Source organism: Medicago sativa, chromosome 2, assembly GCF_051527215.1.
Source record: "Medicago sativa cultivar Bolivia chromosome 2, Bolivia_mono, whole genome shotgun sequence".
Taxonomy (NCBI): domain Eukaryota; kingdom Viridiplantae; phylum Streptophyta; class Magnoliopsida; order Fabales; family Fabaceae; genus Medicago; species Medicago sativa.
The window spans coordinates 39,158,756-39,230,844 of record NC_140750.1 but is presented as its reverse complement, the minus strand read 5'-3'; the positions used below and the strand labels follow the sequence as shown (position 1 = coordinate 39,230,844).

Here is a 72,089-nt window from a genome sequence, read left to right as displayed (position 1 = left end):
GACATCGCCAACTCCCTGAAGATTTGAGATTTCGTGTTAGACGATTTGTACAATATAAATGGCTTGCAACTCGCGGTGTTGATGAAGAAACCATTCTACGTTCATTGCCAACTGATCTTCGTCGTGATATCCAACGCCACCTATGCTTAGACCTTGTTAGACGAGTATGACTTTTTCCTGTTTTTTATTTTTTTTATAAGAATTTTTACCCTGTTGTTTATAGTTTTGGAAAATCTTATATCATAGTGTTGTTGTCACGTTTCACTTGCATGTACTTTTATGTATAGATCCTACTTAGCTCATGTCCATAATTGGAGCATAATTGACCAACACTCGTTCATTTTTGCAATTCTACCACTTACTTGTATTTTATTACTGGTAATAGAAGCCTAAGTTTACAAAATGCTTTTCTTCAGTTAATGAAGATTTATGCTATGCCTTATATGGCTTTAGCATCTTTAGGCTTATTACCTAAGGAAAAGTTTAATGAACGTAAGTTGGATTTAAACATTGATTTTCCATTGATGCCAATGAAAATTGTAATGATTATAGGTAAAAATGTACTTTTGTTGCAAGGGTTAACAAATTTCCCTTCCCATGTAATTCAGGTTCCCTTCTTCTCGCAAATGGATGATCAGCTTCTTGATGCGATATGTGAGCGGCTGGTATCTTCTCTAAGCACTCTAGGCACCTACATTGTTCGTGAGGGTGACCCTGTAACTGAAATGTTGTTTATCATTAGAGGCAGACTAGATAGTTCTACAACAAATGGTGGCCGGACTGGTTTCTTCAACTCAATCATATTGAGACCTGGAGATTTTTGTGGTGAGGAACTGCTTTCTTGGGCACTACTCCCAAAATCAACCATGAATTTGCCATCTTCAACTAGGACGGTTAAAGCCTTAAGTGAGGTTGAAGCTTTTGCTCTTCGAGCTGAAGACCTAAAGTTTGTTGCTAATCAATTTAGGCGCCTCCACAGCAAAAAGCTGCAGCACACCTTTCGATTTTACTCTCACCATTGGAGGACTTGGGCCGCTTGTTTTATACAAGCTGCTTGGCGTCGATATAAGAAAAGGATGTCTGCCAAAGATCTCGGTTTGAGCGAATCTCTTTCGTTAGATGAGACAGTGGCCAGCGAGAGAGCACATGTAGAGGAGGAATATCCTACTGGTTCAAACTCGTCTCAGGCTAAATTGAACCTTGGGGTTACAATACTTGCTTCGAGGTTTGCTGCTAACACACGAAGAGGAGCACTAAAGATGAAAGATGATTTGCCTAAGCTACTGAAGCCTGAAGAACCTGACTTCTCCACCGAAGCAGATGATGATTAGTGGCTCTTTAGAGGCAATTGATTGACTTATTCAGCTGCAACAGATGTTCTATTCAGTGTCGATGGTGGTTCTATCTATAGGTAGCATAAATCAGCAGCATATACCTCTCCCTTGACTCGTATTGCCCGTGTTTTTGAATGATGTATTTTAGAAAGGAACACAAAAAGGTGGAAAAACCGGGCTGATGGGGGGTGATGGTGGTGGTGGGTTTTCATGATATAGTTGCATATAATTATTTGCAATCTTCATCTGAGAGTAGGTTGATTAAATCCGATCGTGTAATATATGCCTCAAACCCTGTTTGTTTGAAGGCCAAAGAAAGAATCTTTGTTTTTCTTGCTCTATTCATGTAACTGATGGCCCTTATCTAATATCTATTCCGACAACTTTTATTATATACTTAGTTATACCAAAAAGGCCAGGTTAAATTACCTGTAGGTAGATTGTGCTTTGCATATTATCTTATGAGATATGAAGCTCGAACATCACACGGACACCCTCATGCCAACAACAATAATTTAAGAAAATGTTATAATTCATGTAATCATAGGTGTTGGTGTCGAACACACGTGTATCCGACACCAGGACATGCCTAAGTTAAGGAGTGTTTGTTTAATAGCTTATAGCTTATGAATGTACTTATACTTTTATGATTATAATAAGACATTTAAAAATTAACAGTTACCGGATGCATTTAAAAAATGTTTTTTCTTGACAAACATACTTTGACATGTTTTCCATAATCTTGTTTAAAATTTGATTTGATTTTAACTGAAAAAATATTTTTATTTGATTTTTTTTACAAACATTCTTATTTGATTAAAAATTATAAAAAGTAAGTTTCACATTGAGTTAAACAATTTATATTAAATTTTTAACACTAGAAAGGTTTTTTTTAATACTAGAAATTTAAAACTAAGATCATTTAGTTCGAATTTGAAAAAAAATCAATTTTATAAAGTTCAGTGACATTCACCACATGACATACACACTTAGTTCAGCAAATACAAAATAAAACGTACGACAACTGTATTTTTTTTTTTGGTGGCCGGGGTTTGAACCCCAGACCTTGCATATATTATGTATTGTCCCTACCAATTGAGCTAAGCTCACGAGTACAATACGACAGCTGTTTGTTAAAACAAGACCAGACAAGAATTGGAATAGAACAGAATTGCCTTGTTGCCAAGAACTTTACATAAACAACGTTAACAAATAACTACAAATATTCTATTGACAAGAATGTAGAACGTCAAAATAGGTTCAAACAACTGCCACATCACCCGGCCACGAGCCACGGCTTGCCCCTTTTATATCCATAATTTCCATTGATTGATAAACCTAGTTCTATGCAAACAACTGAATGGATTTTCCGATTGATCTTTACATTACAGATAGAATTAAAATAAATCTCTGCTCTGCAAAATTATATACAGGTCAATATAAAATGAACTATAATTCTGTAGACAAAGGAAACAACCAATCATTTAATGGTCAATACTTGTCAAAGTCATATAACTCTATGTTTTTGTACTTCTGGGATATAATCTCAGCTCGAACTTTTCTAGCAGTGTCTGTTGCACAACCAACAAGAATAAGAATAGATGTTCCAGCAAATCCCCGGAATGCAGTCAAGTGTGCAGTCTGCTCAACAATTGCAGGTCCAGCAGCCAAGATTGCCAAAAATGTTGAACCCAGAACTGATATTCGACTAAGAACCTGCACCATATATTATATTTTATATTAAGTGATGTAAAATGAATGGATCCAATAGTTCTTTAACCAGCATATTAATCAGTAAGGAAATCAAGGAGCGTGGGGCTAGAGAGAAGGACAAAATTACTGTTTTAATAAATGTAGCTGTACTTCTGCCTGGTCTGACAAGTGGAATTGAAGCACCTTGACGTTTCAATTGTTCGCTCACATCATCTGGATCCAGTTGTAGAAAAGTGTAATAGTAGTTGAAGAAGGCTATCAAAAGTATGTTAAATGGAAGATAGAAGGAGCCTACAAAAAAAAATGTACATTTAAGTAAAGGGAATCAATTTATGGAAGAGACAAAAGTTTAAGGGCGACAAAGAATGTAAGATTCCATTTCCAGAATGTATTGCAACAGAAGGCCTATATTTCATCAAACATTTCTCAGCATTTTCTTTTCTTAAAATCACAGTTTCATAGAGCACCAAATGCAAAAGGTTTAACATCGAATGTCAGGACCAGACATTTCAAGCAGAACAATTTTATTATTATAAACCCGGAGATAAACCAACCACATACCTCCTGGATTCAAAGCTACTGCAGCATTTTTTAGTGCACTTAAACCAGTGAAACGTGCTAAAGTACCAGGAAGAGCTAACGATGATGTAGAAAATATGATAGGCATTACCCCAGAACTATTGACCTGCCAAAATAGAACATCTACATTGTCAAATTTGGAGGTTTATTGTATTGTACTCTATCATATGCATAATTAAAAGTTTATCAAATACTATTCGAGTAAGGTACTACAGTAACATAAAAAAGGTTGGTAAAAGATGAGAGGACCTTAAACGGTAGGTAAGCAGATTTTTCAAGTCCACCGCTTTTGCTGGTGAATCTAGACGCGTAGTTAATAGGAATTTTTCTCTCTGCTTCCTGAGAATCATCAGTGTTGCAATCAACATCTCTCAGTTTGTTCAAATACTTCTTTATTATTCAACAATTGAAATGAGATTTACCTGAACATAGACAATTCCAACTACCAACAGAAAGAAGGACACAATGATGGTAACAAGTCCGACATAGTTGGCATCATTAAATGCTTGTGCAAATGTCCGACCAAAAGAAGCTGGCAAGTAAGAGATAATGTTTGTGAATATCAAAAGAGAGGTTCCATTCCCAAGTTTCAGGTCAGTAATTTGCTCCCCAATGTACGTTGTAATCACGGAGCCAAGTGTCAATAAGATAACAGAAGTAAGAGCCCACTCTGTTGTAAAGTCATTTACATAGGGACGCAGGAAAAGAACTTGGCCAATAGCCTGTAATGAAAATTGAAGAACAAAAACAAAATTATAAACTGGAAACGACAATTAGTAATAAGTGTGATGTAGTGTTAAGTGCTGGACCTAGCTATTAAAAAGCATGGATCTTCAAAAACGAACTCCGATATGTTTTCCTAGTGCACAACAGTGGTTGAGCTGCAGTTAAGTGCTGTTTTCCCTCATTTACACTTTCCAAGAAAGAGAACTTGAAAGCATACAAGTGAATTTGTGCGACTAAATTACATATTGATGGATATTATATAACCAAGAGTCATTAATAGGACAATTTAGAGTTTCCCTAAATGCAGTAATTACAATATAGAGGAGGGATATATTGACTCCAAGAGTAACTCTTTAAAGTTACTCCAAATCATATCCCTTGATTTCAAAATTAATTCATGGTTATGATTGATCACTACTAATCCCTAACATAAATCTTTTTCTACTCCTTCCTAAACATACTAGCACTGGTGAGACGGAAATTTCAATTAAATAGTGTATGCCTTTTAACATTATCTCAACAAGAACAATTTTTCATTCATTATCTCAACAAAAAAACTTTGAATAAATCATGAAGGTATTGAGACCTATGAATCTCAAAGAATAAGAGATCCACACCTATGAACCTGCATATATGCCTTCAACCTCAAAGGGCTAATTGAACGACTCCTATAATTTGGTGTGATACCTTTACGAATCATTCATGAAGACATTGACACCTATGAAGACATTTTTCACTTGACTATTTGAATTCATGAAGAAAAGGATAATAACTCAATACAAGATCTTTTGATTTATGTCATTGATTCTATATAACAAAGTTTGCAATGTAAATTTCTGACCTGTACAATGGCGAATCCAACAGAAGCATATCGAGTGTACTGAAGAATTTTCTTTCTTCCAGCCTCACCTTCTCTTTTCTGAAGATCTTGCAACTTGGGATATACTTGAGCAAGAAGCTGAAAAACAATCTGTGCATTGATGAAAGGAACAATACCAAGAGAGCATATGCCAAGTCTACCAATACCACCACCAGAAAAGGAGTCTAGAGTGCTTAACAAACTATTCTGATCCAAATTTCCAAGAAAAGCCTCTCTGTTAACTCCACCTAGAGGTATATACACACCAAGCCTTGACAATACAAGAAGCCCTAAAAGCTTGAGAAACTTCCCTGGCAGAGGACCTTTGAAGAAGTCACCAAAATCAATTGAACTATCCTCTATTGCAGCTGCTACTCCTCCTCCTCGAGGTTTTTCTGAGCTCTCAAACAAACTCACAATATTTTTCCATGTAGAAGAAGAAGAAGATGAAGAAGAAGAGTTAATACCTAACGGGTCGAAATTCGCTACGTCGCAGCTGCATACAATTCATTTGAAAATTAGGCAAAAATGGATGATGAATAAAAATATACAAGACAGACAGATTTGATTTTACCTGGTAGAGAGATGAGGTTGAGTGGTAGATATTCTCCGGACAGAGAGAGTGGCTCTGCAAATAGAAGAAGAAGAAGAAGAAGAAGAAGAATATGGTTTTGGTATGAGAGGACGATTATTCAGCCGGACACACCACCTGGGAGAAGGGGAAGCTTCTTTTACGGTTATCAACATCATTATCCACAACCACTTCACTTCACTTCTTCCCAACAATTGTATTGTAGTATCTCAACATTATTATTAATTATTAAAATAAATAAATCTTGGATTTTTTATTTTTTTCTTGGAATTTTTATTTTTTTACATATTCAAATTTTACTCGTTTTATAATTCCAAAAATATATTTTACAATTTGAATTTTATTTTTGGTTTAAATGTGTGTTTAGTCCTTGCACTTTCACTCAATTTTGGTTTTGGTCCTTGCGCTTTTTTTTGTTTGATATTGGTCCCTGCACTTTGTAAAACATTTGGTTTTAGTCCTTCTGTTAAGTATTTGTTAAAAAAAAAAAATCAAAAGTAACGGTGTGCCACGTGGACCAATCATGGCACGCCACGTGGCCCACTAAAAGACAAAATTTTATAATTGAAATAAATAAATTTAAATAATCAATTTTTAATTAGTTTTTAAGGCTATTACTGGAAACAAGATTTTGCGCATCTTGAAGGCGCATGGGCATGCACCTGAAATTCCTGAAGATCTGTAACACCTGATTAAGAAGGCAGTCTCAATTAGGAAGTATTTGGAGAGGAACATGAAGGACAAGGATTCCAAATTCAGGCTAATTTTGGTCGAGAGCAGGATCCATCACCTTGCTCGTTACTATAAGAAGACAAAGAAGCTTCCACCAGTATGGAAATACGAATCAACAACTGCCAGCACTCTTGTTGCTTGAAGAGATGGTCGGGGATATTATAGTTGTGCTTTCTGTGTACTTTATTTTTGTATGAAAATGAATTGCTTTCATGTGATTTTGAAAGTTTGGAACATTTGAAATTCATGTTTAGACTCTTATGATGTTAGTTTTGATGATGGATCTTGTTCCTTAAAAAAAAAATATTAATAAAAAAACTTATTAAAAATTAATTATTTAAATTTATTTATTCCAATTATAAAATTTTGTCTTTTAGTGGGCCACGTGGCGTGCCATGATGGGTCTACGTGGCACACCGTTACTTTTGATTTTTTTTCACAGATACTTAACGGAAATGACTAAAACCAAATGTTTTACAAAGTGCAGGGACCAATGCCAAATAAAAAAAGTGCAAGGATCAAAGCCAAAATTGAGTGAAAGTGCAGGGACTAAACACCCATTTAAACCTTTATTTTTTTGTGAGTTGAACTCATAAAATAAATTTTCAAATTTTTTGAAAGTGTTTATGAAGTGTAAAATATATGGATAGTCAGATATCACTTAAGAAATATGAACAATGAAGTTTGATATTGATCATATAATCACTTATTTCTTGAAGACAATAAAGAAGTTTTAGAGCAAAGAGGAACTTGTTATGCATGTTCGAAGTTTGTTTTGTCTAAGATCATTCATCTAGACTACACCAAAGCAGCGAGCTTTCTTGAAGCAAAGAGAAGAAGAATCAAGTCATTTTGTGGAAGCAAAATGGGTGAGTGTTGAAGATAGTTAATCCAGATCGCAATTCAAGAAGATCATATGGAACAAGTTCAAGACTAGCCGTCTAGATCAAGGTTAAAAAATACTCCATCTGGATCAACACTCAAGAAGACCATTTGATAAATAGTTCAAAATACCTCATTTGGATCAAGCCCAAAGGATCCACCAACAAACTCATCCATGAATATAAGGTTAGTTTGAAGATCAACCTCATCTACAACTTATCAACAAACTATAATCATCATCACCCATCTACGTCAACATTCATTTGTGAACGTCCACTATATTCATCTGTCAAAGTCCATTATTGAATCATTTGATCATTAATCTTAAGCACGGACCATAAGATACTTAAATGTCAATTATTCTTGAAGCTTTTGAGACAAGACAACATTGAACATTGAAGACACACGATTTGAAGCAACAATATAATATGAATATCTATTTGAATATATGAGGTGCATCTTTCGTACAATTGTACCTGCTTGAAGTGTGTTCTCACTGCAACATCGTACAAGTCCACAACGACTCTTTATACGAACACTTGTCTCATCCCGAAGCTTCAATGTCTCTTTACAACAAATAATTTGTTCATTGGTATAAATACAAATAATTTCAAACTAAAGTTGTCAGAAAGACCACACTCATTGTCAAAGTACCAAGCACAGACGACAAAAGTCAGAAAGACGACATTTTTTCGGAAGACCAAATGTGTCATCAAAGATGATCAAATCAAATGGAGGAAATTATAGTCAATCAAATTGATAGGATTTTGGCAAGTGTACCAAAATTATCGAAGCAATACTAAAGATCGTATCCACGAGGACCGTTGTTAATTTCCACTTAGCAATTTCATTATCAAAAGGATGTATTAAATTTGGGGGTTGCCCTAGGCAGTTGATTAAGCTTCAATAAACTTATAACAACAGTGAATGAAATGGATTGATAATTAGATTAAAACATATGATCAAGCCTTTGAATCCTCTGTTGCGCACTGTGAATGGTTTACCTTCTCTTTTCTCTCGATGTTAAACTAGCTTTACGACGGATTAACTTAATAGTTTTGATCAATCTCTTGACTCAAAACCCTTTCCTAAATTATAACCTCTTAATCTCTTAAGTCGATTGCATAATTTCAGAAGCAAAGTTCTAGTTCGTTAATCATGTAGTCATAACTCGCAACTTCCTATCTCTAATTTCATATGTAAAGTTAATCAGAATTATTAGCTCAGGTTTAAAAGTTAGGGTTAGTAGTCATTTAATATCCCAAATCAATTCATATAACTACGATGCTAGGGTTAATAGTCATGCAACAATTATATGAAAAGCATTAAACTCAAACAATTCTGAATAAAAATTAGGTTTCCATTGATATAAAAGAGAATTCCAGGCAAATCACAAGATCACAGATTATAACGGATTCATCATTGGCTTAATCAATCTAAATTTTAGCTACTCATACTAGGCAAATTACAACATAGAAAATGATTGAACATATATAATCAGGACCAACTATGAGTTGGTTTGAGATCCAACACTGTTCTTCAGCTCCATGGTGCTTTCTATGCTCAGTCCAACTATGAGTTGGTTTGAGATCCAACACTGTTCTTCAGCTTCATGGTGCTTTCTATGCTCAGTAATACTCTAAAAATCCGAACCTTTCCTTCAGAAAACAATATGGATTTTATAGAGATTTTTCTTGTCATGCCAAATCGTGCTCCGATTGTATTGTGGTACCATTTGTTCATTAAAACCAAAGTCCAGGCCAAACGCTCCCCCAATCGTAGCCCAGTCGCATTAAATCGTGGTACAATTTTTCGCGAATCAAAATCCTTTCAAACTTGCCCAAAATCGTGCTCCGATGGTCATAAACCGTGGCATGATTTCTTCTTTCCTTGGATAAAGAAATCTATTCTTTGTAGCTTCAAACTCATGTCAAATCACATGGATTCAGCTAAAAATAAACCAAAAAGTGCTAACAAAACAATGTATGACCTAATGTCATAACAAATACAATATGCCAAATGGTATCATGATGTTGTTCCATGAACATCCATGAATAGATCACAAGAAAAATGCAAGTTCATAGAATAACTAAATATGTAGAAAAAGGAATGAACTTTGGATATAAAATTCATTGTAAATTCTTTAAGTTGAAAGTCATTACATCTTGATATAAATTAAACTAGTGTAATGCCGTGCGACGCACGGGTGGAAAACGACCAACATCTGAATACACGTCGTCCACATTCTCCATGACACACGGAGACAAAAAGTAATACACACATCAGACCACACACTCGACAACGCAAGCACCACACACACAAATCGTAAAACATATACACCTAAAAATTATCAACAGAATATTCGTGCATCGATTATTATTCTTCAAACTGAACTTCATCACCTGATCAATCATGAACAACGTTGAGAATAATTTTAACACAAAAAAATTAATAAACAAATACTTTTATTTTTCAAAATTAATTTCATTATGCCTACAAAATATAATATTACAACCAACAAAGGACTACACACCAAAAGACATGGACACTACACACACATTTGGCGTTACAAGTTCACCAATAATTGTCTACCACAATCATGGGGATTTCTCTACTATTGGCACCAAGCAATATACCTCCTAAAATGGATATTTTCCTCACTAAGTTTCCTCTAAGTGGCCAACAGCTATTAAAGGTAAAAGCAGCAAAAGCTGCATTGAAAGACCCTGCCAGAGAAAAACTAAAGCTGCTTACCCTAGACCATTCACTGTACATTGAATTGTAATCGATGGTAACATTATCATGTGCATCAACAACAACTTTAGCAAACAGTGCGAATCATACCCTCTATAAAGAGATCATCCTCTCCAGGCAATCCTCACACCATTCATAAATATTTCATTCACAAAAAAAAAATGGGTTAGTGTTTTTTAATTTTCCTTACAGTGTTTATCTTCATTTTCTTCCTCATTAGCTTCATCAAAATAGAAGAAGTGGGGTATGATAACGTAGGAATTATCATAGTTTGCATCTTACCACTGTTAGGCTTGGCGTGGATCGTTACCATTTGTCTTGACAGAGACATGAAGTAAACCTGCAACTGCCTACATTAGTTCTTGCAACTAAATAAGATGATATTTTCATGCTTGGAATTGAAGACAGTTTGTTTGCTTCAAAGTGTGTTGCTGGTGTTCTTTTCACGTCTCAAGCTGAGTTGGAAAAAAAATCAGAAGCCAAGTTGAAGTCCACTGCCTGTCAAATTGCAGTCTTGAAGCTACATTCATCAACCTTTAAATTAAACCTTCCTAATAAACCTAAATAGTTTAACTTGTGCAGTTCGATTAGCACTTTATGTCATCGTTGTTTCAATTAGTATTTACTAATATCTATGTTATTTTAGTTGGATTAAAACCTATATCAAATTTGTTGCAAAATATGAGTCTAACTATATTATCCACATTCATCGTGAAGTTTGACCACATCATAAGATCACCAACTTAAAGGAAACAAAGAGAACGAAAGGGAGCGATATAGTGCGAGAGATGGGAAATGTGATCCAAAGACATGGTAATAATTATAGGATGGCCAGTGAATGACAAATTGCCGCTGGGCCAAACAACCATCAACAACGATATTGCTCCTCTTTTTGTCTTGTGTCATTAATCATTTTTTTTCAGGATTTAATCCATTCTTTTGTTTTTTTCTTTTTAACTCATTTTCTACAATGTAATCATATTCGTAGGAAAAATAAAAAAAATCAAATTTATTAAACAATTTAACCTAATCTATCGTTAATTTGTATACAATTGTAATATCCCGCTCGTCAAGTCCGAGAATTTAACAGACGATGTATCAGGAGGAGAATGTCCAAGAAGGTTATAGTAAGACGGAAGATACTACTATGCAGTGTCAGATAAGTACGGGTTAAAGTATCAGTGTCGAAATGAGAACGATTAAAATTAAGGGCATTTTAGTATTTTCACGCAAGGAGTATTTAAGGGTGTTTAGAGCCAAAGTCTTCATAACTTTGAGTTGCTTCTCTCTCTAGGTTTTGAGAATTGGAATTCTCTCCTCATTCTCTCTATAAAGATGCCCCTTTCCCTCTCTAATCCATCATTCATTCCAAGTTTTATGTAATTGATGATCAAGCATGGATCATGGTGATTTAACAAGCAAGAAAGCAACAAGAAATGGAATGGTTTTGCATTGGAACATATTGAGCAAGAGCACCAAGAGCTAGGGTATGGTCTTGAACCAAGATGAAGTGAAACTAGAAGCAATTGAAGAAATCATGATAAGGTGAGTTCTTAGATTAGTTTACCACCTTTGGGTTGTGTGATTCTTGTAAGAGAACATGATTCTAGGCCAAGTTTAGCATGATGAGATTTTAGTACCCAAATGCCAATCTTGTTGTTTATATGTTAAAATATCCATGCAAGATGTTTTATGATGTTTATATAGGTTGTTGGATGTATATGATGCATTGCAGGATTGAATTGGATGTGGTTTAGGTCAAAAATGCATAAACTGCACTACTGACCCGAAGAAACTCGCCAATAGTTAGCTTATAACGAGTTGGCTCTGCCCTTGCCAACTTCTCATTGGTTTGTTGGCTTGTTATGGGGCGGTAGTGCAGTCCGAGGCTTTTCTTACGATGATTTCCAATTCTGTAACTCCTAAACAACATCTAAGCAATGCACATAAAATCAAACGATTCTTAAAATGAAAATCATGGCCAATATTAACATATACATCAAGAATGGTACAAGAGAGTTTAAGTATGTTTATTCGGGTAACGATAAACTAAGAATGGGGAAAGCATAGAGCCTCGACATAGATCGTCGAGAACCTAGAAAGTTAGCAAGAACTCTAAGAAAGTTAAGTTGTGAATTGGTAGGCATAGTTTCTCCACTATGAACAAGAAATATTAAGTAAGCAAGTACTAAGACAAGTTATCATATATGGTCAAGACCATAAAGTAAGATGTAGGTGTCGTGTCTTTCCGTTATCCACGCCAAGGGGGATATGAGAGGTACTCGCCAGGGGAACGGGATACGCACCGCAAGGTAGGCCCGCACGTCACTGAGGGAGTCCAATGTACCTTAGCTTGGTTTTCATCGGTCAAGTAAGGGATTAACTTCCGGGGTTACTCCACTCGGGATTAATCCGTAAAATGAACCAAGATAATATTGTTTGTTCAACGCTAACCTCCAACATAATGAATGAACATGTTTATGAATATGATTACGATATGTTTCAAGACAAGAACAAGTTTATGCAATAGAACAAGTTATGATGATATACTGCCGACGGTCTTAGTAACTCCCCGATCGTCCAGTTTAGGAACATGTCATGAATGAGTTATGTTTAGGTCTTGATGCGTTTAGCGTATCTCGACAAAGCGGTCCTAGGTTCCCTTGACCGCCGTGACATGTAGAGTACAAGACTTATGAGCTAAGTTAAGAAGAACCCTATGACGGATCTAGTATGCACAACCGTCTAGGTAAGCATGACCCACACACGAATAATCAACCGGTAGATTGTATTGTAGACACGTGGTGACCATAGGTTTCCCCGAGGTTACCTATAGCCTAAGATTAGGTAGAACTCATGGAGACATTATGTCTCATCCCAATCCTTTTTTGTTTCAGATCAACAAGTTGGTTCAGTAAGAGTTAGCAAGTCGTAGCCGGATGGATAATCAGCAAGTGTTCGTTCGTACCCGCTGCAGGATGTTTGGATTTCAAGGATGTATTTTCTATGTTTTGGACTAATAGTAGTGTATTGTTGATCGCATGAACGCACATTGTTGCATAAAATATTCATTCGAAGAATTTATGTTGTAAATTTTAATGTATCCAGTACTAAAGATAATGCACATGTTAAACTTTCTAGATACGTTTAGTGTGGGCGTTACAACAATCTAACATACGATCGTAAAAATTAGCTTATGGATATATTTGTGAGTGAAACGAAAATATACTTGTGAGACCCTCATCATACTAAATCATGTGGAAGCCAAACCACAAAATCAAATTTAAACTAAACATGTATCAAAGATTAATATTTTTAAACAAAATCACCCAAAAAGACGATATAACACTAATGCTTAAAGAGGTGCGACCCTATGGATGAGGGGCAACTTAGTCACTTCCATTGCAAACAGTATTCTTATACATAGAAGGATATGAATAGAATGCACACACATCAAGGAAGATCCAAATGCTCTATATAAGATTGCCCGGTAGAGAGCAAAGTAGTGAATATAACACATTACAAACGATACAAATAAGAAATTACATAGAGGTAGGGCAAATACACAACCTAGAAAAAAAAATTATCACTCAACCTTTTGAACATCAACCCAACCACTATTTTTAATGTTCCTAAATGTGAACTGAAGAACATCTCCATCAACAAATCTGTTGCCAACACAAAACTTTCTCCAACGTAGTGTTAATTCAATTTCTCCAATGCATGACTCAGACTATCTTATGGGTAATCTATAAGGCTCATCACTTGGTCCAACCAACACCAAGAATTATGTTTCATATTTAGATATAAATTCCCCATACCAAGGTTGGATTTTCTGGATGAAACAAAAAAAAAGGGTTAGAGTTTATATTTGAGCGATTAAAATAAAAAATTAAATTAAAAAATCAAAGGGATTACCAATGTCAATCGAGGATTTCCGGTATTGAGACCAGACACAACAACACGAAATGTCAGCAGATCATGATCCGGAATCGAAACACTATGGTACTCTGGAAAAAATCTCCTATCCATTTCATGCTCAACATCAACCTTCATCAAAAACTTTCCATCCCCGTAATATATAAATTCAACCTCATGATGCTTGTATTGTAGATTGTAAAACTCTTGAATCTCACCAAAACTATGAATAAATAGAGGGTGTATCTCACCATATGACTTTAAAAACACAAAAATTTACATTGAAAAAAAATAGTTAGTTTCCAATTACTCAACAATATCGTTCACGTATATAAAAATTGAAAGGCAAAGATCCACTTACAACATCTTTGACATACACGGTCTTAAAACATCCCTTCCTTGTCATTCCCTTGAAAACCTCTCCCAATGTTACTGGAATTGGCCACATGTTGCTTGGCTGCAATCAAACTGGAGTTGTTCAACTAAAAAAAAACAGTAATAATGTAATGGTAGCTATAAAGGAAAGCATGAAATAACATTGAGACGAAAAATGTACTTATATAGGAGAGAGAACCATATTAAACAATTGCTCTATATCACATGCTTAACACTATGCCCTCACATGACTATGAGGAATAGTGGACGGAGTATTCCTATTTACAAACACTGCAAATACAAATTCATATTATATTTGTTGGTCCCTGTAAAATTGCGACCTTTTAAATTTAATCCTAACAAAATTTTAACAGTGCTTTTAGATCCCATAAAAAAATTATGCACCCAATATTAATCGATTTTAACTCAAAATTTATTTAATCACGCCTAAACTTTTAATATTTCGAACATTTTTTTAAAATTATGTTAAGAACATTACTAAGAGTTTATCTCGCAATTTTTTTTATCACAAAGTTCTATTCCTACACCGAGATTATTGACACTTCTATTTTAAACTTTTATCTTTTAAAAAATCTTTATATTTAACTCATTCATTTAAAAAAATTAACCTTTAGAATACGAAATATTTGTAATTTTCTAAATCTGTCTTAAAAAAATCCTTGACAAATTTAAGAATTTAAATAGTCTAGAGAGTTTATTTTAAGAGGGACTAATACTGATGTAAATTATTTTTATATAGACTAAAAAAAGCTATTAAAATTAAATTAAATAAAAATTAAACTCAAAAGTTTCACATTTTATAGAGATCAAAAATACTTAACCCAATTATAATTCAACAATTTAACCGTGTATCATTGAAGAGAGTATCCCAAATTAGAAAAGTACCCAAAAAAAATACTAATAATTGATCCAAAGACTATGAGACAAAATATAAACAACTATTGGAATAAAGATCCAAAACCAGACTTGTGCCAAGATCTCATTGAATCTAGTGCCATGATTTCCACAGTAGATTATAGATAAGGCGTGAAGAGGTAAGGCAACATGCTTCTTTGATTATTATCCTGATTGCTATGGCAACAAAAGTAAAGCACCTATCAACCTCTCTAATCATGTTTTCCTCTATCTTGACTAAGTCAAAATTAGAAACCAAAACCGGAGATTTTATATCATCTGCATTTCATTTCTATTGACAAAGCTAGGTAGGTGGTTTTGTTTTCTCTTACAAACTCTTTTCAACATATTCTTGCATGTAAATCCAATCCATCAGCTCGACCCATACAAACCAAAAAAAAGGGGAAAATTTCTTATATTATTCATCCATCAAAAATATCTTTGATTCCATCCGCTGGAAAACAGTATCGATGTGGGCACACAGCAGATTCTCAATACTCAGCAACAATCCAAAGAATAAAACCACTGTAAGCTTAACTTCATAACTTTTACTTTCAATAATTGAATGGTAATCCCTTGATGCTTGCTGTAATTGCTCCTGTTATTTTTCTTCTTCGACTCCAATTCCGTTGTTGACTTACAAAGCTTTGTATAAATACTCAATAATTATCCCTGTATAGGACACCACGATTGAAAACAGAAATTAGGTAGTTAATGCAAAAACTGTTTAGAATAAAAAACTCATTAGTTGAAGATCAATAACCCACTCCTTGAATCATTAAATAACAAAAATGAAACATTAGTTTCTTTAGACCTTAATTAATTGATCTAGCCCGCATCAGCAACAATAATCAAATGTAATTTATCTCTGATTTGGATGCAATCGTTAAAACATCAAACAAATTTTAATGCACCATCCAATGAACAAAAAGATTTACAGATATTTAAATACACTGCAGAGAGGAGGAAAATCCGATTTATTTTAGTTTAGACTGGCCTAGAATATATGAAAGTGCATCTACTCAAATGACAAACCAGTTCTATTTGAAAGATTATGAGATGTGGTATACAATATGTTCATCTTTGGCTATTCACTGACATTGAGAAAGTATCAAAAAGATTCGCAAAAATCCCTACCATTCATTTGGATATAGACAATTCAAAGACATGAGACGATAGATACCTCAAGGTGTAACTCTATCCAGTTAAGATACAAAATGAACAACTTTATGATTATTTCAAGATATTTAATCATTAAGTGTAATTTACTTCAATGCTTGGAAAAACTTGCACAATTTACGAATGAAATAACCATGGGTAAATTTGCAGGTTCTATGAGATGGTAACCTATTTGATATTCAATAGGCAGGAGTTAAAAAGAGTTCTATAGACCTCAAGAAATTGCGGTGGACATGAAAGACAATGAAGCAGACAGACATCGCATCTCTGCAATCAGCATGGGAGGAAGGACGACGCTTTGTGCAAAACCCGTACAAACTTGATAAGGAGCGACAACTAAAGCCAAGTGATACATCAAACTTTTCGGGAGGGGGGAGCGACGATCCGTCGCAGCTGGTCATACAAAGCGTAAGTTAACTTGGCTGGGAGAGGAAAGCGAAATTTTATAGAACCGTGAGATTATTCAAATAATTTTAACTATTATCACCTTACCTTTTTATCGTGTACCATGTCACTGAGAAGGTTTTTCCAATTTTGATCAATACATGTTACTTTGATGACACACCAATGGATGTGCAACACACTCTTTAATATGTTTCTTAGTGACTGAATCTGTCTAACTAAGTCTTGCTAATATAAACCAGCCTAGGTAATTTGATCCCTATAAATATTACTCTCCCTCTATTTGTATGCTTTAATAACCATGGATAAGGAGTGTCTGATTCCGATATATAGGTTGCAATTGCCAAATTGTTTGTTAGTTCTCATACAAAACAATTGTGATGATAATAATGGAATTTGGAGTAAACCATTGGGTGGTCTCCTACACTACCTTCAATGCATGATAACTTGATCACAAATGAAATGAGGTACATACAACCTTAAGAACACATAATGTTCGGCCCATTGACCAGCTTACGGATTACAATATCATCCCTCTCCATAAAGGGTGATAAAGGACACAGATGATGAGTCATAGATTAGTATATTTTAATGCTTTATTTAGTTTAGTTTTAAATAAGATTTGATTTGATTTTATTGCATTTTATTTCCTTTTAGAATATTTTACTTTAAATTACTTTTTATTTTATTTTAGGAACGAATATATGGTGGAAGGTGTCTTGGAGCAAAAGAAAGAGGACTAGAGCAAATACAGTGCGAAAATACGAAGATATGGAACAAAAATATGTTCCCACCAAGTCAGAAGCTTGGCACGGCCAGTGCCAACATGTGGCACGGCCGTGCCACCTCCAGAAGTCTCTTTTGCTGCTTTTTCTTCGGGCCCAAGTTACCCTGGTGCAGCTTTACTGTTTTACCCTTTTAGTTGCTTAGTTTCTAAGTCGATTGTAAAGCTATAAATAGAGTAGCTCTCCACCATAAACATTCACCTTTTACTTTGTTTATTTCAAGTATTATTTCAATAAAAAGTCTTTACTTCCTTTTTACTTTCTTTGCAATTTATTTTACTGTTTATCTCTCTTCTTCCCCCATGTCTACGATGAACATGAGTGAGTAGACTTCTTCGTCTTGGGATTATTGGGGAGTCTAATGACTCAATCCTAAACAAAACAAGCCTAAACCCTAATTTCTATGTATCCCTAATTTCTAATCTAGATTCACCGTCTTAACGTGGATTAACAATTATCAAACTGTGGAAGCGAAAGCGGAGGGTTTGATAATCGTTAATCCATCATCCCAAACATCAATTCATAAAGCGAGAGCGGAGTCTTGATGTTGGAACAAGTGAATCTAGACAATAATTGCAAAACAGTGAAATAGTCTTTGCAATTATTGAGACAAAGAGTAGTTTCAATCCTCTATGCATCTTCTAGTAATCATGTCAGCGAAATAGGCTTAGTTGCTAGAAGTAAACTCTCACCGGACTTTCATCGGAAAGGTGAGGGGCTAAGGGAAACCGGTCTTTAGAAATTAGTGTGTAAACCATGAAATTAGATGTTTAGGTCTTGTCTAGTGAAGGATTTGTCATTATGATGAACCAATGATCCCGAGGCCCTTTATTATTATTGTTTTTACCTTCAGCAATAAAACTCCCTTTTTCTAACATTTTTCTCCACTAATCATTCACTAAAAGTTAATTAAGTTGAACAACTCCCCAGCGGAACGATACTCTTACTTACTACTATTACTTCGATAGGCCGTGCACTTGCGGTTTGGCCCTATCAACAGACGCAACAAAAGAAAGGAAAAATCCAAACTAAAAGCATATATAGTACAATTAATCAACCAACACCGCAACAAAGACTTTCACCTAAAAATACATAGCAAACAAACACTTCGAATCGATATCTACATTTATTGGATGGTCTCAAACCACACAAACAGATCCAGGTCCCAATAGCTATATTTTCTGGAAGACTTCATGATAAACAACATTGGTGGTTGAATTGGATGGTTGACCACTATCATCGGTTATCAAAACCTCCAGTCCTTTTCTGGTTTTCACATGTGACACAGCAACATACAGTTGACCATGTGTAAAAACATGCCTTGGCAAGTATAGACCAACATTGGACAATGTTTGTCCCTAAGATTTCTTTATGGTCATTGCAAAACACAAACACACAGGAAATTGACGCCTTTGAAATGTGATTGATACATTGGCATCTGAAGGAACCAAATTCATCCGAGTGATATAAACCACCTCACCACTATGGGGTCCACTAACAACGCGTGTAGAAATGACATTTTTCCCTAACATGACAGTCGTCAACCTTGTACCATTACAAAGCCCAGACGACACATCAATGTTTCTGAGCAACATCACAGGGACACCAATCTTCAGGTGCAACTTATGATTTGGCATCCCAGAACACTTGATATCGTTTAAAAACTTAGTGGTGATCCAACGGCGATCAATACTGACATCTTCATCACACTTAAGAACTGTGTCGCAAATTAAGTATTCTTTCTCCTCCCTATGCATCAGATCCATCACAAAGTTATTAACCCTTTCAACAATTTCAAGCGTAGGTGCTAAGATAGCACGTTGTTGAAAGAAAGTTGAATCTCACATACCATTTAATATGTCAGGGTAAGTTGCCTCAACAATATCAGCCAAATGATTACCAGAACCGGCCACAAGAAGATCAGGGGGAATTTCAACTAAAGCCTCACCATCATTCAACACACCCAGCTTACCGTCACCAATATCAAGAGTCCACCTAGCAAACTCCCTCAAGACTTCGTTTTCACCTCCATCAGATGGGAACTGCAAATGCATGTTTCTCGTCAACTTCAAAACCCTACACCAACGCCACAATGGTGATGAATTGATAATAGCATGAACAATATCAGCATAACCACCTTTGGGAACAACAGGAACATTAAACACCAAAAACAAGTTTTCCCACCAAAAACAAGTTTTCCCACCAAAAGGAACATTAAACACACCATCAACAACTTTGTTCATTATGTCCCTCAACGTACGGTCAAAAGCCTCAAAAGCTAATCTATTAATCATTAGCGCTTCATCCCAAATAATTAGGCTAGCCATTTGCAACAACTCAACCTTTTTGCTATCCATATCAATTTTGCATGACGAATCTTCGACCAAAACCAACGGTATCGCAAATTGAGAGTGAGCAGTCCTTCCACCAGGTAGAAGTAAGGAGGCAATCCCACTCGAAGCTACATTGAGAACAATCTTACCCTCATAACGCAATCTAAAAGATAGTGCACTCCAAAGATATGTCTTACCCGTACCACCAAACCCATCTACAAAAAACATCTGCCCTTTGTCAGCATAAACCGCATCCAAGATCTGCCGATACGCAAACATTTGTTCCTCGTTCAAAGTCTGAAACAACTCACCGTGTTTTGCAATCATTTCGGCAGTATCATAAGATAATTCGTTGGCTAATAAAATATTATCAAATGGCTGAACATCAGGGGAATTAATTTGTGGCATGCATTCGAAATCTTGAAGTGATTTTCCATTATTTAACAAAATTTTATCAATCTCAATCAAACAGAGCTGCTACCAAATCTGCACGTGTAAATTACAACAAAAGCATCAACAATTTATAGTGACAATTTCAAATTCAAACCTATCACGTAATTTACAGTTAAATAATACAACAACTTCTTTATATAAGAAAAAACATTACCGAGAGAGTTTAGCAACTATCGCCTCTCATACAAAATGCTATCAGCCAGCATCTCCCATGTCTGATCCCAAACATTTCGTGGATCAGTAAGAGAACAACACAACAACAGACGCGCAAACGTTCTCCTAACATAAGATTCAGAACAAATCAAATCCATTTCAGCAATAGCATCAATAAATTCCCTATCATTAGCCAACAAACCTAGTGCACCGCATGCTTCGCGGTAAGATGGTACAACCAACTTGAACATTGAGCAACAACCTCGTGTAATATAGCTCACGCGTGCTCTGAGGTACAAATGTCAATCTCCCAACCGACTTCCCTTCTTACGTGGATTCCACACACAATTATCAGAGTCATAAATGAACATGGTAGGAAAGTTAGTGTAGGTTAGAGAACGTCCTGCATGATATCTCTTATTAGCCTCCATCCATGCCATAAACATTGTATTTCTCTCTCTGTTAGCTGACAACACCCTACCCAGGTGAGTAGTATCTCTGAAACAAACCCTCTGCCTACCACGCAGGTGAAAAGTCAAACGTTGCACCGGGGGCCATTTACTGTGAATATCAAACTTAGATATCCTCCATATAGATTCACACGGGGATAAGTAGCGACAATCGTAGTATTCCTGGATCTCGTCAACACACTCTTCATCCCCAACATGTAGAGAGACGGTAACCCTATCAACACCTTTGGTTATGTACTTGAACAAATACTTGATGCAATTTGACCTATTACAATACTCAATATTTATATGAGCGTGATACTTCATGATCAGGGTTGGATTATACGGGACCACACTGCGATTATCCAGTTGAACATCATTCTTCGTAACCGTTACTCTAAGGTCTCGACGCCGGTAAATTGGATACCCACTCTCATCAAATGAGGTCCTGGAAACAAATTTTCGTGGGATAGAACTTAAAGCAACGATGATCTTTCATGCAGGGAGAATTGAGCCTAGCAAAACCACACGGACCATGTATCATGAAAACAAAATCATTAAAAAAATCAACAGCGTAAGAATAGAGTAATTTACACTAACAGATGATTAAGGGTGGATCACAACTCACATCTGCGCCCAACTCCTTGCAAACAAACCCTAAGTGCTCGCCTTTGCCTACTCATTCTTAGCTTTTCTCTTCTCTCCATACGTCTTTGAGCAAAAACAGCAGCCCTATGGACATTATCATTGTTATCCATAGGAAGAAATGGAAGTGTTTGCTTTAATGTTTAGAAACAGAGCACCTCCACTTGCAATGCACAAGCATAAGACGAATGACGAAAATTTCTCAAAAATTGGCGTATAAAAACCCCATGGAATGCATCACAATACCTTTACACGTGTCACATTTACATTGGACAATTGAATTAGTCAACAGACACTAAAAAACAAACCACATCTCCTAGATATCATGTTCCCTAAAAGACAAAAATAACCAAGTACTTCTTTGGCATACATGCAAGTGTTCCATATAAGTTAAATAAAATCCCTGCCAAAATATTTCTAGATAAGGTATACAATGAATAAGAAGATATAGTCAGAATGAAATGTCTTAAATAAACACTAACAAAAATTAATTAATAAAAATTCACCATGTGGCAAGTGGGACAAAATTTAAAAACAGGGGAACATAAGCTGCCATCTGCACAAACATGAGACCTAATAAACCCAAAACAACATACAAAAAAGACCCAATTGCCAAAGTCAAACACAAAATTGTCCAATCTAACTACCATTAAACCTTCCCACAACCACATATGTTGTTGAATACCAACACAGGTGCAAAATTTTTAAAAAATATGTTACACGAACCTTGTTCATCACTTGTCAAACCACAAAACTACTCTTCCTCCCTAACGAAAAATTACACAAAAAATAAATTATCCCTACTAATTCTAACTTGAGTGAAAGATCAAACATTTGAACCGTGGAATTCTAATGGACATATACACCAATGGATGATCACACAACATTATTTCACATGCATCATTGACAATATGGGTTGGTAGGGCTGAAGTTAAACAATCATTTAGCCTAAGCAGGATAATGTCCATGTAACAATGACCAAGTAACCTGCTTCAATATTACAACAGAAGAGGAATACGACACTCTCATCCACATAAATTAAAAATAAAATGACAAAGAAACAATACTTTGAATATCAACTTATTAAGTTGTAGGTTGGGCCTATAGAAAGTGTGTCAAATCTTCCATTATGAACCACTTTCTTAAACGATTACTATGTGGGGTACATAAATCATATTCTCTAATGAAATAAGATGCGACAGTGTATCATCAAATAAATAATGGAACATGTGAACCTCTAGAGATATTCTTTAAAAGGCTAATACAATAAATTAGTAATTCTTAAAAAAAAATTTGCCCATGAGATTTTTAATGTCGTAGAAAATGGTGTTCCTAAAGGCTGAGTTGTATCAACATAAGTGTTTTTTGATAAAAACATGTCACCATTAGTGTTGATTATAAGTTTCATTAATAAAGAGATTAATCAACCATCAAGTCAGAATTTGTGCAACGATTTAAACCTAAAGTTTTTTGAAATTTGTAAACTCTTAGCAATAAAATAAATTTAGAAATTTAGTTTCAACAGATATAAAGAATGATTTTGAAACTATAACTTATACAATGCATTTCCTCCTTCTGAACATGATTATAAGAAATGAGAGTAGTGGCTATAAATTTTATGGGTGAGATATAAAAAATACATTAAAGCAGATATATAAAAAATAGAAACTTATCAAATTTAACAACTCCCACATAAAACATTGCAAAAACATTAGTTACTTCATTCATATGGATACAAAACACTAAGAACAACACCACACCATTGAAGCTTACACGCATGATCTACCAGCCCATGGAAACATAGACACCTTCTTCGAATACAACACACTGCACACTAACATGCATAGTCATTAATATTACAAATAACATTCAACAAAGATACATAAACACGGGGGTGCATATAACAATCAGATGACAACTGACACATGAGCCAAATATACTAATTGGACTTGGAAAGCAACTACTGAGGAAAATTCCCAACTGCAAGTGACAAAGCAGCATCACCCAAATCCACAGGTTCTTCTGGAGAGCTGGGAACACCTGACACATATGCATAGGAAGTGGATGGTTCATCCAAATTCAAGTTACCAGCGAGAGATAAAGCAGTCGAGACAGGTCCTCCATCCGCGTCGGAGGGTGGAACTTCAGCAAAAGGGGGCTTGAACACACACTGAAAAATGGAATTGATAAAAAAAAAATTAGCGTACATTGGCGGTGTGTTCACTGATAGTGTAAAAAACAAATGAAACAATAAAAGAACATTAGGACTTAACAAATGGTTTTGTTCAAAGACTAAATGAAATCATCCATGATAGTCCACATGTTTTTAGAAGCAATTAAAATTCCATAACCCACAGATGACAACAATAACCTCACTATAAACATGGAACAAAATCAACTGACTTGGCTATCTATATGCCATATGCAACACAAAATAAGGAACCAACAGTCTACATAAACAACACATGAACATTAGCATGACCACAACAAACACGGAAAAATCCTCAATAAAATATGCTGCCTTTTTTCGTTTCTTAAGAGGCTTACCCTAATTGAAGTATAGTTGTTCCCAATGGCATGGTAATTTTTTATTATCTCCGAATCATTGATAAGGCATACTGCCTCAAATTTTTCCCCGACCAGCCTTCCCAAAGGAGGTGTCTTCTTCACAATGAAAAGAAAATCTTTCCCCTTCAATTCCTTAAAACCTTCCTCGCTCAGTACATACCTTAAACCCTACACAACATGGGCATATGCAAAAATTATGAATGAATTAAAAAATTATTTAGATGATTGCACCATAACCTACGAACATAAAAAAAAATACACACCAATCTATTGAAATTCACAATGGAAAGGCCATAAAGCAGTTGATCAAAACACTGAAATCTAGCAGTGACATTGCCATCATCAACAACAATCATCAACCTACACAATACACATAATTTCACCTCTCGTACAAAAATATATGAACAAAGCAGATAAAAACACATGGCTGAGATGAAAATCCTTACTTGATAGACGCATTGATAGTAGTTAGGTTACATGTTCCACAAACAAACAAACATGCCATTCTTTTCAATCATCACTGATTCACACCCACACAAAGGATACCATATCTTCTCAAACTGAAAGCAACTAACAATCCTAGCCATAACAAAAAACAACCAATCTTCACCGGTATGAAACAATTCAGAAACAGATTTTCTGGGAACAGTCATATTGAACTTGGAATCATGTGGAGTAACGGCAGGATATGAATGAGGAACATGACCAACTCGGATTCTTTTCCTAGACATCACAAACCTGCAAAGAAAATTGGAACCAAAGGCCACAAATTAGAACGTACCAACAATATATGACAGCAAAACAATAAATTACCATTACCATAAAAAACACAATCTAAAAACCAACCTATTCTTGAAAAGAAGAGCCTCAGAAATGGCTGGATTGAACAATAACCTTGTTACCTTTTCAACAGATTTTACCAACATAACTCCTACAAAAATTACACAATCACCAAAACAGATCTCAATCGATGAAAATCGCAAAAAAAACAAAATAGGAAATAAACCTCAACCAAACTTTGCACACACCTCCATCCCTACTAGACTTAACAAACTGGATCACAACTATTGGCAAAACATTTTTGCTTCGCCTCAACATATCCTTGAAGATAGCAATGTTACTTCCACTCAGTGCACATTCAACCTTCCTCCTACATATTAAAAAAAATCCAAAACGTAAAGAACTCATCAAGTGCAAAGCTGATGACCAAACATATTTTAAGTAAAGGAAGTTTACCTATCATCAGTAAGTTCAAGCCTAACCACCATGGACATGTTGTCAGATGAATCAACAACATAGTCATAGTATAAGCCAGTCAATAGACCCATGACATCTGCAAAAATCATAGAGAAAACAACTTTAACACACTCATGGCCACAAACCAAACAAAGTTTTGAAAACAAACATCAAGGGAACTCACTAACTAAATGACAGTTCCCAAATACATGCTCCCTGATCTCCTTTGAAGAAGACAGTGACACACCAAATCGATTGATCATATAGCTATCATCCAAATGAACTTCCGAGCTTCGAATGAGAGATATCTTGTAGTCATGTGTAGTAGGCATAGACAACCCAGTATCTCGATACACATTAAAATAGGAAATAACATAGACTTGACCTTCCCTGATCAAATTCCTAAACCGGTCTACAACTCGAGGTGGAACAGTAGTGTGGATCCTACCACCGTGCAAACCATGCAAGAAATTTCAAACCTTTGTACAATACATGGATCTAAAAACAAATAACAACCTCAGATAAAAAAACACAAAAACAAAGATTCATAGTAGTGAGGGAATGAAGGAAAACATTGAACACTTATATCCTGATCAACCAAAATCATCTCAGTTGAGATAAGCTTCCCAAGTATGATAACACTCTCGTTATTCCAAAGCCTTGAAACCCTTGCCTTAATCGTCCATCTAGTGCTGGGAGGCCTAACCCTAGCCACAGGATTTATAGTACCCCTCACTCTGACTCTAAGATGCATAATGAACACTAACTTCTAAGTAGATTATAAAGGTAGGAGTTATCTAGTATTTAAAGAAATGAGGGATAGTGCAAGAATGGTCGTGTGTAAAGCTTAAGAGAGTAGAAGCATACAACTGAAATAACACATGGACCTCAAATTTATAAAATTGGAATTCGAAATTGAAACAACACCACACAACTAAATAAATATATAAAATCAGACACGTCCGTTTGTTTTGAAAATTACTGTTTAAGAAGGTGAAATCCCACCAAGTCACGTGACATTTGATTTGGAGTGAGCAAAAATCCAACATAATATAAAATCTCATATAAACTTGTGAGAAAAATAAAAAAACTGATGAGCCAGTATAAAAAATGATGTAAAAAAGCCAGTATAAAGTGAATTGTCACACCACAATTAGAAAAAACATGATACAAACACATTTATCAATAAAACCCAGTCAAGTAATATACTACGTGGGTTAGTCTATAAGCCACCCCTATGACATAAAAAATTGGTCACCTAGTTGTCTTAGTCTAAATCATCACCCCAACAAAAAATTGCATGTATATTTTGGGATCAAAACCACAAAATAAAATTAAACAACTTTGCATCTCACAAAATAGCAATTTATTGTCTCATCAACGTACATGTTAACCAAATAAATTATATGCAGTTTAATTCAAAAATATTAAAATTATCCAAGAATTCATCAAACGCCGAATTAAAACGAAGATTTTAAGACCCATTAACATAGATACTGACTATTCGACACCGTACACCACACAAATTACATATTTTTTCAAAATAACATCTTTCAAATATGATTATTATGAAAACGATGAGATAAAAACGATGAGTTAGAAAGAATGACATTTTAAGTTGAGCTACCAAAACAAAATTTTGTATTTTAAACTTTCATTTGAAAATTCTCGACTAAAAGGGATATATTTGAAGTTCCATACTACACTACAAACAAAAGTATTTCTCTAGAGAGAACCTCAAATAAAACTTATTTGGACAAAAACATGATTTATAAGATTTATGAATAAAATGTTATTGAGACATATGACTAAATTATTTCATTTAACGTTGTCAACATTCAACTTGGTATTTTTCTAGAATTTAATAAAAAGTTACTAAATAGGAAAATATTTAAAAAGTAGTAGTCAATCAAGCTGCACCATGAGACGTTGCAGCCATAGGAAAAAAATAATGAAAAATAAAAACATATAAGTTTGCATCACTGCTACAAACAAAAAAAAATTAAGAAAGTGGTAGTCAATGGTCCAAGAGGAAATAGAGGGGTGGGAGAATCGCAAAAAAGGATGCTGACGCACATATTGGCTTGATGTGAGAAAATAAGCAACCCACCATGCCCTGATATACACACATGAGTCACTCCATCAAGAAACCTTTCCATATTAGTCAATGAACCATTCCACAATGACATGTCACACCAGGAAAGAACAAAAACAGTAACATACCACCCAATACCACCAAATATGTTACAAAAATCACCAGGAGTTATAATTTATTTCCATGGGTTTTGTACAAACATTACCCATTTAGTTTGGCTGAAATAATATACTTTTGGCTAAGATACCAAAATATACAAATAAATAATTAAAAAATAGTCTAAGAATAGTGACCCACTAAGGTAAAAACATAAAAACAATCATTGGTCTACAAACGTACACTGATAAAATATTTGTCTTTACCCAATTCAACCTTAAATCCAAAGTTTAGCCTTTACCATACAACAACAATCAACATTAAATCATATAAAGCATAACCAAACGGTCCAGCCAATTCCTAAAGTTAGGTGACTATATACTACAAAGCAAAGCAAACACTTTGATTATACAAAATCATAACAGCACATTCATGTAGAAATGGATATGATAATTCCAACCCCCAATCATATAAATATATAAGAAATTCAAAGGATTACATTCATTCACCACAGCGTCATCCTAACCCAAGAATAAACACTTAAGCAACTCACCGTTACACACACTTGATCACTACGCTAAAAACCACAATCCCTTGATAGCCAATCAAACGCACAAGGGACATCAAATACAACCAAATTACAGTAACATAGAGATGCGATATGCACCTTAATAATACAATCAACCGCACATGATGGGATACAACATACAACAAATTGCAAGGAAAATAATTATTCATCCTACAACCTAGTTCACACCGAAATGAAACAAAACCCCTGCATCCAAAATAACATACAATTCATGGGCCCAAATCAACTATTCCAGCCTTAACAGGTATAGCAATATCAACCTTATCAGTGTCACCAAACAATTCATTCAACTTTCTCTTGACCCTTTGACTGTCCATCTTGCACACAACTGAATCCTGCACATGGCATTGCAAGTCTTTCCCAAAACCCAACAATCTTTTCTTAACACCATGAATCTCCACACTGCCCACAGCAGACTCAACCACAGAGGATTCAAGAATTTTTCCATGATCAGCATCCTCTGAGACATCAGCAAGTTCATCAACATTATGCACCTCCAAAGCACCGGAAACAAAGTTAACAGCGCCAGCTCCCTAAAACAAAAGTAGTTTATCCATCAAAACATTATCATCCAAAGTTCACATTCAATTACAATTTTCTGCAATAAACAACAACAAAGCTCATTACGCACCAATGAACCGTATGTAGAGTGATTAGGATCCAAAAATATCTCAAGCAACGAATCATCGAAGAAAACCCCAAGGACATCATACTCCAAAAATGAAGGATCATGGCCTTTCAATCGCTTGTTAACATTGAAAAGCAATGGATCACAAGCTCAATGGGATATAGACTGGAACCTTCACACTGCACATCAACAACACAAACTGAACAAAAGGAAAAGGTGGAACAACACACCACTATTACCATAACTAATTACTATAAGGACATTGTCTATTAAAAATCATTACCAAAGACATCAAGGTCTTGCAAGTATCACTTGCAATAGCCCTAACAACATCATCGCAAAGAAGAAACGTTGTTTCACTGTCAAGGGTACCCACATTGACCTTAAGCCTAAACCTGAAGTAAATATTCACACTCCACACAATTAAATTGATTGGGCAATAAGGATCGCCTGGAACACACATCATACAATAGAAAATAATGAAGTAAGCATCAATACCTGGGATCAAACCCCACGGGGTCTTCGGGGAACCACATATCAACTCCTTCCTCCACTCCCAGATAGCAAGCAATCACAATGGCAATTCCCTCCTCACGTGATGAGAAAAACTAAGAAAAACATGTCACCCTTTTGTCCCCAACAAAATCAGAAAAGTTAGCCATGAGGAAGGAAAGCAAAGGTGAGGAAGAAACGCATTAACCTACCAACATATAAATAGAGATATATGGCAAGTGAAGAGGGAAAACCCACAATTCAAAAATTCTCACCTTAGGAAAGACATACTAATTTATTATTAAAATGACCACAATTAATATTATTTTACTCTTAACAACACCAACACATGGCCAACACATTAGACAACAGAAACATACATGCTTTAGGGTAATTGTCTGCTAAGTTGAATCTTCAAAACACAAAAAAGACAAACCTGTCACCATGGGGCACATTGCTGACATCAAACTACATAAAACTTACTAGATGAATGCCAAATATACAAATAAAGGAGTACAAAACAAAAACATAAACAACAACAAAATCAAAAGCCAAAGATATGTAACAAAATACAAACCAACAATTGTTTACAAAACCACAATCCAAAACTTATTGATCGTATTATCCAAGCACAGAGCAAAAACACCACAAAGATCAATAATCCAACTTGCACAAATAAATGGAAAAGGTGGAAACAACAGTTGAGAAGCACCACAAAGATCAATAAACAAAGAGAGGTAAACCAATATTATGTTGGCAATCCTTGCATTACACCAAAGATATTACACCTATACATATGAAATTTTTCATACCTTCATAAATGGAGAATAATTGATGTATAATTGGATTAGAAGATTAAGGTCCCTTTTAGAAAGCTCCCCACACCTGTCATTGCCTAAAACATAAATAACAAAAAAAAAATCCATAAATCATAGTTGAGGATACCAATTTACATCCATAAACAAACAAAAATTCTTACTCCTCTACTAATATCCAAAATGCAAAGTATTATAGACCCAATAGGCAGGGCATTACCTAAAAAAAGTACAATGACTTTCACTGCAACAAACGCAAATACTACACAACTTATACTCTGCAACTGCTTGACTGATATTCTTAAGAAAAAAAAAAGAAGGGAACAAAACAATTCTTGTCAAAAAACTTAAAACCCCATGCATACAATACACACTACAAAAAAGTGAATAGAAAATAGGATCCCAAAACAGAAACGAACATGGAGGAATGGGTAATTTTCAACAATAGATACAAATAAAGGATTGCACTCATGATCCCTAACTGGACGGTAAATAACCCACGGATCTAGCCAAATCAGCGATTGCTTATAAAATTAAATTGATTCCAGAAAATCAGACTGCATGCATCAAATTTAAGGAAATAAAATACTAAGTTACACCTAAAACTGATTCAAAAAATACAAAATAGTGACATAGAGGGGGAACTCGATTTCTCCCCAGACATGGTTATGGGACAAAAAGAGTTGATGTAAAATTGATCGTTTCTAACCAAACAATTGCCTCAAATATATCGTTGAATTTCTGGAACAAATAGCACTCAATTGAATTTCAGGAGAAGAATAACAAACAAAAACTGAAGCGATATATAGGATGAAGAGATATAAAGGATGGGCTCAGCAAGTTCACTGAAGACCAGTATTGATTGGATCGGGCCAGAGAAAACTACCTATTGGGCCAATCAACATAAATGGATGGGTCCATGTACCGACTTTAAAACACTAACACAACATATATATTTCCACTGGAACACCCTACCTTTCATAAAAATAATTTTTTTTTTCCAAACAATCTTTGGGTTTAGGCTATAAAAGTCACATACATTAGAACATTAAGCTGGTATTGATGGTTACATCTCAGTTATTTAAATCCCAACCAGTATTATGTAATTCACTCTCTCGAAACATCCTTATAACTCTCAGCCTAAAATTAGAATTACACTGAGGAACAAAAAATAGAATGTATCCATAAAAACTGTTGAAAAATATCATTCTCATTCATCCTCAACATGAGATACCTTGACAATTGAGTAAGGGTGGAAGAATTAATCAATCGAGCAAATGACTCCAATTACGACACTAATAAATGCACAATTTTACAGCTTTTTTTTTGTAAATAATATTGTAGTCCTAGCTGTCATACCCCAATTTTTGACCTAAGATATGTTGAAACAAAATCCTTTTTTATTATTTTAAGGATTACAAACATATTTATTTAAATTCATCTTGTTATCTACTTATGATCTTTTGTGAGAAATGTTACATAAAGAATGATCTCAAGAAAGCTCTCTCCCTCACAAATATCATTTACGCAAAAGAGGACAAGAATGGACTTTATGCATAATGGCTTATGAATCATTAAGAGCAAGAATATTTGTTATGGAATGATTGTCTCACCAATTAAAGAAACAAAGAACATAGGACTTGATTTGGTAAAATGTACATTTATGGGCTTTAAGAGAATGTTGGATCCATTAAGGACATTGACCCATAAAGAGAAAAATATCTTTTATCATAAAATGACACCCAAAAGTGACAAAGCAATATGTCATGGCATGACTTCATCATGAAGGTGAGAAAAACACAAGAAGGGGGGTTGAATTGTGTTTTGAAAAATTCTTCGTTTCTCTTAAAAACTGAACACACTGATCAGAAGCTAGGTGAGACAGCTTCTGAAGTGATAATCAGAATCTAAATGCAGCGGAATAAAACAGAGAGAGAGAAGAAGAACGACACAAAGCAATTATACTGGTTCCTTCCACAATCCGGAAGTAGTCCAGTCCCCCTTGCACTTCCAAGGAGATTTCACTATGAGTAATATCTGATTACAAATGCTCAAGCACACAAGCAAGAGACTTCCAATGCTCAAGCACACAAGCAAGAGACTTCCTTTGCTCAAGAACACAATCAAGAGACTTCCTGCTCAAGCACAACTGCAAGAGACTTCCTAACTAAACAAAATTACACAAAAAATTGTTTAAGGTTGAACACTTGATATACAATCAGAGGTGCTCACAATACAAATCAGATACAGACTCAATGGACTTAAGAATTTCTAAGATATGACTTTGAGACACAGAAATTCTAAGTGAATGCAGAACAATTTCAGCAGAGGTTTGGTACTTGTGAAAATCTTGTGAGTCTTTCGTTCAGCGTTCTTGCATTACCAAATCTCTAGGTCTTCACTCCTTTATATAGAGGTGTGAAAGAGACGTTGTGAAATTGCCAGCACACCAAAGAGTCGTTATTGAAGCTTGATCTTTCACCAATGATCTTTTGCCTGATTTGGTTGTTGTCCTATGAAGAACCAATTTGAAATCCATTCCTTATCCAAAGGAACATATATGCAGGCGAGACCGTATTCTGGAGCTGTTTTCTTGTCTTGAAGCGTGGACACAAAACAGAGTAGTGGAGAACGTGGTTGTACAATTCGTACAAAGTACAATGTCAACGCTTTCGTCCAAAATGCAAGCACAAGCCTTCAAACACCTTTGAAATGACCGTTGCAAAATTCCACTAATCCTTTGTTTGTGTTTTCGAATCCAATGGACAGCTTTTGCATTGATAATTCTTCAATTCTTGAATCTTTTGCAAATCCAGTTGAGATTCAGCTTCTGGTGAAATAGCTTCTGATGAGGCAGCTTCTGATGATGCAGCTTCTGATGATATGACTTCTGCAGCTTCTGATGACGCAGCTTCTGATGATGTGGCTTCTGGACCTCTTGTCTTCAGAAGCACTATTCTTCAGGAGCGCTATTTCTTCAGGAGCAGCTTGACTTCAGGAGCGCTTTGCCTTCAGAATCATCTAAGCTTCATTTTCTTTTGCTCTTTATTTGCTCATTCAGAACCAATGATGATGTAACTTTATAATTATGGTCCTGTACACTTGAACAAATATTAGCTAGTCCAATTTACAATTTTTAATACCTTGTTATCATCAAAACTCTTTAAGGTTCATTGTTAAACACATTTTGTTCCAACAATCTCCCCCTTTTTGATGATGACAAACAAAAGTATTTAAAATTGATCAATTGTTGTTAATCTAATTAACAAGTTGACTTTGGGGTTCTGAGGTTTGTAAGCTCAGAATCTGAGGTTTGTAAGCTCAAACTCCCCCTGAGTCTGATAGTCTTTAAGGTGAGGTTTGTAAGCTCCCCCTAAGTTCTATCCAGGTTAATTAAATTCATTTTTCGCACAATAAAATTATCAGAGTTTTTTTTTTAAAAAAAAATTGAATCATTGAAAGAATTAACTTATAGAAAAGAAGAATGGTTCAATTAATTTTACTTGAATTTTGATACTTCTTCGTTCGTTCATAGCTTATACCAATAAGGTAAAAAAAATGATAGAAGTTTTTCAAAAATTTCAAATGCCATTAATGGGGCTCAGAGCCTTTAAATACTTGTCACATATACTCCCCCTTTTGTCATTATCAAAAAAAATGAAATAAACAAATAAGCATAAAATACAAAAAGATTTGAGAAAAAAAAAACTCAAACAAAAGAGAGTATACAAGAAATTAATTTAAACAAAGCAGATCAAAATATATGAGCATGAATATCCAATTATCAGAAGCAGTAAGCAGTCAGAAGCAGTAAGCATTCAGAAGCAAAGAGAATTAAAACAGAATGGTTTCAGAAGCAAGGACTAGGAATTTAAAACAAACAACAAACACAAAGAAAAACACAAGGGTGTGCAACTAAGGGTTGGTTTGATGTTGTTTCTTCATCTCCTCCATTTCTTCAATCTTCTTCTGCAACAGTTCTTCAAGCTGTTGTTGCCTCTGGAGAAGAGCCTGTTCCCTTTCCTTAGCTTCTTGCTGCTGTTGTGCCATCTGTTTCTTCAGAAGCTTACACAACCTTGCTTCTCTGGTCAAGTAATCCGTTTCTAAGAAGAAAGGCTGGTTTGCCAGGAGCAGTGTAGAACTTCTTACTCTGAGACTCTGATTCAGATGCTCCATTAACTTCCTGACAGATGCTTCCTTGCTTCTGATGCACTTAGCCCTTATGCTTTCAATTAGCTCAGTTGCCCGGTTCTGAAGAGATGCCCAGGAGTCTTCATATGCACTTGTGAGATCAATTGTCCTTCGTTGATCCACAAGATTATGCATCTGACTCAGGATTGAGAGAAGCTCAGAATTAATATATCCAGATTCCAGGATGTTTGAGGGTGGTTGTTCAAGGATTTCAAGATCAGAATCACTGATTTCCAAATCTTGAAAAGGGTTAGGAATTGGAATGGTAAAGTGTGTTTGTGTGTTTGAAGACGAAGGCTGGTCAGAGGCTTGAGGGGAGGTTGAGGCTTGAACATTGACTAGAGAGTTGTCAACATCCATGGGAGTTGGTTGTGGGGAGTGTTCAATTTCAGTTGGTGGTTGTTGTGGTGAAGTTGATGTTTGAGTGTTGAGTTGGGGGTCAATGGTAGCTGTTGGTGATTGTGGGGGTGTTGTGGGTTTATGTGGTTCAGGTGTTTGTTGATGGGGGTTTTCTGAAACAACATTTTCAGAAGCAGCTGCTTCTGGAGTTGCTTCAGAGGCCTTTTCTGAAGTAGATTTGTCTATGGGTAACTCACCTGAGTAATGGAGAGCAAGATTGTCTAAGACAGAAGTGTCTTCTATTGGTTCAGGTACTGATGGTGAAGAAGGTGAAATGGGGAGAGAGGTGACTGGAATCTGAATTACCTGATCTGCAGGGCCAGCTTCAGAAGTGATCTTCTGTGGACTAGCAGCTTGAGGAACTACTTCTGAAGTTCCCTCTTCTGGAGCATTCTCCATAAATATCATCATTTCTTCATCCTCATTGTCTTCAGAAGATTTACCAGCAATGGCTCTTACTTCAGCCAATTTCTCTTTGAAGTACCTATCACAATCTTCCATACCCAAGGCCTTGAGCTTTTCATCTCTTTGATGAGTGTATTGTGCTTTTAGATCCTTTTTGTCTGAAATAAGTTCAGAAGCACGTTCATCTGCCATCCTTTTCCTTATTGGAGTCATCTCAACCATAGGACTCACAAGTTGAAGAGGAGCCTTCTTCTTCTTTAGCTTGGGATCAGCCTCTTCTTTCTCCATTTCTTCAAGAGCTTCCTCCAGCTGCTCTTGAGTGATTACCAAGTCTGCCTTACCTTTTCTTCTCTTCTGAGGAATAGAAGCAGCACCAATCTTCTGCATCTTTCCTTTATCCTTGATAGAAACAGGTTTAGCTTCAGACTTAGCAACTTTAGCAATAGCAGCTTCTGACTCAGTACTCGTTCTGGCCTTCTTTCCTTTAGTAGGAGCAGCATCAGATTCAGAACTAGTTCTGGCCCTTTTCCCTTTAGGTGCATCAGAAACAGCAGCTTCTGACACAGCAACTGCTTTGGCCTTCTTGCCTTTCCCTTTAGCAAGAGCAGCTTCCTCCTGAGACCTCGCATCTTCCTCCAAGACGTACTCAGCTACTAATCTAGCTAAGTGTTCAGGATTACTTTCCTTAACTATGGAAGGAAAGTCCCTGATAATCTCAGATTCTTCTGTGGTCAACTCCAACCATTTCTCATCTTTAGGAGCTGTCTTGAAAAAGTGCATTGAATGCAAAGTCTTGCTACTGATAGTCTTCTCTGCAGTAGAAACTTTGAAGCATTTATCAGAAGCATCCCTTGTTCTTCTCAACAAATCCAGCACTTTCCCTTGATAAAAGATCTCAGAGAGCAATCTTCCATAGGGCACTTGTTTCCTTCCTTTGACTGTGCTTTCATTAATAGCCCAGCAGAGATGATCCAATACATATCTTGGAAAGTTTATCTTTTCCAGATTGGTCATGAAATAGATTGCTAGCTTCTGTTGGTTGTTGGGTTGATCAGACCCACCTGCTCTTTGAAAGAAGCAATCATTGCTGAATTTCACCAACATTCTATTGTGAATCTCCATTTCAGAAGGCTTAGCATCTTTGTTTCCACCCAGAAGAGTGTTGTAGTAGTTTTGCAGAAGGACATCATCCTTCTTAACAATTTCTTGAAACCTTCCTTCTGCATCCATTCTACAAGCTTTAGCAACTATCTCCTCTGTGATGATTATGGGAATACCCATCACTTCAGACCTTATCTCAAGGCTACTGAAGGAAGTGGGATTCAACTCAATCTCCTTCTTTCCTTTCTTCGACCCAGCTGGTTTATCTGCTGCCTTCACAGGCTTTCTATTGACAATTTCAGCCCTTAACCAGAAATCTTTGACCAAGTTCACAAATGTTGGCCCATTTAGCATGTTGAAGTAGCCAGACAGTTTCTGAGTTTCTACGTAGCCTTCCATGTCCACTTCGTACTTCTTGAGTGAAGTGAAGTCCACTGGTGATTCTACTTGGACGATTAAGGATTTCCATGGAATATCCATAGTCTTCTCTTTGTAGATGGACCCAGATTCTGATACGCTTTGCTTGTTTGATGTAGATTCTGAAACTTTTGAGCTTGATGATGCCATTTGATGATTGAAGAAGATTTGAAGAAGATGAAGATCTTAGGGTTCTAAGTTTGAGAGAATGCGCTTACTTCGCAAGAGGTTTGAGAGGAAATGTGTTTGTTGTGAGTGAGTGGTGTGTGAATTGTCAAAGTGTTAAAAGTAAAACGATTGCAATTCAAAAGAGACAAACAAACATAACATTAATGACAAAATTGGGGGCGCGTGAAAAGTACTTTCAAAGCTATTAAATCATCATTGCCCTTTTTAGTTATACACCAACACATACAGGCCACGTAAGAAGTTCACAGAGTGACTACCAAGTTAGTGGGCCAGAAGTTACTTTTTAAAAGGTAACTTCCAACGTTTCCACTAATTCAACTATTCAGAAGCAACAAATCCAGCTTCTGGACTTCAGATGCTGACGTCATCAGAAGCGAGTTTTCCTCAGAACCTCAATAAAGAGCTTCTGATGGACTACTGCTTCTGAACTAACTTCAGAACCTAAAATCCTATTCAGGAGCAAGCAAACATCTAATCAGACACGTAATGCATGTTCAAATTTTTCTTTATAAAATCAAATCTTTCAACAGTTAAAGGCTTAGTAAATATATCAGCCCATTGATTTTCAGTATCAATGAATTGTATATCTAAAATTCCTTTTTGAACATAATCTCTGATAAAATGGTGTTTGATTTCAATGTGCTTCGCTCTTGAATGCAAAATTGGATTTTTAGACAAACAAATAGCAGCAGTATTATCACAATAAATGGGAATACTGTTAGCAGTTATCTGATAATCTTCCAACTGATGTTTCATCCAGAGTAGTTGTGTACAACAACTTGCAGCTGAAATGTATTCTGCTTCTGCTGTAGACATAGCAATAGTTGTTTGTCTTTTGCTAGCCCAGGATATAAGATTATCACCCAGAAATTGACAATTGCCACTGGTTGACTTTCTTTCAATCCTATCACCAGCATAATCAGCATCACAGAATCCAATTAGCTTATAATCTAAGGATTTCCTATAAAGGAGTCCAAGATTAGTTGTTCCTTTCAAATACCTGAAGATTCTCTTGACAGCAGTCATATGAGATTCTTTAGGATCTGATTGGAATCTTGCACACAAGCATACACTGAATAAAATATCTGGCCTAGATGCAGTGAGGTATAACAAAGAACCAATCATACCTCTATACAGCTTCTGATCTACTTTAGCTCCTTCATCTTCTTTGCTTAAGTTGCACGTGGGGTGCATTGGAGTGTTCATCACTTTACAATCTTCAAGTTTGAACTTCTTCAGAAGCTCCTTTGTGTACTTTGATTGATGAACATAGACTCCATCTTTGCATTGATTGATTTGAATGCCAAGGAAGAACTTCAGCTCTCCCATCATGCTCATTTCAAATTCATCCTGCATCAACTCAGAAAATTCCTTGCAAAGAGATGCATTAGTAGAACCAAATATTATATCATCAACATATATTTGCACAACAAGAATATCTTTCCCAAGGGTCCTTCTGAAGAGTGTAGTATCAACCTGTCCTCTTTTAAAGTCATTTTTGATTAGGAAATTACTTAGTCTATCATACCAAGCTCTGGGAGCTTGTTTCAAGCCATATAGTGATTTCTTCAGTTTAAAAACATGGTCAGGATATTTAATATCCTCAAATCCAGGAGGTTGCTTGACATACACTTCTTCTTCTATGACACCATTTAGAAAAGCACTCTTGACATCCATTTGATATAATATTATGCCATGATTAACTGCATAGGAAAGAAGTAACCTGATTGCTTCCAATCTTGCAACTGGAGCAAACGTTTCAGTGTAATCAATGCCTTCTTGTTGACTATACCCTTGTGCAACAAGCCTGGCTTTGTTTCTTGTTACTTCACCTTGCTCATTCAGCTTGTTTCTGAATACCCATTTTGTTCCAATAATGTTCTTGTGCTGAGGTTTGGGTACCAGATCCCACACATCATTTCTTTGAAATTGATTCAACTCTTCTTGCATAGCTAGGATCCATCCATCATCTGAAAGTGCTTCATCAACTGTTGTAGGTTCAATCATTGAGATTAGTCCAATCATTGACTCCTCTTGTCTGAAATGTGATCTTGTTCTTCTTGGACTATCTTTGTTTCCAATGATTAGCTCCTCAGGATGTGAAGACTTGTGTTTGAATGTGTTTCTGGGAGGATCTGCTTGATGTGAGCCATCTTGTGCTTCATCAGAAGCAGCTTCATCTTGTGCTTCTGATGTGGGTTCAGCTTCTGGACTATCTTCAGACTCAGCTATCTGATCAGGTTCTGGAGTAGCTTCAGGAACCTGTATCTCTGCAAAACTTTCACCTTGCTTTGAAGTTTTATCTTCAAGCTCCTTGTCATCAAATTTAACGTGCATAGATTCTTCAACACAGAGTGTTTCTGAATTATACACTCTGTATGCCTTTGACCTTTCAGAGTAACCTAAAAAGATTCCTCTTTGGGCCTTGGCATCAAATTTCTTTAGGTAGAGCTTGTTGTTCAGAATGTAACATGTACATCCAAATTGATGAAAGTAAGAGATATTGGGTTTTCTTCCTTTAAAGAGTTCATATGCTGTTTTCTCCAAAATAGGTCTAATATAGATCCTGTTTTGAACATAGCATGTTGTATTCACTGCTTCTGCCCAAAAATGTTTTCGTAAATTGTTTTCATGAATCATGGTTCTGGCCATTTCTTGTAAAGTTCTATTCTTTCTCTCTACAACCCCATTTTGTTGTGGTGTTCTAGGAGAAGAGAACTCATGGAAAATTCCATGTTTTTCACAAAAGGCTTCAAATGGCTCATTTTCAAATTCTCCACCATGATCACTTCTGACTTTCAAAATTTTTGATTCTTTTTCAGATTGAATTTGAGTGCAGAAGCTACTGAATACATCACACGCAACATCTTTACTCTTTATGAATTTCACCCAAGTCCATCTGCTGTAATCATCAACAATGACTAATCCATATCTACTTCCATATAGGGATGCAGTACTCACTGGTCCAAATAAATCAATATGGAGTAATTCTAAAGGTCTTGAGGTTGAAACAATGTCTTTGGTTTTAAAAGATGATTTCACAATTTTCCCTCTCTGACATGCACCACAGAGTGCATCTGAATGATAGTCAATGTCTGGTAGCCCTTTCACAAGTTGTAACTTACTAAGCTTAGAGATTAACCTCCAGTTATCATGTCCCAACCTTCTGTGCCACATCCATTTCTTATCATTCACTGATAGTAGGCAAACCACCTTCTGATCAGCCAGTTCAGAAAAATTGATTTTATAGACATTGTCAACTCTCTTTCCCTTGAACACAATGGATTTGTCTTCCTTGTTGATTACTGTACAGTTGGGTTTTTCAAAAAGCACATCATAACCATTATCACAAAATTGACTGATGCTCAAAAGGTTATGTTCAAGACCATCTACCAACCATACATTATTAATTGAGGTAGAGGAGTTACCAATAGTTCCTGTACCTATGATCTTGCCTGACTGGTTGCCTCCAAATTTCACATTTCCTCCCTCTTTCATTGTTAGGCTGAGGAACATGAACTTGTCTCCTATCATGTGTCTTGAGCAACCGCTGTCTAGGTACCATGATCTTTGCTTTGGCACTGCTCTTAGACATACCTGCATCATTGACATTTTTTGATTTAGGTACCCATTGTTCTATGGGTCCTGGAAGGTTAGTACTTAAGGCTTTACTCTTCACTTCTTGTACCTTGTGCTGTGAGTTGGGTTGCTTCTGATTAACCATCACCTTAGGTTTTGGTACTTCAGAAGCAGTAACTATCTTCTTCTGAAACTTAGACTTCAGAACCCCAGATTTTGGTTTCACCAGACTCTGAGGAATAGGTTCTGATCTTTTCAGGATCCTGACCTTTGAAGTCTTGGAATCAGATTTGATCATAGCCTTTGACTTAGAGTTCTTTGGCGTTGAGGTAATCTTAGCCTTAGGACTAGAAGCTTCAGGTTCTGATTGAACAACAGTTTCCAACTCAGCCCCTTCTGGTACAAAGAATGTTTTCAGACCTTCCTTGATGCATTCACAACAAGATTTTAGATTGGTTTTCTCAAGTTTCACTTCTGGAAAACCAATTCCTCTGCCATTATTCTTGTAAATGCTATAAATCATAGAAGCTACTCTGCTTCTGTCAATGCCAGATATAATAAAATCTTCAAGAGCAATTTCATGGTTACTTAAAGGTTTTTCATTACACTTTTCTTGTAGCTTCTGACATAAGAACCTGAGCTGATCTTCATATGTTTTACACATGAAGTCAAAGCCCCTAAGTCCTTGTTCAGAAGCTTTCAGATCCAATAGAGTTGATTTTTGCTGTTGTACCAAATCAGCATATTTTTCTTTTAAATCCTTCAACTCATTGGTTCTTACTTCAAAATGTGTAAGAAGTTCTTTAAGTGACTCAACAAGTTCATCTCTGGGAATTTTGGAATATACCTCGTTTTCATCTTCTGAGTCTGAATCTGATCCAGCTTCTGAAGTTGCTGTTGCTACCAACCCAACAGCTACCTTTGCATCTTCATCAGCTTCCTCTTTATCAGATCCAGATTCACTACCCAAATCATCCCAGGTTGCCATTAAACTCTGCTTAATCTGCTTCTTGAGTTTGCTTGGTTTGAATGTAGACCTCTTTGACTTGTCCTTTGACTTTTCTCTTTGAAGATCAGGGCATTCAGCAATGAAGTGTCCAGGCTTCTTACAGTTGAAGCATCCCTTCTGATCTTCTTTCCTTGAGCTTCTGGAGTTACCCCTTTTGGCGAGAAACTTTCTGTTCTTCTTGGCCAGATATTGAAGTCTGTTTGAGAGCATGGCCATTTCAGCAGCATCTGGTTCAGAATCTGAACTTGACTGTTCTTCCTCTTCAGATTCAACTACTTTGAGAGCTTTTGATGACTTGCCTTTGGATGGAAGAGCTATTGATTTACTCTTCTTGGTCTCCATCTGGCAGGTAAGCTTCTGAGTATCTTGCTTACATGATCAGAAGCAACATAGCTCTTCTTTAGAATCTGTAGCCCAGAAACTAAGGTTTGAAACCTTGAGTACATCTCATCAATAGTTTCATCATCCTTCATCTTGAATAACTCATACTGATGTACAAGCAGAAGAGCCTTTGCTTCTTTGACCTTCTTGCTTCCTTCATAATTTGAACAGAGAGAAGCAAACATAGCTTTAGCAGTGGATTTGTCACTCATCTTCATGTATTCTGCTTTGGGTATGGCAGTGACAAGAGCTCCTCTGATAATATGATGCTTCTTGTAAAGTTTCCTCAGTTCTGGAGTATGTTTCTTTCTATCCACAGCAGCTCCTTCTTCATCAAGGACTAAATCACCAACACCATCTTCCAGAATATCCCATAATTCTTCATCCAGGCTCATGATGTAACTGTAAAAGTTGGTCTTCCACCAAGAGAACTCTTCAGCATCTCCATTGAACTTTGGAACTTTTCCAACACTGGTTTTCTTACTATCACTATAATCATGTGAGACATGTTTATAGCTAGTATCACTAGAACCAGTAGGAGGAGGAGTAGACATGTTTTTCTCAGATCTTTGACTGTTGCACGGTTAAGTGTTACACAACAGACCAAGGCTCTAGATACCAATTGAAGGTAAGAAAAACACAAGAAGGGGGGTTGAATTGTGTTTTGAAAAATTCTTCGTTTCTCTTAAAAACTGAACACACTGATCAGAAGCTAGGTGAGACAGCTTCTGAAGTGATAATCAGAATCTAAATGCAGCGGAATAAAACAGAGAGAGAGAAGAAGAACGACACAAAGCAATTATACTGGTTCCTTCCACAATCCGGAAGTAGTCCAGTCCCCCTTGCACTTCCAAGGAGATTTCACTATGAGTAATATCTGATTACAAATGCTCAAGCACACAAGCAAGAGACTTCCAATGCTCAAGCACACAAGCAAGAGACTTCCTTTGCTCAAGAACACAATCAAGAGACTTCCTGCTCAAGCACAACTGCAAGAGACTTCCTAACTAAACAAAATTACACAGAAAATTGTTTAAGGTTGAACATTTGATATACAATCAGAGGTGCTCACAATACAAATCAGATACAGACTCAATGGACTTAAAAATTTCTAAGATATGACTTTGAGACACAGAAATTCTAAGTGAATGCAGAACAATTTCAGCAGAGGTTTGGTACTTGTGAAAATCTTGTGAGTCTTTCGTTCAGCGTTCTTGCATTACCAAATCTCTAGGTCTTCACTCCTTTATATAGAGGTGTGAAAGAGACGTTGTGAAATTTCCAGCACACCAAAGAGTCGTTATTGAAGCTTGATCTTTCACCAATGATCTTTTGCCTGATTTGGTTGTTGTCCTATGAAGAACCAATTTGAAATCCATTCCTTATCCAAAGGAACATATATGCAGGCGAGACCGTATTCTGGAGCTGTTTTCTTGTCTTGAAGCGTGGACACAAAACAGAGTAGTGGAGAACGTGGTTGTACAATTCGTACAAAGTACAATGTCAACGCTTTCGTCCAAAATGCAAGCACAAGCCTTCAAACACCTTTGAAATGACCGTTGCAAAATTCCACTAATCCTTTGTTTGTGTTTTCGAATCCAATGGACAGCTTTTGCATTGATAATTCTTCAATTCTTGAATCTTTTGCAAATCCAGTTGAGATTCAGCTTCTGGTGAAATAGCTTCTGATGAGGCAGCTTCTGATGATGCAGCTTCTGATGATATGACTTCTGCAGCTTCTGATGACGCAGCTTCTGATGATGTGGCTTCTGGACCTCTTGTCTTCAGAAGCACTATTCTTCAGGAGCGCTATTTCTTCAGGAGCAGCTTGACTTCAGGAGCGCTTTGCCTTCAGAATCATCTAAGCTTCATTTTCTTTTGCTCTTTATTTGCTCATTCAGAACCAATGATGATGTAACTTTATAATTATGGTCCTGTACACTTGAACAAATATTAGCTAGTCCAATTTACAATTTTTAATACCTTGTTATCATCAAAACTCTTTAAGGTTCATTGTTAAACACATTTTGTTCCAACACATCACATAACTTCATCAAAGTTATCTCTCATTAGCTGTTTCACGTGAACAATTGCTACAGCTTGCCTAAAGCATTTGCTTTCTTTCCTTGCAAGCAAAGACCATCTCAAGATCAATCTTCAAGTGCCAAATAACATGTGCTTCTTTGATGCAAATTTTGGAGCGCAATTTAGACTTTCAAATTAAAGCAAGGTGGTTTGGAATTTTATGTGGGCAACAAGCATCTCAAAGTCTATAAATAGAGGAAGGCTTACAAGTATCAAGGAGGAACTTACACAACAAAGCAATTATCTCTCAAGTGCAAATATCATTCACTTACAAAGTTCTTCACAAACAAACAAGCTCTTGCTCTCTCATTATATCTTGGATCATAATTCTTTAAGTTTTGTTTTGTAATCATAGTCTCAAACAAGTGTTGAGCATATCTAGATCCAAAAGAAAAACCCACATAAACCACCACATAAAACCACAAAAAAAAATCACACAATCATCACTACAAATCAACACAAAAAACACCATCACTACAAAAAAAACAAAACAACCCTCATCTTTTTGTCTTTCTCTTATTCTCCCTATAAAAGGTATATCATCTTCCCTTTTTTTTCCCTCCCTCTTTTTCTTCTCCTTTTATCTTTTTTTTTTCATTTATTTTACACTAAATACACACCCCGATCCAGAGTGCTCTGGTCCTAATTAACTGTTAATATTATATTTTTGTTTAATTTATATTATTCTCCAGAACAATCTGGTCCGTGTTAATTAAATTAATCCAGAGTGCTCTGGTCCTAATTAACTGTTAATATTATATTTTTGTTTAATTTATATTATTCTCCAGAACAATCTGGTCCGTGTTAATTAAATTAATCCAGAGTGCTCTGGTCCTAATTAATTGTTAATATTATATTTTTGTTTAAGTTATTTATTCTCCAGAACGATCTGGTCCTTGTTCAATTAAATTAATCCAGAGTGCTCTGGTCCTCAATTAACCGTTAATATTATATTTTTGTTTAATTTAATTATTCTCCAGAACGATCTGGTCCTTGTTTGAATAAATTAATCCAGAGTGCTCTGGTCCTAAATCAACTGTTAATATTATATTTTTTTTGCTTATATAATCATTCTCCAGAGTATTCTGGTCCGTGTTAAAATAACCTTATATTTTCATCTTAACATTATTTTTTTTCTCATTCTGCTTATATAATTTTCATTCATCATTCCAAAATAACAAAAACATGCAAATAATAAAAAATCACAAAAATATTTTTTATAAGCAAACCTTGATTTTTTTAAATCAAGTGATCGTCTTTTTTAGTTTATTTCTTAATCAAATCATCAATCAATTATAATTCTACTTTAAGTCATCTTTCTTTCAATATAAAAAAAATACAAACAAATTCCAATTTGTCATTTGGCTTTTCATTTTAAAACCCTTTTTTTTTAAAAACTATTAAAAAAACACAAAACAAATCAAACGTCAATTTCTACCCCGAACTACGAGGTTTTGATCCCTCACGGGTACGTAGGCAAGGGACACGCGTCCTTCCAAATCAATAAAATGTAGATAATTAAGTCTCTCTTTTATTTTATCATTTCAAATTCCATTTTTTAAAGCAAGCAAGTTTATAGCACAAAAGTTAAATAAAATCAAGAGGTTCTCGTAGAGTACTACGAATATTTAGTGTGCTTAACACCTTCCCTAAATATAACCAACCCCCGAACCCTTAATCCCTAAAAAATGTGGTATTTGAACCTTTTTCCACTTTCTTTTGAAAAGAATTAAATGTTCAGTCGTGAAATCAAAAGTGGGTCAAACGCCGATCAAAATGGCTTTCGACCGTCCGAAAAATGACGCGACAGAAATGGTGACTTCACTGGGGAAATTAAAAGTAAGAGGGTTGAGCCTAACTTGGCTTTATTTAAATTTTGTGCTATAAACTTGCTAAAAAATAAAATTTTAGTAAAAGATGGAAATATGTGTATATATGTTCTTCCTTCTTGTTTCTTCTTTCCTAAATATGAGTGGTGAGATAAGTCCTAACCCGGGCTTGAGAGAAATATAAGATAGGAGTGGTAAACTCATAGTGTCATACCGAGGGTATACTCGTGTCTTGACACATGTGAGATAACCACACTTAGCGGAGGAGCTTGAAGTGATATATGTCGGCGTGTGTTTTCACGTTTAGACTTTATTACTCTTAAGTTTTCGTTGAACGCTAAGGACCTTTAGTAACCCTTAACCCATCTTGGATTTTTAGGACGTAGTGCGATGGCTAACCGGGTGTTTTCTCGGAATTAGTCGACACGCGATACTACACTCAAACGAGACTTTCCTACGAACGTTGTTGGACCGGGTGTTTTCTCGGTATCCGATAAAATTCAGAGGGGGTTGGACTTTGGGAACTTGGTAGAACCCTTGTTACAAGTGCAAATTAAACCATAGTCCTTACCAAATGGCGTTGTTACCCTTGACTCCAACATTATGGACTTATACTTCACCATGTTTTCACCGTTTGTGTAGCATAAATCATGCATATATGCATTCATCCATAAACATTTTTTCCATCCATTAAAATATCGAATGACTCATATAAGTTTTTGTAAACATCATAGGATATGGAGGGTGTTGGAAGGAGAACTCATGGGTATAAATTCAAAAGTCCAGATGTATAGAGTTTAAAGAATTTGACAAAGATGTTGAAGGATCCGGATCGTTTTCAAGAACGGTATGGTAATTTACTCGATATTCTCAGGACAAAAGTGGATGTGGTACTTCTCAATACTTTAGTCCAGCTCTACGATCCGATCTATCATTGCTTCACATTCCCAAATTTTCAGCTTGTCCCTACTTTAGAGGAGTACTCTCATTGGGTTGGTTTACCCGTACTCAACGAAGTACCCTTTCATGCCTCTGGACTCACTCCTAGAATTTCTACCATCGCAAAAGCCCTTCACCTTGAGGTCGCCGATATAAAAGATGAATTCACCCTCAAAGATGGTCTCCAGTGCCTACCATACAACTTCCTTCACCAAAAAGCCACCACTTGTTTTGAGAAATCCCATACCGTTGCTTTTGAATCTATCCTCGCCTTGCTTATCTATGGTATGGTCCTCTTCCCAAATGTTGACAATTTTGTTGACATGAATGCCATTCGGATCTTCTTAACCCAAAACCTGGTTCCTGTTTTGCTTGCTGACACCTATGTTTCCATTCATGAATGCACTCGTAAAGAAAAAGGGACCATCGTTTGCTGTACACCTTTACTCCACCGCTGGATTACTTCACACTTACCCCGTCCCAAGCTTAGACCAGAACGTCTCCTTTGGTCCCAGAAGCTCATGACTTGGACCCCAAAGGACATAGATTGGTTTAACCCAACTTGTGACCCAGAGTTCATCATTAACAGATACGGGGACTTCAACAATATACCTCTTCTTGGTACACGTGGAGGAATTAGCTATAGTCCGATTCTTGCTAGACGACAATTTGGTTATTATATGGAGAGGAAGCCCGTGTACCTCATCCTAGACAAAGTTTTCTTCCTCTACAAAAAGGATGATGTGAATCAAAGAGCTCAGTTCGAGAAAGCTTGGTATTCCATTGTCAGGAAAGATAGAAATCAGTTAGGAAAGAGGTCGGTGATCGCTCATGAAAATTATGTCCAATGGGTCATTGATCGAGCTAATAAATTGAAGATGCCTTACCCTCGACAAAGGCTGGTGACCTCGACCGTTCCAGCTATACCCTTACCTTTACCTCCTGAGTCCTTGGGAGGGTATCAGAAGCAGTTGGACATCGAAAGGCGTGAGAAGTCCATGTGGGAAGGAAAGTACCGCGAGAAGGAGCGAGAATATGATACTGTGAAGAATTTATTAGATCAGCAGATTTGGGTTAATCGCAAGGAAAAGGAAGAAAACGCTAGGCTAAAAGCCGTTGTCCAAGAAAACCAGGATTTACTTGACAAGGTTTGTCCTGGGAGAAAGAAGAGACGCATGGATCTCTTTGCAAGTGCACACCCAGACTTTGGGGAGTAGTCCACTACAGGAGCTCAAGAGTTTCCCATTTCGTTTTCTTTTTTATAGCTTTCTGTTATGTACTTTGGAGTCTATCCCTTGGCTCAGTTTTGTTAAAAAGGGAATTATCTTGTTTCTATTTGTAAAGTTTATCCCTTATCTTTTATAATGTTTACAAAATTGCTTCTATAAGTCCTTCGATAAATAAAAAATGTGTTTATTTTTGCATAACATCATACATCATTTTGCATTTCATAGTCTCAAAATTCAAAGTCTCATACAAATTTTTCTTTTTCAAAAAAAGGTAAGTTCGTTGCAAAAGTGGCCCGACGTATTCTCCACCAGTCTACCCGTACTCATTACACTCGAGCAACCGTAAAGAGAAAGATGGATCTTCTCGAGCAAGAGAATCTAACACTCCGTGAAGAGGTAACTGCCATGAACACCAAATTGGATGAGTTGGCCGACATGAAAACAAAGATGGAAGAATTAACCAATCTGGTAAAGCGGTTGGCAGTAGCACAGACTCCACCACCTCCTCCTCCTATCAGGACCCAAGCCGAAGCTACTACCTCTGCTATCCCGGATTGGACGGTATGTGTTGAAACTCCAACATACTCTGCTCCACAACATTCCACACCATGGTTTCCTCCTCTGACTGCTGGCGAGATACTCCGTCCTATTGCATGTGAAGCACAAATGCCTACTTTTCAACATGCAGCTCATGTTCCTCAGCAAGTTACTATGGTTCCTCCCACTGTTGTAACATTTTCAGCACCCGCTGTTCATACTACACCGCAAGAAGAAGAACCCATCTTCCATTCTGGGAGTATGGGGGGCACGACAGGGTTGAAGACTTACAAGAAAAGTATGAAGAGATGCATCGGGAAATGAGAGCCCTAAAGGGAAAAGAAGCTTACAGGAGATCTGCTTACGACCTCTGTTTGGTACCGGATGTCCAGATACCCCATAAATTCAAGGTACCTGATTTTGAAAAATATAAGGGAAACTCCTGCCCCAAGGACCACTTGACGATGTATGTAAGGAAAATGTCTGCATATGCTAAGGATGATAAGGTCCTCATCTACTTTTTCCAAGAAAGCTTGACTAACCCCGCTTCGAAGTGGTACATGAACTTGGACAAAACGAGCATCCGAAGTTTCCAGGATTTATGTGACGCCTTTGTGCAACAATATGATTACAACGTAGACATGGCGCCAGATCGAGGTGACCTCCAGGCTGAAACTCAAAGGGACAGAGAAACATTTAAGGAGTACGCTCATCGGTGGAGAAATATTGCTGCCCAGGTTAGCCCACGGGTAGAAGAAAAAGAGATGACCAAGTTATTCTTGAGAACTCTCAGTCCATTCTACTACGGAAAAATGGTAGGGAATGCATCCAGGAGCTTCGCGGAGATGCTCGGCGTAGGTGTAAGTGTAGAGGAAGGTGTCCGAGAAGGACGAATAGTGAAAGATGGTGCGTCTACTAGTGGTACGAAGAAATATGGTAACAATTTTCCAAGGAGGAATGAACAAGAAGTCGGTATGATGACCAACGAGAACCCGGCAACACTATCCAGCATATCAACATGTTGCTGCCATCACACCCACCACCAATACAAATCAACAACAAAATCATCAACCACAAAGACCACATAATCCTCGACCATATTATCCACCACTATACCAGCCAAATTATCAACCACAAAATCCTCAACCACTCTACCAACACCCATATTACCCTCCACCACATAATCCTCAACAACAACATCGTTTCCAAGCTCCACAACAACCTCGCCCTCCTAGAAACAATTTTGCACCCATACCTATGTTGTACAAAATCTTGCTGCCTTCTCTGCTTGCGAGAAACCTTGTGCAAACTAAGCCTCCCCCCAGGTACAAAATCCCTTACCTCACTGGTACCGCCCTGAGCTCACATGTGATTTCCATCAAGGAGCACAAGGCCACGATGTGGAGCAGTGTTACGCTCTCAAGGATGCAGTTTAGAAACTGATCCAAAGCAAAGATTTATCTTTCACGAATCCTGACCCTATTGCCCAAAACAATCCTTTACCACCTCATGGGCCTGCTATTAACATGATCTAAATATATCAAGAAGATAGCCCAGTCCTCGATTCTCGTGATATCAAGACTCCATTGGTCCCGATACACATAAAGATGTGTGAGATGATTCTTTTCAACCATGATCATGAAGCATGTGACATATGTTCTATAAATCCTCGTGGCTGCATACAAGTCCAAAATGACGTGCAGGGTTTGCTGGACAGAAAAGAGCTAATTGTCACCAGGAAAAACAAGGATAAAGATGTTTGTGTCATCACACCAGTATTCAGAACCCGGGAACCGCTAGTGATAACGCTCAGCCAGGCGAAGCCAACCAGCACTCCTCTGGTAATTTGCTCTCCAGAACAGATGTCATACACTTCTCAAAGGACCATCCCGTACAACTATGAGTATGCAATCGTAGAAGATGGAAAGAAGATACCACTGGATTTGCCAATCCATGTGGACAATATAGCCGAAAATAGTCAAATTCTGAGAAGTGGACGTATTATCCCTTCTATTGTTCAGAAAGAAGCTGGTGCTCCGGTAGAAGAACCAATGAAGGAGCAGAATTTGGGTAAAGGCAAAACAATGGGACAATCTAGTGCAACCACTTATGAGGATAACGATGAAATCCTGAAATTGATCAAGAAGAGCGAGTACACGATTGTGGATCAACTGTTGCAAACTCCGGCAAAAATCTCCATCATGTCTCTATTATCAAGCTCTGACGCCCACAGAGAGACTCTAATGAAAGTCTTGGACCAGGCTTATGTGGACGATGACGTAACGTTAAGTCAGTTTGGAAGTATTGTAGGAAATGTGACTGCCTGCAACAACTTAAGTTTCAGCAATGAAGACCTCCCACCGGAGGGAAGAAACCACAACTTGGCGTTACTTATCTCTGTCCTTTGTAAATCGGACTCTCTGTCAAATGTTCTAATAGACACTGGGTCTGCTCTCAATGTAATGCCAAAATCTACCCTGGATCAGCTGTCATGTTCGAAGGCTCTCTTGAAACCCAGCTCAGTGACGGTGAGGGCATTTGATGGGACTAGAAGGTCTGTGTATGGGGAAATAGAATTGCCTATCTCGGTGGGCCCACATGAATTCAAGATTAATTTCCAAATTATGGAAATACAGGCCTCTTTCAGTTGCCTACTCGGCAGGCCTTGGATCCATAACGCTGGGGCAGTAACGTCCACACTCCATCAGAAGTTAAAGTTTGTCAGTCAAGGGAAACTCATAACCGTGAACGGTGAGGTAGCATTGTTGGTTAGCCATTTGTCATCCTTCTCCTTTATTGGTGGTAACAGTACAGATGGATCATCATTTCAAGGACTCTCTTCTGAAGAGAATGTGGAGAAGGTTGAGACTTGTATGGCTTCTCTGAAGGATGCCAAGAGAGTAATACAAGAAGGTAAGACTGAAAGTTGGGGTCAGTTAGTGGAGCTGACTGAGAACAAACGCAAAGAAGGAATAGGTTTTCCCAACAGTAAGCCTGGGGAATTCAACCCTACTGAAGGTACTTTTCATAGTGCAGGATTCATTCATGCTCCATCAGAGATTAATGCACTGCTCGAGGATCAGTCCGAAGAAGCAACACCCGTCTTTGTGACGCCCGTAGGAACTTGCTGCAACTGGATCGCGGTGGACGTCCCTTCTGTGATGCCTTATTCTAAGTAATGTGTTTGTCTTGTTTTTGTTTTTCTTAAAATTCCTTTCGCCCTGCCCCAAACGAAAGTGAAATCATGTAGGGCTTTGCTTCAAATACTTTTGTTATAAATAAAAATCGTCGTTTCTATCACGACCGTTACTTTATTTTATTTCGCATTTTCTAGAAAAATGGTAACACATAAAACCAAAAAAATCTTGTTTTTTTTCTTATTTTGTTTTCTTCCTTTTAAAAATCAAATTCAAAGGTCTGCATTTACTCATTAAAATCAATCATAAATCATGTGCAGACTAAACATAAATGAGCCCGTTGAACATGGCAACCCTATGCTCCCTCCCAACTTTGAAGTCCCTGTTTACGAGGCTATGGTAGAAGAGGATGAAGAGATTCCTGATGAGATCAGATGGATGTTAGAACAAGAAAGAAAGGCTATTCAGCCTCATCAGGAAGAAATCAAGATTGTCAACCTGGGTACTGAGGAAGACATGAAAGAGATCAAGATCGGGGCATTGTTGGGTGCAACAGTTAAAGAAAGAGTAATTGAGCATCTTAGGGAGTATGCCGACATATTTGCATGGTCATACAAGGACATGCCAGGGTTAGATACTGAAGTAGTGGAACATCGACTGCCTTTGAAGCCCGAATGCCCTCCAGTTAAGCAGAAATTGAGAAGATCTCATCCTGATATGGCCCTCAAGATCAAAGAAGAAGTACGAAAGCAGATTGACGCTGGTTTTCTAATCACCTCTAAATATCCTCAATGGTTAGCCAACATAGTACCTGTTCCGAAGAAAGATGGCAAGGTCAGAATGTGTGTCGACTACCGAGATTTGAACAAAGCCAGTCCGAAGGATAATTTCCCTTTACCTCATATTGATGTATTGGTTGATAATACCGCTAAATGCAAAGTGTTTTCCTTCATGGATGGTTTCTTCGGGTATAACCAGATCAAGATGGCTCCTGAAGATAGAGAAAAGACGTCTTTCATCACCCCCTGGGGTGCCTTCTGCTATGTAGTGATGCCGTTTAGTTTGATCAATGCTGGTGCCACCTACCAGAGAGGTATGACCAAGATCTTCCATGACATGATACACAAAGAGATTAAAGTCTATGTAGATGATACGATTGTCAAGTCAGGGACTGAAGAAGAGCATGTTGAGTATTTGTTGAAGATGTTTCAGCGTTTAAGAAAGTACAAACTCCGACTGAATCCTAATAAATGTACCTTCGGTGTCAGATCCGGGAAGCTTCTGGGTTTTATTGTCAGTCAGAAGGGTATCGAAGTAGATCCCGACAAAGTCAAAGCCATCAGAGAAATGCCTGCTCCAAAGACTGAGAAACAAGTCAGAGGATTCCTTGGTCGACTGAACTACATATCCAGATTCTTCTCTCACATGACTGCTACATGTGGGCCAATATTCAAATTGCTTCGCAAGGATCAAGGGATCGAGTGGACTGAAGATTGTCAAAAAGCCTTCGATAGTATCAAGGAGTATTAGTTAGAACCTCCAATTCTCATCCCTCCAGTTGAAGGAAGACCTTTGATCATGTATTTGACGGTGTTAGAAGACTCTATGGGCTGTGTACTTGGTCAACAAGATGAGACTGGAAAGAAAGAACACGCCATTTACTACCTGAGCAAGAAGTTTACTGATTGCGAATCTCGATACTCCGCACTCGAGAAAACTTGTTGTGCTTTAGTCTGGGCTGCCAAGCGTCTCCGCCACTATATGATTAATCACACTACTTGGTTGATATCTAGAATGGATCCAATCAAGTACCTATTTGAGAAGCCTGTTTTAACAGGAAGAATTTCTCGTTGGCAGATGTTGTTGTCCGAGTACGATATCATGTACCGCACTCAAAAAGCTATCAAAGGCAGTATCCTGGCAGATCATTTGGCTCATCAACCAATCGAAGATTACCAGCCTATCAAATTTGACTTCCCGGATGAAGAGATCATGTATTTAAAGATGAAAGATTGTGAGGAACCATTCATTAATGAAGGCCCTGATCCTGAATCTGAATGGGGTTTGATATTTGATGGAGCTGTTAATGTCTATGGTAGCGGAATTGGGGCAGTCCTCGTTACTCCTAAGGGCAATCACATTCCTTTTACTGCAAGGCTACGTTTTGTTTGCATAAATAACATTGCAGAATATGAAGCTTGCATCATGGGTATTGAGGAAACTATTGATTTAAGGATTAAAAGAATCAAGATACATGGTGATTCAGCCCTTGTGGTCAACCAGATTAAAGGAAAGTGGGAAACTCATCATGCTGGGTTGATACCGTACAGAGATTATGCCAGACGTCTGTTAACTTTCTTCAACAAAGTAGAATTGAATCATATCCCTCGTGAGGAGAATCAAATGGCAGATGCTCTAGCTACTTTATCTTCAATGATCAAAGTGAATTGCCCTAAAAATGTACCTTTAATCAGCGTCAAGTTCCTTGACCGGCCCGCTTATGTGTTTGCTGCTGAAGCAGTCTTCGACGACAAGCCGTGGTTCCATGATATTAAAGTTTTCCTTCAAACACAAGAGTATCTGACCGGGGCATCTCGCAAAGATAAGAGGACTCTAAGAAGATTGTCTAGTAGTTTCTTCTTGAATGGCGATATTTTGTACAAAAGGAACTTCGACGTCGTTTTGCTCAGATGTATAGATCGGCGTGAAGCAGATTTGTTAATGCACGAAATACATGAAGGCTCGTTCGGGACACATTCTAGTGGTTATGCAATGGCTAAAAAGGCGTTGAGAGCAGGTTATTATTGGATAACGATGCATGTTAACTGTTACCAACATGCCAAGAAGTGCCACAAATGTCAGATTTATGCGGATAAGATCCATATTCCGCCGTCTATGCTCAATGTTATTTCTTCCCCGTGGCCTTTCTCTATGTGGGGCATCGATATGATTGGTCGGATTGAACCGAAAGCTTCCAACGGACATCGTTTCATACTAGTGGCCATTGATTATTTCACCAAGTGGGTTGAGGCGGCATCTTATGCTAATGTGACCAAGCAAGTGGTGGTCCGGTTTATCAAGAACAATATCATCTGCCGATATGGTGTTCCTAACAAAATCATCACGGATAATGGTACCAATTTGAATAACAAGATGATGAAAGAACTGTGCAATGATTTCAAGATCGAACATCACAACTCTTCTCCTTATAGACCACAGATGAATGGTGCAGTTGAAGCTGCAAACAAGAATATCAAGAAAATTGTGTAGAAGATGGTGGTTACATATAAAGACTGGCATGAAATGTTACCCTATGCTTTGTATGGCTATCGTACCTCAGTACGTACTTCAACAGGGGCAACCCCTTTCTCTTTGGTGTATGGTATGGAGGCTGTACTCCCGGTAGAGGTTGAGATCCCGTCGTTAAGAATCTTGAAAGAAGCTGAGTTGACTGAAGCCGAATGGTGTCAGGATAGGTATGATCAGTTGAACTTGATTGAAGAAAAACGCATGACAGCTTTGTGTCACGGACAACTATATCAGTCAAGAATGAAGCAAGCATTCGATAAGAGAGTGCGTCCCCGTGAGCTTAAAGAAGGAGACCGTGTGGTCAAGAGTATCAAGTCTTTTCAACCAGACCCAAGGGGCAAGTGGACACCTAATTATGAAGGTCCTTATGTTGTTAAGAAAGCTTTCTCTGGTGGTGCTCTGATACTTACAAATATGGATGGAGAGGAGTTACCTCGTCCTGTGAATTCTGATGCAGTCAAGGAATACTTTGTCTAGAAAATGTATAAAAGAACAGCTCGGTAGGTCGAAAACCTGAAAGGGCGGTCTAAACCAAAAATGAGCGTCTCGATGGATTGAAAACCCGAAAGGGCGGTCCATGCAAAAATTAGAGGCAAAAAAAAATGTTTACCCTGATAGATCGAAAACCCGAAAGGGCGATCTATGCAAAAATCAAGGGATTATGGCAAGTAACTGCATCAGATTAAGCATCACTCACTTGGGGCACCTTAGCTGTCAGAAGCTCTCCGATATCGAAGCATCAAAGCAGTGGAATTCAAAGTTGTTTTGGGAACATAGCGGTTATTATGTTCAATGTACCTTCCCCATATTAATTACCATTTTTCCAAATTCTGTAATTTGTGGTGTCATGCCTTTGGCCGGTTACCATTTCTATTAAATCAATTTGAGCATGTGCCTCTTTATTTGGAATTCTTATTTATTGTATGTGCAAAATTTCTTCCAGTTTTACATTAGTACTTGAAGCAAAAAAAAAAACTTTGAAAATTCTTTTGAAACTTTTGTGTTTTCTTCGAGAAGAACAAAAATGACAAACATATTACCTTTACAATTATGTATCATAGAAGCATGTGTCAACGTTCGGTTCGAAGGCAGGTAGATGCAACAAGTAGACATAGTCAAAAAAAAAAGAAAGAAAAAAGAAATAAAGAAAAAAAGAGAGCTCGCTAAGTTTAAAAAAAACCCGAAAGGGCGACTTAGGCAAAAGAAGAGCGTCCCGGTGGATTGAAAACCCGAAAGGGCGATCCAGGCAAAAGTTAGGGATTTAAAAAAAAAAGGTGAAAAAGAAATATACAAAAAAAAAAGCAATGACTATTTGAAGCATGAATTTGAGAAAGTGCCTCGGTTTAGAAATGGCGACTTCTGCCAGTGTTTATTCAAAGGGCTTTACCCCGACAATGTTTGATTCAACCCCAGGTAATGTTATCCCCAATGAAGAGTGTTGAATGCCTGTAGCGTGATGTCGGGCCATTTTCTTTTGGACCTGCCCAGCTGTGTCTCATCAGTCTTACCATCATATTGTCATATGAGTCTCATACATATTCATACATTCATTCAGTCATTCATACATAGCATGCACACAAATATCACTTATACATGGTTGCATTATCACCCAACTCTCTTATTTCAGTTGTATCTCATAAAAGTGTCATCCCCAATAGGACTGATTCAAAAAGCGTCACCAATCAAATTCGTTTCAAGTGGCAGGTCCCACCAAATATCCATCTTTACCGATATCAGTCGAAATTTCCGTAGTGTTTGTTCAAAACCTTATCTCGAGGTTCCTTTGTTAAAAATTCTATCACGTTTGTCTTTCACCTAATTCACGGTGACAGACATGTCTTTACTAATTCAAAAGTAATAGACAGTTTCATTTCTTAATGTTCATCTTTACCATTTCAAAGGTAACAGACATGTCTTTACTAATTCAAAAGTAATAGACAGTTTCATTTCTTAATGTTCGTCTTTACCATTTCAAAGGTAACAGACACGTCTTTACTAATTCAAAAGTAATAGACGGTTTTATATCTTAATGTTCGTCTTTACCATTTCAAAGGTAACAGACACGTCTTTACTAATTCAAAAGTAATAGACGGTTTCATTCCTCATTATGTTCGTCTTTGCCATTTCAAAGGTAATAGACATGTCTTTACTACTTCAAAAGTAATAGACAGTTTCTCTCCTGCATTGTTTGTTTTCACCTAATTCACAGTGACAAACATGTCTTTGCTACTTCAAAAGTAATAGACAGTTTCATTTCTTGTCATATTCGTCTTTACCATTTCAAAGGTAACAGACATTGTCCTTTACTAGTTCAAAAGTAATTGACAATTTTATTTCCTGTCATGTCCGTCTTTACTAGCTCAAAGGTAACAGACTTCGTCTTTACTACTACAAAAGTAATAGACAATTGTATTTCTTGCAATGTTCGTCTTTGCCATTTCAAAGGTAACAAATACGTCTTTACTACTTCAAAAGTAATAGACAGATTTTTTTCTTTATCAAGTTCGCTATTATCACTTCAAAGGTAATTGGCATTCTTTCCTCCCCAGCAATCATTGTCAGTTTTGTCCCTCAGTCGGCATATGTTATCATTGTTGCATTCATAGTTGCATCGCATACATACATACCATTATATTCATGAGCATTGCATTCATAACATCTTAGGTCAAAATTGGTACACTTTCGGTATTAAAGTCTCTTTGGCCCGTCAAATCAAAGACTCCATCTTCAAATCTCCGGACGAAGAAAACTTAAATAGGGGCATCTGTCATACCCCAATTTTTGACCTAAGATATGTTGAAACAAAATCCTTTTTTATTATTTTAAGGATTACAAACATATTTATTTAAATTCATCTTGTTATCTACTTATGATCTTTTGTGAGAAATGTTACATAAAGAATGATCTCAAGAAAGCTCTCTCCCTCACAAATATCATTTACGCAAAAGAGGACAAGAATGGACTTTATGCATAATGGCTTATGAATCATTAAGAGCAAGAATATTTGTTATGGAATGATTGTCTCACCAATTAAAGAAACAAAGAACATAGGACTTGATTTGGTAAAATGTACATTTATGGGCTTTAAGAGAATGTTGGATCCATTAAGGAAATTGACCCATAAAGAGAAAAATATCTTTTATCATAAAATGACACCCAAAAGTGACAAAGCAATATGTCATGGCATGACTTCATCACATAACTTCATCAAAGTTATCTCTCATTAGCTGTTTCACGTGAACAATTGCTACAGCTTGCCTAAAGCATTTGCTTTCTTTCCTTGCAAGCAAAGACCATCTCAAGATCAATCTTCAAGTGCCAAATAACATGTGCTTCTTTGATGCAAATTTTGGAGCGCAAGTTAGACTTTCAAATTAAAGCAAGGCGGTTTGGAATTTTATGTGGGCAACAAGCATCTCAAAGTCTATAAATAGAGGAAGGCTTACAAGTATCAAGGAGGAACTTACACAACAAAGCAATTATCTCTCAAGTGCAAATATCATTCACCTACAAAGTTCTTCACAAACAAACAAGCTCTTGCTCTCTCATTATATCTTGGATCATAATTCTTTAAGTTTTGTTTTGTAATCATAGTCTCAAACAAGTGTTGAGCATATCTTGATCCAAAAGAAAAACCCACATAAACCACCACATAAAACCACAAAAAAAAAAATCACACAATCATCACTACAAATCAACACAAAAAACACCATCACTACAAAAAAAACAAAACAACCCTCATCTTTTTGTCTTTCTCTTATTCTCCCTATAAAAGGTATATCATCTTCCCTTTTTTTACCCTCCCTCTTTTTCTTCTCCTTTTATCTTTTTTTTTTTCATTTATTTTACACTAAATACACACCCCGATCCAGAGTGCTCTGGTCCTAATTAACTGTTAATATTATATTTTTGTTTAATTTATATTATTCTCCAGAACAATCTGGTCCGTGTTAATTAAATTAATCCAGAGTGCTCTGGTCCTAATTAACTGTTAATATTATATTTTTGTTTAAGTTATTTATTCTCCAGAACGATCTGGTCCTTGTTCAATTAAATTAATCCAGAGTGCTCTGGTCCTCAATTAACCGTTAATATTATATTTTTGTTTAATTTAATTATTCTCCAGAACGATCTGGTCCTTGTTTGATTAAATTAATCCAGAGTGCTCTGGTCCTAAATCAACTGTTAATATTATATTTTTTTGCTTATATAATCATTCTCCAGAGTATTCTGGTCCGTGTTAAAATAACCTTATATTTTCAGCTTAACATTATTTTTTTTCTCATTCTGCTTATATAATTTTCATTCATCATTCCAAAATAACAAAAACATGCAAATAATCAAGAATCACAAAAATATTTTTAATAAGCAAACCTTGATTTTTTTTAAATCAAGTGATCGTCTTTTTTAGTTTATTTCTTAATCAAATCATCAATCAATTATAATTCTACTTTAAGTCATCTTTCTTTCAATATAAAAAAAATACAAACAAATTCCAATTTGTCATTTGGCTTTTCATTTTAAAACCCTTTTTTTTAAAAAAACTATTAAAACACACAAAACAAATCAAACGTCAATTTCTACCCCGAACTACGAGGTTTTGATCCCTCACGAGTACGTAGGCAAGGGACACGCGTCCTTCCAAATCAATAAAATGTAGATAATTAAGTCTCTCTTTTCTTTTATCATTTCAAATTCCATTTTTTAAAGCAAGCAAGTTTATAGCACAAAAGTTAAATAAAATCAAGAGGTTCTCGTAGAGTATTACGAATATTTAGGGTGCTTAACACCTTCCCTAAATATAACCAACCCCCGAACCCTTAATCCCTAAAAAATGTGGTATTTGAACCTTTTTCCACTTTCTTTTGAAAAGAATTAAATGTTCAGTCGTGAAATCAAAAGTGGGTCAAACGCCGATCAAAATGGCTTTCGACCGTCCGAAAAATGACGCGACACTAGCGCTAAAGGCTTAGTTGCTGTAAAGAAGGCAATCAACGTGAAATCAAGAATACCTTGGCATATAAAAACAATGTTATAAATATCCTCCAGTTACAAACGAATGAAACCATATATATTAAACAAATAATTGTGGCTAGAGAGTTAATACATCAGATAACTCAACAGACCCCAACACTACACTTAACACCAACCACAATTTGAAAATAACAATGGCCACGAAATACATAATAAGAAGGACACGAACAACAATGGATAATTCCTTATTCAAACTAACACCAAATAAACAAAAGCCAAAATACAACATCCTGGGCACATTCACTCCTTGTTGTTTTTCTTAGCACCCTTGCCAACGCGTTTTGAAGCAGGGGTAACAGGCAAACATCCTTCTGCTGCAGCACACTCAAATTCCTCAGCCAAGCTCCTCTTAATGCTCTTCACCAGACGTCTTTTGCGAGGAACGTCGACACCATCGGAGCTCTCCGTATTAATGCATCCAAGATCCTCACTCAAATCAATAGGCTGGGAAGCAACATCAGACACAATGACCTTCTGCAAAAAGACACACTAAGAAAAATAATATAATTGTTGTGCAAACGAAAATATACACATCAAATGCAAAAAAAACAATTGGGAGAGTACATAACAAATACAATTTCAAATCAACCTCAACAACAGCAGAGGTATCCTCAAACTTCATTGGGTTAGATCTTTGAACATCAGGTGCTATGAGAGAATCTTTTGCAAGAACATCTTGTTGTGTCTCTGCAACAACAGTGGTGTCCTCACCACCTTCACTGCCCTCATCATCAGCCGAACTCAAAACAGTCTGCACATCTGTATGGTTAACCTCAACCAAAACAACACAATGTAGCATATTTGCCAATAACAATAACACATAGAAAATTTACCAACACATGCCTTTTCAGCCAAGGAACCCTCACTCTTTATCATAAATTCAGCAAAGATGGTTGGGTCAAGACAAACCATCTTCACCCTAAAGGAACCATCATACATCACACCAGCAGATCCAGATCTCTCAACCTTAAACAACGCCTTCTTACCCTTGAGCAATGCCATCTCAGGTGGATAAAAATCTGCATTCTCAGCCTGGCACAAAAACAGCAAGAAACTATTGCCAAGAACGAAAAATTACAAAAAAACCACAAACAAAATAAAAATATATTTCACACATAAACACCTTGGCTGCAGATACCAAATCCCTGCAGGCAATTGATGTAGTAAATCCGCAAGTGCACGGTTTACCGATGTAGTAATAAAAAGAGTATCGTTCCGATAGGGAGTTGTTGAATTCAATTAACTTCTATGAATGATTAGAAGAAAGTTAAATTATAAAATTGTGATTTTTAACGGTTTAGAAAATAATAATAAAAAGCGCCTTGGGATTATTGGTTCGTCATGGTGACAAATCCTTCACAAACCAAACCCTAAATCTAGAACTTTATGTTGGACCCACTTTCTAAAGACAAGTTTCTCTTAAGCCTATCACATCTCCTTTCGGTTTTAGTGAGTGTGTTCCTCTAGCAACCACGCTTATTCTCATGGTTGATTGCTGTTGGAATCCTTGAAGAACGAAACTTTATTTGTCTCAAGGTTTGCTAGACTATTCTCATGTTTTGCAATCCTTGTCTGATTTCACTTGTTCCAATATCAAAACTTCTTCTTTCGATGCTTCGCTTTGATATTTGTGATGATGAATTAACAAGTACTAACCCTCCGTTGTCGCTTTATGAGTTTGATACTTGTTAATTCTTTATAAAAACAGTGAAATTAGATTAGAAAGTAGATTTACAAAAAATTAGGGTTCGAGGCTTGGTTTGATTAGGATTATGTCATTAGACTCATCCAGCAATCCCAAGACAAAGAAGTCTACTCACACACGTTCATTTTAGACATAGAGAAGAAGAAGAAGAAGAAGAAGAAGAACATAAAATAAAATAAAATAAAGAAAATAAAGATGAACTTTTATTCAAAGAAACAATTGTCACTTATTATTTCCAAGAACAAAAGATGATTATACAGGCTAGATGGCTGCTCTATTTATAGTCTAACATTGACTTGAGCCCTAAGAAATAAATCACTAAATTGTTGCACAAGAAACCATGGGCTATAGGGCAGAAATACTAAAATAGGCAGCTTGTCGAAGAAGCAAAAGCAGCAAAAAGACAACATGGGGCGCGCCAACTTTATATTTTGGTGAAGGATCTTCAAATTCTTTGCACAAGATATTTTTGTATAAGATCTTCATATTTTTGGCACGAATCAGCTCCAATTCTCCTTTCTTTTGCTCCAAGACTCAATCTTTCAAATATTTGTTCCTGAAATAAAATAACTTGCAATTGAAGTAAAATAGCTCTAAAAAGGAAATAAAAACATATTAAATCTAAATAAAATAAACTTAAATATTATATTAAAATCACTAATCATTGACTCATTAAACTCCCCCATACTTGAGTCTTTGCTTGTCCTCAAGCAAAAGGCATAAACATAGCAGCATAAACAAGATTAACATATGACAACATAATTAAAACTTATGTCTACTCCAAGGCTTTATTTCAAGTGTACACTAATCACAACTTCAAGCATTTTTCATGAAACTTATTCAACCCAACAACAAGTTTCAAGTGAGTGTGTGTGTGTAGTCCAGCCCTTTTCTTGCTCATGTATAAGAGATATTATGAGGAAACAGGTTCTAATCTTAACACTAAATCAACCGAGAAAAGTCGTTTCTTCATTTCATATAAGAGAGATGGGAATTATATGATCATTGGATCATTTGACATTTTAAGTAAGAAAGAATTACAAAAGCTACTTTTGGTTGTCAGAGAAACACCATCTTCACGTGGGAAGTTAGTGAGGCCTACTCCTACCCCCAGAGTCAATGATGTCCCCTGTTTTATCTTGGTTTTCGGGTGTCAAACATTGATTAAGTTTGAACCTTTTAACCGGTGATATCTTATTTTTTCTTGGGAAGGGAAAAAGTAAGCAAAACCCTTGAGAATCGAGGTCCGGGAGTTGTTTTCGCTACGGGAAGGTGTTAGGCACCCATAACGACTATAGTAACCTATAGGAACCGTCTTTATTTTCTACGCGCGCGCTTTATTTTTAAATGCTATTTTGAAAGATGATATTAAGCCTAAGAGTATTCTAAGTGAAGAATTGGAGGGAGAAGAATGTGTTTGAATTTTTATTTTATTTGAATTGAAGGAATTTTGATTCCTTGCCTACGTACCCGTTTAAGGGATCAAATCCATGGTAGTTCTCTTCCAAAAAATGTTTTTGTTTTTGTTGGTTGATTTTAAGTTTGAAAATTGGAATTTTGAAGAATGGAGAAAAGAGGCCTCAAGGGCATGAGATTGTGAAATTGTGAGGTTGAATTAGTCATTTTGCAAAAAAGTCTAAGTATGATTAAAATTCATTGAGATTTTATTAAGAAAATAAAAGGGGAAATACAATGGGATTTTGATCCCAAGGTTTATTTAAAAAAAAAAATGTTTGAGTGATGTTGTTCATATTTTTTGGAAAATGATTTTTCTAAGTGTAAATCCTAAGCATTCATCTAAACATACAATCCTAAACATACATCTAAACATGCATATTCTAGCCATATACCTAAAGTGATGTGTGTGCATGTGTCGGTGCTTGTGTCGGTGTACATTATTAGAGTCCATTGTCCTTATTACATCATTGGCCTAGATACATTCTATGGTCTTGCAAGAAATTTAAAGGCATAAAGTAAAATATTACAAAATTCCTAAGTTTTACATTCTAATTTTTGCATGAAAGTTAAAGTGTAGAAAAATAAAAGGATGAAGATGGGAGATGGGAGATGAGATGTTCATGATGTATGAAATATAATAGAGGAAATTGCTAGTAATATAAGGCATAGGGAGATAGAGATATAGGTAAGTAAGATGGCACCAACAAAGTGGCAAAACTTAGCAAAACAAGTAGTAAAATATGCCTAAAAATTCACCACAATAACAAGGCAAACACATGACCCATAATTCTCACATCATGACCATTTTACAAAGTATTTTAGTTCAGTTCTAACACAAGAATTATGAGGAAGTGTCATGCCAAGCTTTATAGCACATTTTAAGCATATTTTACACTTTATTTTCACAAGAATACCATCATTACTTGCAAGACAAGAAACTCATAATTGGACACACAAAACTGTAAAAAACAAGCACATATCCAGAGATAAGCACACCACAAAGTCACATATCAAGTATCAATATCACCTAACAAGGTATCATGGTTAAAACATAGCAAGATTTCACAAAAATTAACAAGACAAGTAAACAAATAACAAGAATTAATAAACCTATTTTTTTTTGTCAAATTTTATCATGCAAAAACATCATAAAAACACTAAAGAAAATACCAAGAACTCAAAGAAATTCATTTGGAATTTTGTACGAAATTTTGACATGCAAGAGGTGTAAAAAGCATGCAACATGGTGCAAACAGCAAGAAAATGAAGGAACAAACGAAATCCAGTAAAAAGAGATCCAGGCCCAAAGCTTTTGATGGATCTTGGATCCTCCAACAGCCTCAGAGGCGTTGGATTGATCCAACTCCTCAAAAACCCTAAATCTAAAGGCCAGGGACGCAAGGCACACAATAAGGCACATCAAGACCACAATAACATCACATCCACACCGTCCACATCATCACTGCTTGAATCTAACGGTGAAAAACGAAAGGGAGACCGGTCTGGAGGTGAACCAGACTGGTTCAAGTGAACCGGTCTGGTTCACGCTCTTATAAAAACGTGAAGACCGGTCCATTTTCATTCTAAACCTAGGTTTCTCTTTCTTCTCTTCAGACTCTCTCGTTCTCTCTCGTCCTCTCTCATGGTTTTCACACATTATCTCATGATTTTCAAACTGTAAACTATGAATCAAACCACAAATCAACATAGAACGAACACAAAACACTTCGATCTTGCTATTTTCTGAAGAAAGTTGTTCAAACCGTTTCGATCTTGATATTTTTTGAAGAAAAAGAGTTCGAAACGTTTCGATCTTGATGTTTTTTGAAGAAGAATGTTCAAAACGTTTCGATCTACACTAATTTGCACAGGTTTGATTTCGAATCTTTACGGTTTTAGGTTTTTCAACTTTCTTTCAAGATTTCTTGAGACAAAACCCTAATTCGTCCTATTTTCTTCACTGATTATGGATTTGAACCTAGATTTACGGGATAAACGGTGAATTCTTGGACGATTTACATTTTTAGGGTTTCGTTTGAACTTCTTCGAATCTTTTCAAAAAAAATTCTTCGATTCACCGTTTATCTTCGATTTCAAACCTTCGATGATGATTATGAGCAAAACGAGAAGGTTTTTTGAATATACCTGGATTTATTTGGAGATTCGAACGAAAGATCCTTGAGTAAGCTTCTGCTTCTTCTGGTAAGCTTCGAAACCGAAAATAAATCGGTGTTTTGATCCTCTTCTTCTTCGAACTGATTTGATCTTGCTTCAATTTCTCTTCTTTTCTCTCCTTCGAACTGTGATCGCACAATTTCTTCGGATTTGTGCTTGAATTGCAGTTCCACCAATTCGATGATGAAGATTCGAATGTGAATCTCTGAGAATTGTAGTGAATTAGCTTCAATTTGATTCAATTCTCTGTTCTGGAAAATTAGGGTTCTTCATTGTGTTCTTCGTGTTCTTGGAGAATTTGGGAAAACGGTTACGATTTTGATCTGTTTTTGAGAAGAGAGAGAATCTGTTTCGTGTTTGTGATGATTTTTGCTGAGTTGTGTCATTCTCAGTGGCATGGCAATGATTGGGGCCTTTTATAGGCTGCCAACTGTACTACTGGACCAATAGGAACTTGACACCTGGATTTGGACTTGAAATGGCTCGGCCTTGCTGGACTTTTGACAAAAGGACCTTTCTGCAAAATTAAAAACTACAAGGACCTTACTGCAAAATAAAATAAAAAAACTAAAAAAAGACTGGACAAAGATCATGACCCTTTGGCAATATTTGAAACTTTGGGGATTAAAGTACAATTGACCAAAAAACGGACTAAAAAAAAAGGTTTGACTTGGAGGACCAAAAGTGTAAATTTGAAGACTTTGAGGACTAAAGTGAAATAAAAATAAAATTGAATTAAAATTGGCAAAAATGGAAAATAACGTAAAGTGAAACAGTTAAAATTGACAAAACGGACTAAAATGAACCAATTACCTAAATGACGTACTTTAAAGTAACCTCTCTCTGCCGAAATTTTGTGTGGAATGACCAAAATGCCCCTGGGGACTAAAACGACTAAAAATGACTCAGATGCAAATAAAAAATGGATTTTTAACAGAGAATTAAAGCAAGGATTTATTTTCCAATTTAAAAGACTCAGAGACAATTTTTTTAGAATTTAAACAGAGTTTTAACACATGAAAAGACTAAAATGCCCCTAGGGGCTAAACTGACTCAAAATGACTTCAAATGCAATTTTTGAAATGGATTTTGACATAGAATGGAAACAAAGACTCACTCAAACTATTCAAAAGGACTCAGACAATTTTTTTAAGACTGAAAGAAATTTTAACATAGGAAATGACTAAACTGCCCCTTTTATGTGAATTTTGCAAGTAATGTTTGAAATAAAATGCAGAGAAAGATGTAATTGATCAGAGATAGTTCAAATGGCTTGAAATGCAAGAAAAGAAGAATTGAGTTAGTATTTTTAGGTCCAAAATTAGGGTATAACATCTCCTTATAAATATATTTGCTTCCAACCCTCTTGATAATCATCCTAGTTTTAGGCATTTGATCATTTTAATGTCTTGGTGACCAACCAGTTTCGGGAACTTGGTCACTTATTATTTTTCAAGTCTTTTCTCCCCACACAAACTTATACTACTTTTACTTTGAAGACTTTTAAGGGTTTAATTTACCATTAAAGTTAGAACGTGCTCCATAAAATACTTACTCATACACTTACTCAAAGACTGCAACTTTGTGCTTTTATCAAAGAGAATTTTCACAATAAAACATGATGTGGGTATAGCAAGAACACTTAAAACACAAGAAATCACTTTCATGTACAAGAAACAACCATTTGGGAAGAGACAACAAAAAATTTTATGTCATAATTTACAATAAAAACAAGCTGCTTTACATGCCTTTTCACAACAAAACAAAACAAAAAATTAAAATTCAAGGGAGTTTGGAAACACTACGACACTTAACTAACAAGACACTCTATTGAATCCCTCCCTCCCCCCCCCCCCCCCCCCCCCCACCCCCATACTTGGGAGAAGCATTGTCCTCAATGATTTGAAAAAGAAAAGAAGAAGAAGAAGAAGAAGAAGAAGAAGAAGAAGAGAAAGGAAGAGGAAGAATAAGAGAAGAGGAGAGAAGAGAAGAGTAAAGGAAGAGGAAAGCTCACAATTTATTGAGGTCCATAAGGGGGACCTTGGAGGTTAAGGTGCTGCATCATCCTCAAGAGCATGCGGTTATTTTCTTCATGCATACGATTGCCCCTTTGGATATCATTCCGCAACCTGGAGATTTCAACACCATGTCTTTGTTTCTCGGTGCTTATCCTTTGAATTTCATTATGTATCCATGTCCACCGGTCATTGTCATATTGTCCACCGGCTTCATGGTCATGGTGCACCGCATCATCGTGCAAGTGAGCATGTACCTCATCCTCATCATCACTATCATCACCATGATCTTCTTGTACCTGTGGGTTAGTACCAACATAAGGCAAATTTTTCCGCCTTTCCTTTTCTCTTTGAAACCATTAACCTAGTTTGACTTGGGTTGGTTTGGGTGAAGGTTAGGTTTTGGTAAGATTTTGTGTGGGAAAGGTGGTTTTAGTGATGAATTTGGGTGGATGGTCGTTGTTTTTGATGGGTGGATTGAGTTTGGGATGAAGTTTAGAGTTGTTTTGGTTTATAAATTTTGTGATTTGGTGAAGTTTGGAGAGAGTTGTATAGGTTTGAAGGTTTAGGTTATGGAGGTTTAGAGAGAAAAGTCGAAGGATGAAAGATGTTGTGTTGTTTGAATGAGGGAAGAAGAAGGAAGAATTTTTTTTTGGGTTGTGGTGGCATGGCCGTGCCTCCACAGGCACGGGCCGTGCCAAGCTTGCTGGAATTTTTTTCGGTTTTTATTCTGTGGGTTTGGACAGGCATGGGCCGTGCCAAGCTTTCTGGACAACGACTTCAAATTTTTTTCGCTTTTTCGCATCATATTTGGACAAATACCTACAAAACAAATTAAAATAACACAAAACAAACAAAATAAAGCAATACAACTCATGGGTTGCCTCCCACGAAGTGCTCGTTTAAAGTCATTAGCTTGAAGATTAGAAGGTTTCTCTACCCTATACCCAAACCTTTTACAAAGGGATAATGGCATCAAACTGACACTAGCCCCTAGATCACACATGGCTTTGTTAATAGTTTGACTCCCAATCACACAAGGGTGGAAAAACTCCCAATCACTCTGAGGTTAGGCTTAGCAAGCCTTTGTGGGAAAGGAATTTTGGATTTATGAGGTGGTGAAACAATTGGCTTATCACTTCCTCCTATGGCTTTCTCAACTTGTGGTTTTTCGCTCTCTACCTCACCCTTAATTGTCTTAGTTTTCATAACGGGGTCCTCTAACTGCTTTCCATCCCTAAGTTTAATAGCATTGATAAGGCCTTTGGGGTTGACTTCAGTTTGGCTTGGAAAGACTCCGGGGGTTTGAGAGGAGGTAGCCACTTGTTCGGCTACTTGAGAGATTTGAGTCTCTAACATTCTAGTGTGAGTAGCAATGGAGTTCACTTTTGACGTAAGCTTGACAAGAGAGTCATTCAAAAATCCAGTTTAAGTCTTAAGCTCTTGGAGCTGCTTGGATTGATTTATAACATAATTTTCCATTAAAAGTTCCAAGCTGGATTTTTGAGGGACTTCTTGGTTGTTTGCATAACCGGGTGGTGCGGTTTGTCCAAAGGGATTTTGAGGAGTTTTATAAAAGTTTTGATTTGGCCTCATCCCTTGGTTATATTGGGCATAATTCATTTGCTCAATACCTTCAACAGCACTACCTAGTTGGCATTCAACGCTAGTATAGCCAAATATACCACAGACTTCACATGGAGGTGAAACAGAAGCAGGTGTGACCGCACTAACACTCATTTTGTCAAATTTTTTAAAGAGTGCGTCCACCTTATCAGATAGATGATCAAGGGAATAATTTTCGTACATACCTGCCTCTTTTTTAGAGGGTGAAGGAGAAACAGTAGTGATGTCCCTCTCATTGGTCCACTGATAGTGGTTTTGTGCCATGTCCTCGATCAAAGCATATGCTGTTGTGTAAGTTTTATTCATCAAAGCTCCACCTGCAGCTGCATCAACATTCATTTTTGTGGTATACAAAAGACCATTATAAATAGTGTGAACAATAAGCCACTTCTCCAAACCATGATGGGGGCAAAACCTAAGCATTTCTTTGAAACGTTCTGACACATAGTAAAGAGATTCCCCATCTTTTTGAGTGAATCGTGTGATTTGATCCCTTAATTGAGCAGTTTTAGAATGGGGAAAGAATCAGGCAAGAAAAGCTTGCCTCATTTGGTGCCAAGAAGTGATAGAACCAACTTCCAATGAATGAAACCAAGCACTAGCTTTATCCCTTAAGGAAAAAGGAAAGAGGTGCAGCCTTATGGCCTCTTGGTTTGCCTTCAAGGTTCCACTGAGTCCTAAAAAAGTTGAAATATGAAGATTCGGATCCTCAGCGGGTGATTCGAAAAATTGATTTTGCTGCACTAAGTAAATAAGTGCAGGTTTTATTTCAAAATTGTCATCAACTGTTGGGTACACAATAACAGCGTATGACTCATCTGAAGATGGGATTGCATACTCTCTGAGAGTACGCTCCTCAGCCATATCGTTATTTTATGTGTGTTTCATCCTCTTTCATGGAATAACCTTTCAATCTCAGGAACGAATTCTCTAAGACTTACGGTTCTTCGCATTCAAGAATAAAAAACTCCAAAAGTTGAAGACAAAACGAAAAAGAAAAAGAAAATATTTTTTATTTATATATATATATATTTTTTGACAAATATTTGTGTGTGTGTGTGTATATATATATTTCAGTCTAACCACTATTAAAAAGTTAATCAAATTGCCTAACTCCCTGGCAACGGTGCCAAAAACTTGATGTAGTAAATCCGCAAGTGCACGGTTTACCGATGTAGTAATAAAAAGAGTATTGTTCCGACAGGGATTTGTTGAATTCAATTAACTTCTATGCATGATTAGAAGAAAGTTAAATTATAAAGTTGTGATTTTTAACGGTTTAGAAAATAATAATAAAAAGCGCCTTGGGATTATTGGTTCATCATGGTGACAAATCCTTCACAAACCAAACCCTAAACCTAGAACTTTATGTTGGACCCACTTTCTAAAGACAAGTTTCTCTTAAGCCTATCACATCTCCTTTCGGTTTCAGTGAGTGTGTTCCTCTAGCAACCACGCCTATTCTCATGGTTGATTGCTATTGGAATCCTTGAAGAACGAAACTTTATTTGCCTCAAGGTTTGCTAGACTATTCTCATGTTTTGCAATCCTTGTCTAATTTCACTTGTTCCAATATCAAAACTTCTTCTTTCGATGCTTCGCTTTGATATTTTGGATGATTAATTAACAAGTACTAACCCTCCGTTGTCGCTTTATGAGTTTGATACTTGTTAATTCATTATAAAAACGGTGAAATTAGATTAGAAAGTAGATTTACATAAAATTAGGGTTCGAAGCTTGGTTTGATTAGGATTATGTCATTAGACTCATCCAACAATCCCAAGACAAAGAAGTCTACTCACTCACGTTCATTGTAGACATAGAGAAGAAGAAGAAGAAGAACATAAAATAAAATAAAGTAAATAAAGATGAACTTTTATTCAAAGAAACAATTGTCACTTATTATTTCCAAGAACAAAAGATGATTATACAAGCTAGATGGCTGCACGATTTATAGTCTAACATTGACTTGAGCCCTAAGAAATAAATCACTAAAGTGTTGCACAAGAAACCATGGGATCTAGGTCAGAAATACTAAAATAGGCAGCTTGTCGAAGAAGCAAAAGCAGCAAAAAGACAATATGGGGCGCGCCAGCTTTATATTTTGGTGAAGGATCTTCAAATTCTTTGCACAAGATATTTTTGTATAAGATCTTCATATTTTTGGCACGAATCAGCTCCAATTCTCCTTTCTTTTGCTCCAAGACTCAATCTTTCAAATATTTGTTCCAGAAATAAAATTGCAATTGAAGTAAAATAGCTCTAAAAAGGAAATGAAAACATATTAAATCTAAATAAAATAAACTTAAATATTATATTAAAATCACTAATTATTGACTCATCAGCAACACCAAGGAGCTGCTGCATATCACCATCAAACACTACAAACACTGCATCACCTGGTCCATCACCAACACTAAGCTTGACCTTGAACCTACAACACAAAACAAATCATATACGAAAAAATAAATCACCAAATTTAACATACATAATAATAATAATAATAATAATAATAAACAAATAGATGAAATAATAATAACCTAGGAACCATATGGAAAACATGCTTCACACATCCCTTGCAATAGTAAGCTCCAGAATCAGGGGTAACACTCATGTGACACCTACATGCAGGATACCACCAGTCCTGCCCCTCAACCAAACCCTCAATAGTTGCAAAGACAACAAAAGTGTCATCCTCCTTTAAAGCGTTCAGCTCAGATATTGTCTTTGGTGGATTCAATTCCAAGAAATCCTCTCGAAATGAAGGCCGGACTCGAGGACCAATTGCAGACACATTAGCAGAAGATTCAACTCCATGAATTGCAACACTAAATAACAAATGAAACATATCAAAGACTGAAGTGGTAATGGAAACAATCACAATTAAGTACAACATATAAAGTCAACTCACCCTTCTTTGAACTTGAAAGCCTCTTCCATTGGAGGATTAACCTAGATTCTTGTGGTGTTCATCACATTTTGTATGGACACCTTTTCTGAAAACAAAAATGCAATCAAACCAATACTCTTGCATTTCATGAAC

The 72,089-nt window shown here is 36.5% G+C and overlaps 6 protein-coding genes, 1 non-coding gene and 1 pseudogene across 8 annotated transcripts in view; 5 read left to right on the top strand and 3 right to left on the bottom strand.

The window, feature by feature from the left end:
- The window catches only part of CNGC17 (cyclic nucleotide-gated channel 17), a 6,100-nt gene extending 4,374 nt beyond the window's left edge, over positions 1-1,726 (top strand). For both annotated transcript variants that reach the window (XM_085744685.1, XM_085744684.1), the window contains exons 5-6: positions 1-164; positions 609-1,726. The exon at positions 1-164 is cut by the window's left edge and continues 73 nt beyond it. In XM_085744685.1, the coding sequence (XP_085600811.1) occupies positions 1-164; positions 609-1,331 (887 nt within the window). In that variant the 3' untranslated portion in view covers positions 1,332-1,726. The remainder of the gene's footprint in view (positions 165-608) is intronic.
- Positions 1,727-2,489: 763 nt separating this feature from the next.
- Positions 2,490-5,982, bottom strand: SCY1 (SECY homolog 1). The gene is made up of 7 exons (XM_085744683.1): positions 5,786-5,982; positions 5,194-5,707; positions 4,049-4,348; positions 3,876-3,965; positions 3,609-3,732; positions 3,175-3,338; positions 2,490-3,050 (listed from the first exon to the last, which is right to left on the bottom strand). The coding sequence occupies exons 1-7, from the start codon at positions 5,959-5,961 to the stop codon at positions 2,826-2,828; spliced, it is 1,593 nt and encodes a 530-aa protein (XP_085600809.1). The 5' UTR covers positions 5,962-5,982; the 3' UTR covers positions 2,490-2,825.
- A 12,935-nt stretch (positions 5,983-18,917) lies between these two features.
- On the bottom strand, positions 18,918-21,460 carry LOC146946803 (uncharacterized; annotated as a pseudogene).
- Positions 21,461-23,738: 2,278 nt separating this feature from the next.
- On the bottom strand, positions 23,739-26,336 carry LOC146946802 (uncharacterized). Its single transcript, XM_085748313.1, has 9 exons — positions 26,122-26,336; positions 25,779-26,026; positions 25,583-25,679; positions 25,375-25,496; positions 25,193-25,277; positions 24,845-25,084; positions 24,610-24,706; positions 24,326-24,514; positions 23,739-23,948 (listed from the first exon to the last, which is right to left on the bottom strand). Exons 1-9 carry the CDS (start codon positions 26,334-26,336, stop codon positions 23,739-23,741), a joined length of 1,503 nt encoding a protein of 500 aa, XP_085604439.1.
- Positions 26,337-46,697: 20,361 nt separating this feature from the next.
- Positions 46,698-48,038, top strand: LOC146946801 (uncharacterized). Its single transcript, XM_085748312.1, has one exon. The coding sequence runs from the start codon at positions 46,698-46,700 to the stop codon at positions 48,036-48,038; it is 1,341 nt and encodes a 446-aa protein (XP_085604438.1).
- Positions 48,039-48,907: 869 nt separating this feature from the next.
- LOC146946800 (uncharacterized) lies at positions 48,908-49,675 on the top strand. The gene has a single exon (XM_085748311.1). It carries the CDS (start codon positions 48,908-48,910, stop codon positions 49,673-49,675), a length of 768 nt encoding a protein of 255 aa, XP_085604437.1.
- A 519-nt stretch (positions 49,676-50,194) lies between these two features.
- LOC146946799 (uncharacterized) lies at positions 50,195-52,532 on the top strand. The gene is made up of 3 exons (XM_085748310.1): positions 50,195-51,762; positions 52,045-52,465; positions 52,524-52,532. The coding sequence occupies exons 1-3, from the start codon at positions 50,195-50,197 to the stop codon at positions 52,530-52,532; spliced, it is 1,998 nt and encodes a 665-aa protein (XP_085604436.1).
- Positions 52,533-69,440: 16,908 nt separating this feature from the next.
- On the top strand, positions 69,441-69,547 carry LOC146946798 (small nucleolar RNA R71). The gene has a single exon (XR_015029532.1). It is a non-coding gene; the product is annotated as a small nucleolar RNA R71 (small nucleolar RNA).
- The last annotated feature ends 2,542 nt before the right edge of the window (positions 69,548-72,089 follow it).

Bases quoted from the DNA above. Each gene is read 5' to 3' on its own strand.
- SCY1 (XM_085744683.1), bottom strand. From the start codon at position 5,961: ATGATGTTGATAACCGTAAAAGAAGCTTCCCCTTCTCCCAGGTGGTGT. The intron at 5,708-5,785 runs GTAAAATCAAAT...AATTGTATGCAG, and splicing joins CAACCTCATCTCTCTACCAG to CTGCGACGTAGCGAATTTCG. The intron at 3,733-3,875 runs GTCCTCTCATCT...CTATTTTGGCAG, and splicing joins CTGCTTACCTACCGTTTAAG to GTCAATAGTTCTGGGGTAAT.
- LOC146946802 (XM_085748313.1), bottom strand. From the start codon at position 26,336: ATGCATCTTAGAGTCAGAGTGAGGGGTACTATAAATCCTGTGGCTAGG. The intron at 25,085-25,192 runs GTTGGTTTTTAG...TTTTCTTTGCAG, and splicing joins GCTCTTCTTTTCAAGAATAG to GTTTGTGATGTCTAGGAAAA. The intron at 23,949-24,325 runs GTAAGCCTCTTA...TCCATTTTTCAG, and splicing joins ACAACTATACTTCAATTAGG to TGTGTGTTCAAGCCCCCTTT.
- LOC146946801 (XM_085748312.1), top strand. From the start codon at position 46,698: ATGTTGAAGGATCCGGATCGTTTTCAAGAACGGTATGGTAATTTACTC.
- LOC146946800 (XM_085748311.1), top strand. From the start codon at position 48,908: ATGAGAGCCCTAAAGGGAAAAGAAGCTTACAGGAGATCTGCTTACGAC.
- LOC146946799 (XM_085748310.1), top strand. From the start codon at position 50,195: ATGTGTGAGATGATTCTTTTCAACCATGATCATGAAGCATGTGACATA. The intron at 51,763-52,044 runs GTAATGTGTTTG...AATCATGTGCAG, and splicing joins TCTGTGATGCCTTATTCTAA to ACTAAACATAAATGAGCCCG.